At 41.1% G+C, this 72,089-nt stretch overlaps 1 pseudogene across 1 annotated transcript; it reads left to right on the top strand.

The window, feature by feature from the left end:
* Positions 1-30,184: 30,184 nt before the first annotated feature.
* On the top strand, positions 30,185-60,017 carry LOC309978963 (centrosomal protein of 78 kDa-like; annotated as a pseudogene). Its single transcript has 14 exons — positions 30,185-30,301; positions 30,345-30,604; positions 33,948-34,120; positions 34,212-34,283; positions 35,346-35,449; positions 37,491-37,665; positions 43,773-43,908; positions 45,098-45,143; positions 46,560-46,690; positions 56,051-56,128; positions 57,377-57,535; positions 58,359-58,530; positions 58,853-58,901; positions 59,457-60,017. The product of its transcript is annotated as a centrosomal protein of 78 kDa-like (transcript).
* The last annotated feature ends 12,072 nt before the right edge of the window (positions 60,018-72,089 follow it).

Below are 72,089 nucleotides of genomic sequence, written 5' to 3'. Positions count from 1 at the left end.
AAAGAAAATCCATTTTCAAGCCCATGGAAACCAATGAAAATCCAAGATTTCAGAGCACAAGATAATGAAAATTCTCTCTATCCGCATCTTTTACTGCTTTTAATCTGTTAACAGTCCCTAAGTGTGTCAGATGAAAGGTACTGTCGTGGGAATTGACATCATTAACAGCATTCCATACAGGTAAGTCTTGATTGTTCCAATTTCTCAAAAAGTTGGACATATTTACTGCCTCTATGACATCTCTAGGGTGTGTGGAAGAAATAAAAAAGAGGCCTGTACAATGTATTTCTCCAAATATACACACAAATAGTTTGCACATACAAACAGGGAAACCTTATAAATAATGTATGGGGAGCAAAGGATTGTCGGTAACGGAACTACTCATTTCGAAAGACAACACTGTCACCAAGTGTCCCCTCACCAAAACTGACTGGGAATTTTTAGGGGCCACCAAACCAGGGATGGAGATTTTTAGGCACATTCTTGCCAGAAAAGAGAGCCTAGGGCATAAACCAGTCAACCTGTTGGCACGAATGCCAGGGCAACCCAAGCAAGTGGATATACAAGCCTACGTAACGCTTGGAAGTAGGAAGCTTTGGGGGACTACACCTGGGCTGGTACTGGCCTCCCTCCCCAAAGGGACAAGGAGAGCAGAAACCTGGCTGGAGTCAAGACAGAGAACAAAGCAAGGCAAGGCTGGGTATGGAGCAACGTGTGGATCCAGGAGCATGTGTCTCAGAACTGCCGGGGCTCTGCAGACCAGCTGCATCCCCATTCTCCTTGACCCTCATGGGTATAATGAACTCAGGATGGGCAAATCCCGGCTGCCAAGTCACTTCCACCTGTCCATGGAGTTGACAGTTACTTGCTCACAGTGAACCAACCTCCCTGGACCTAACAGCTACTGCAGGAGGCGGTAGTGGAGAACAAGGTGACGACAACGACCAGATGCGAAGGAGCAAGAGACGTTCAGCGGACCGACTGGGTGGACTGATGGTGTGGGGTTAAGTCTGCAGAGCTAAAGGGGCCAGATGTAGAAAAGGGAAGGGGAACCATGAGGATATGGTCAAGCCCCATCGTATGGATATTTCATCCATATGTTGTATGCAAATCCCATTCAATTTGCTCTGAGTGAACAAGAGAGAACTAAATTATCCTTTAAACCATGTCAGTGACTTTATTTACCATCTCATTTGATGAGCTCATAGCCCAGGGGCAGAGGGAAATGGGAGCTGTGAGTCTGCCATCTCTCAGGAAGTCTCAGGCCTCAGAGGCCCCTCAGAGCCAAACTACCTCACCTTTTGCACTTTTCAAGCAACGTTATTCCTAAGTGCGAGTCACCCTCTTCATCAGGTTCTCCAAGAAACAGCAATCTCTCCCAATGAGAGAGGAAATATGGGCTACTTTGGCTTGCTGAGGCACAATATGTAGGTCTCCAAAATGGTACCTGCCTGGGGATTTTTCAAGAAAATTAAGCATCCGTGGTGATTTGTTTGTCTTCACATAACGTATGACCCAGATGTGCTGAGAAATAAGAAAAGGACGAACGAATCAAGGGTGGCTGATCCAAGGAGGCAAGGGGCAACTTCCACAGCCTACGTGGAAAGCTAGAGGGAGGGAACATCCAGCTGGTGGGAGCTGAAGACAGGGGCCAGTCCTCCTTGGGCTCGGGATGCCACCCCCTCTTCCTACATCTTCACGCTCTCCTTCTCTGTTGGCCCCTCCCAGCCATATTAAAGAGCCACAAGGAAATGCTCTCCTCCATTCCATTCTCCTGTCCTCCTATCCACCCCTCCCTTCTTTCCCTTTGCCATCAATTTCTTGACTTGCCCCCCATTTCTCCCCTCCCATCCACACTGCGGTCTGGTTTCTGCCCCACTACTCTCGTGAAACTGATCTCCTTGAAGCCCCCAATGATTTCTCCGTTGACAAGTCCAGGGCACTACTTCTCAATCCTTATCTTTGTGACCGCCAAGCCGAGTCAGATCTTAAACAACGTCTCTGTCTTGAGAATCTCTTCCCTTGGCTTCCGCGCCACCTTTCCTTTTCTTTCCATGAGACCGATCACAACCAGTGCTGCAGATTCCATCGAATTAAGGAATGCTGTTGCCTACATGTGCGAATGAGCTCAAGTGAGTAAAGTACTGAAGTAGAGGACACCTAAAGTGAAACGTCTTCATGAATGTCCACGTGGCTGAGCAGCAAGCTAACCTTTCCTACATGTGCTAAAGAAGAAGAGTTGGGTTTTATTTTATTTACTTTTCCCTGGACTGTGTTGAATGACTATCATCTACAAGTTCAGGCTACTTTTGGCTGAGGATTAATGCACTGGGAGAGCTGAGAGAAAACTGAACAATAGAGCTGTCTTTTTCTTGGCCAGTTCACCTTAGTTGCCCAAACTCTAAGTCTTTCCCGAATTCTTTCTCCTTTTTATTGTAGTAAAAGGAACATAACACAAAATCCACCATTTGGATCATTTTACAATTCACCGTACCATTCAGTGGAATTTACTACTGTCACAATGTTGTGCAACTATCACCACTGCCTAGCTGCAAAACATTTTCATCAACCAAGAGGAAACTTACACCCATTTTAAGGAGTCATTCCCCATTTCCCTCTCTTCCAAACCCCTGGCAACCACTAATGTAGAATCTTTTCTGTGTGTATGGATTTGCCACTGCTGGACATTTCATATAAATGGAACCATACAATATGTAGCCTTTCATGCCTGACTCCTTTCAATTAGTTGCATCCATCATGTAGCATGTATCAGAAATCCACTCACTGTTATGGCTGAATCCTTCATACCCTTTGAATACAAAATTAAAACTACGTTGAGAGTGAAGCTCTGTTTTAATGGCACATCTATTAGGCCAATTCATTGAAACAAGCTGAAGATGGAGATATTGTTGTGAAATGATAATCGTTGAGAAGCCTCAGCCAATTGGATAACGAAAAGTTTGGGAAATGTTGCAAAAAATTATCTGCTTTATGTTAAAAGCCTATTAAACAAGGATGCAGGAGATTGTCTTTTTCTTGCAGGTAACTTAAATGAGGCAGAAAGAAATAACTGCCCTTTAGAACACATTTTGAAAGGATTCCATTTATTCTTAATAGACGAATGGGAGTACAGGAAGTTCACATCCAATATGGACTCCCTGTCCAAACACTGTTTATCGTTCTAGCCACCACTATCGAATTATATTTCTTGAGAGTAAGGCAGCTCAATTCCTGCATATTACTTTCTAAAATTCATCCATCAAATCCATTAATACAGTATAAACAAGAGTTGTTCAAGTTTAAGTGCGCTTCAAATATCAGGTATAAAGAACCCCCAGTAAGAAAAAGAATCCTATATCTCTTGCCAGAATGTGGTCAGCTCTGGGGCGCTCTGCTAGCTGAAAGACACATTCATTATTAAGGGGATAGAGGCTGTTTAAGTGGGATGAGAGCCAAAAAATTTTAACTACATATATGTGTTAAGAACAGTGCTGGGTTATCTCATATTCTATATCAGTCAAGGCTCACCGTTTGACATACGTGAAAAGCAAAGTTAAAAGTGTATTAGTAGGGCTTCCCTGTTGGCGCGGTGGTTAAGGATCCACCTGCCAGTGCACGGGACACACGTTTGAGCCCTGGTCCGGGAAGATCCCACATGCCACGGAGCAACTAAGACCATGTGCCACAACTACTGAGCCTGCGTGCTAGAGCCCGTGAACCACAGCTACTGAAGCCCACGCACCTAGACCCCGTGCTCAGCAACAACGAGAAGCCACCACAATGAGAAGCCCGCGTACTGCAACAAAGAGTAGCCCCCGCTCACCGCAACTAGAGAAAGCCCGCGCACAGCAACGAAGAGCCTAGGCAGCCAAAGATAAATAAATAAATACGTCTATTTTTAAGAAAAGTGTTTTAGTAACTTACTAAAAGGCACGCAACCAGTAAACGTGAGCACACTCAAGTTTAAGCTAATACTTGAGATTAATAAAAACGGCACTAAATTAAAAGTTCAGAGATATTTTTTATTTCATACTTTCACTAATGCTCTTTGGAGATAAATCATGTCATTTATATGGGCCTTAGTTTTCACAACTTTAATAGTTGGAAGCTTGACTAGATGATCTGTATGTAGTCTTCCAATTCTAAAATGTTCCACTAATTTGGACTGTTACAATAATTGCCCTTGCAATACATGCATGTTGCCACCAAGTAGCAGTAGAGACTACTAGTTCCTTTTTTACCCCTAGTGGGGGTGCATTTTGACAGCAGACTTATCCGTCAATAGTACAACCTGTTAGTATAACTATAAGATAACAAAATAATCTGGCATTCTTTCCTGTAAAAGAGAAGCTTTACATTGTGTCTGTGAATCATACCAGAATCACCTGCAGGTTTTTAAATATAGAGGAAATCCTGAACCCATTGAATGAGACTCTTCAGAGACAGGACTTGGGCATCTGGAATTTTGGGTTCCCATCATTTGTATATTTTATTTCATTTCATTTTTGCCGATGTACAATATTTGTCACATCCTTTTGAATCTTTAAAACTTTCTTTTTGTTTTAAATGTTAGAATATTCCATAATCTTCACCTACTTTTCATAAGGTGTTATCTGTTATGTTTATTCGATCTTGTGCGTCTCCTGGTTAAGACTTCTTTCTTTCCTTTTTTTGTTTTTTTCGGGGCCCTGCCTCATGTCTTGCAGGATCTTAGTTCCCTGACCTGGGATTGGACCCCAGGGCCCCAGCAGTGAAAGCGTCATGTTCTAAATACTGGACCACCAGGGAAGTCCCAAGATTTCAGTTTTAAATGACTTCTTTCCCCACTCTAATTCATTCCTGGGATCAGTTTCATGTTTGGACATTAAAGCAACCTTGCATTGCCAGAATAAAGCTACTTTGATTCTGATATATGATTGTTTTACATACCATGGATACAGTTTGTGCTTCTCTTTACACATTTTGCATGCATATTCAAAGGAGAAACTGGCCTGTGATTCTATTCTCGTAATATTCTTTATAGATTTTTTGTTGCTTTTTTAAGATTCTATACTTTATGTTTTATTTATTTATTTTTGGCTGTATTGGGTCTTCATTGCTGCATGCGAGCTTTCTCTAGTTTCGGCGAGCGGGGGTCTATTCTTTGTTGCGGTGAGTAGGCTTCTCATTGCAGCCTTCTGACCCCATGGGCTTCTGACCCCATTCGTCAGTGCTACTTCAGGTCCTCACCCCTTCCCTTCTGACCCTGGGCGGTGAAATCCTCTTTCTGCGGCTGGCGTGCGGCAGAAAGTCAATGAGGCAAGAGTAGGTTTGGAGTATCCAAGGAGCAGAAAGGATGTCAGCGTGTGGAAAACAGAGCGAGCAAATTGGAGAGGAGAACGAAACAGTCAGAGAGGAAACAGAGGCCCAGATTTCTAGGTCTGTGGAGGCACTCTGAGGACTTTGCATTTTCTGTGAAGAAGCCACTGAAGAAATTTGAGTGACATGATCTGACTTATGTTTTAACAAGATCTCTCTGGATGCCATGCTGATTAGAGACTGTAGGAGAGCAAGGACAAGCCCCAGAAGACCAACAGTTGATTCAAAGAAATGATTACTCAAACATGGTCCCCCTCCTCAGTGAACACGCAGAGCAGCAATTGGCAAATAATGCCCACGAATCAAATCAGGCTCTCAGCCTGGATCTGTGGGACTGTGAGCTAATAATGGTTCTCACGTTTAGAAAGCTTGTTGAAGAGGAAAGAGGAGGAGAAGCTACAGAAACTGTATATGGCCCACAAAGCCTAAGATATTTCAAATCCAGAAAATGCTTTCCAACACCTGACGTAGAGCATGTGGCTGGTAGGAGGTCCTCAACCAAATTTGGAAGAGGAATACATGAGTCAGTTAGTTCCTGAAAACACTGTAAAGTGATAGGTGTCAAGAAACATTTACCCCTTCACCCTTAACCTTCACAAATGATGCCAGTTCCATTGAGCTATTGAAAAATACATTCTGGCTTTCAGAAAAATAACCCAGAGGACATTTTCTCACATACGCAAGGTCATAAACAACTGTCAAGTGAAGTTGAAATAGCAACAAATCAAATAATAACAAAAAACATTTTTACTGATTTTTAAATCTTAGAAAGCATTTTCATGTTCATTATCTAATTTAATCCTCAAATCAACGTCATGAGATAGTTATTATTTCCCCATTAGAAATGACCACATATGAAATCCTTAGTGATTGCTCAACAAAAGCTGAAATCTTGAGTGTTGCATCTATTAAGGCCATGGTTGGGTGTTTTCCCATGGGAACATTGGATGCTAAAATCCACAGGGATTTTCAGCTCAAGATGGCAGACTAGGAAATATATTTACTTTCTGTTCCTCCTGAAACCATATCTAAATAAAACTGTAGAAATACCAAAATTAATCAACCAATAAAAGCCAAGATATTCTGGAAGTCGTCAACCACAGAAAGATTTCAACACATGTCGAGAAGGCAAGCAATGAAATGGAGGAGCCATGAATGAAATAATGAAGAAAAAAAGGCTGAACCTAAGTAAGGTCTGCACAAAGTCACTCAGCTTTTGCTGAGCTCTGGTTATAGTAAAGGGCAGAGGAAAGAAGAGGGGCTGAAAACAAGGAGACAAACGTCATTTTAGGAAAAACACTTCATTTAATGAGCTCCAGGGAACACTCAGCCTGCTGCCATACTAACTCATGAATTACAATGGATTGTTGGTAAGCAAGACAAGAAAACAGGGAAGAAACAAAAGAAACAAAAATCAAGACACTGTTTCTAACTGGACTCTTCTCAAATGAGATCGAGGAATTATGGTTCAATGCCACAGCTGTAAATCATTTCTGCTCTTGGAGAGGTTACAAAGGGCTTATAATATTTCCCTTGTTTTCAGACAGAATTTAGGTCTGAGCAAAAGCTTTTGTGTCCTCCAACCCCAAAATTTATTGGGGATGGAAGCCCAGATTTGCTGGGACATACCATAAAAGGAATCTCATGAGCAGAGGGTCAAACTGATTTTGGAATATATGAATTATGCCCAGTGTGAGTTTCAATAGGTTTATATATATATATACATTTTTACTGATCTATATGATTTTGGGTTCTGAAACTTCTACATGTCACATGTGTGATACATAACAGACAATGTCAGCCCCAGGAGGGAGAAAACACTCCAATGAAGCAAGCCAAAGAAACAAGTTTTAAGCAAGGTCAAGTGATGTGTAGACCAGGATTGTTCAATTCCTACCTGTCATGCTGAAGCTTCCAGTTCCTGAATAACAACACATGCTTCCCTTGTCCTAGACAGCCAAGGGTACGTCTCCTCTCTTGGGCATAAGAATCCCTAGAGTTACATATGGGTAGTAAAGAGTGGGCCCAGTGTCATACTCACAATGACCAAATTGTATTGATCGTACTTTATACCAATACATCGCTCCACGCTGAAGTTGCAATAAATGATATATTTGCTTTCTAGACATGAATGAGACGCCTTACTGGATATACTCCAGGAAGGCCAGAGAAGCTGGCTTCTAATCCATACGGAACAATTCACTGGTGAATTTCTTTCAGGATAGCCCATGATTTATCTAGAATATCATCTTTACATATCTGGATCCTTCAAACTAGACAAAGGGAAAATACGGGCTTCAAGCCTCAGTTAGAAATATGGAATGGTGCCATGCTGACAACTGGTGCTCCCTGACCTGTATCTTCTGAGATTAGAACACAGTGTGGTGGATGACCAATTCATGCGTTGAACAAAAGAAGACCTCCTACAGGGCAGTGTAGCTGTTCGTTACAGGTATGGCACTTAAGGCTAAGTATCATAAGGACTACAGGAAAAAAAGGAAAACAAGTAACACATGAAGATATACGATAAGGAGGCACCACAGTCCAGAGCACAAGCTCTGGAATCACACAGGCTTGGATCGAATCCCGGCTAAGCCACTACCATCTATATACCCTGAAGGACAGGCCAAGGTTTAAATGTTCTTTTACCAAATTTCAAAACAGAAGTGAAGAAAGAACCTATCTGCCAGGAAGGGACATCGTGGGCTGCAGCATCCAGTCGGATCAGGGCTCTGCATCTCCTGCTCAGAAACCTTGGCCACCTGGCTCATGGTGATGCTGGCAGCTGAGCAGCCCTGGAGAAGGCGATCCTGTCTCCAGGTCTCGCAGAGGAGCTGGGGAGGTCTGCGGACGAGGTGGCCCACACCCTGGTAAGCTCTGGCTGCCTCCTGCCCTCAGGTCTGAGCAGGCTCTGGCCTCTGGGCCCCGTGGTGGGGAAGGCCTGGCCGATACATACGCAGGGCTGAGGGGCCTGCAGAGCCAGTCCCCAGGCAGGGTGAGCTCTGGAGGAGGCTTCCACAGTCCCCAACAGTCTCCGCATGGTGGCCCATCTGGTGCCAAACACCTGCCACCCACAGCCAGAAGTCCCAGCCACTAGAAAGTCCAGAGGGGCCCTGCCCTTTGCCTTTGGGCCGGGGTTAAGCCAGCAGCTGGGCTTGCATGTGACCCCTGCATCACCCCCTGCCCCGCCCGCACTTTCTCTGTGACACGTACAATGGATATGTCATAAAGCCAGGCAGAGCCAGTGCTATAAATTCAGAGGAGTTAGAATCTAGGAAGAGGCTCTCCCACTTTCACTCTCTGCTCTCAGATCAGGCAGGCAGTACCTCTAATATGGAAGCTATGGACACCACACCTCCTTCACACGCTGTCCTCTTCCATTCTGCTCCTGTTTTCCCCAGCACCCCATTTACGGCCCTGGCGGGCATCGGTGCTTCAGCACGAAGCACGTCAGACCCCAAACCTATGGAAACCACACCACCTTCACATGCTGTCATCTTCCATTCTGCTCCTGTTTTCCCGACCACCCCATTTACGGCCCTGGTGGGCATCGGTGCTTCAGCAGGAAGCACGTCAGACCCCGAACCTATGGACACCACACCACCTTCACACGCTGTCATCTTCCATTCTGCTCCTGTTTTCCCCAGCACCCCATTTACGGCCCTGGCGGGCATCGGTGCTTCAGCAGGAAGCACATCAGACCCCGAACCTATGGACACCACACCTCCTTCACACGCTGTCATCTTCCATTCTGCTCCTGTTTTCCCCAGCACCCCATTTACGGCCCTGGCGGGCATCGGTGCTTCAGCAGGAAGCACGTCAGACCCCGAACCTATGGACACCACACCACCTTCACACGCTGTCATCTTCCATTCTGCTCCTGTTTTCCCCAGCACCCCATTTACGGCCCTGGCCGGCATCGGTGCTTCAGCAGGAAGCACATCAGACCCCGATCCTATGGACACCACACCTCCTTCCCATGCTGTCATCTTCCATCCTGCTCCTCTTTACCCCAGCACCCCATTTACGGCTTAGGCCGGCACTGGTGCTTCAGCAGGCAGCACCTCTAACACCAAAGCTATGGACACCACACCTCCTTCCCAGGCTGTCATTTTCCAGTCTGCCCTGTCTCCAATAGAACCACTACCCATTTCACACCGCTGTTCCAAGTTCTGGGAACACACCACCCAGTGATAGCAATGCCTCAGCCCATGCCTCGACTCATTTACCTGCAACGTGAGCCAACAGATAGACCAACACTTCAAAGTTATGACAGAAAGTTGAGTAAGTTATACGCTTGGAATTTCATTTATTATTATTAACAAGCACAACTGTAGTGCTTAGACTATAACAAGTACTATTCTAAGGGCTTACCAAATATTAACTCACTTATTCCTCATAATGGCAACCCTAGAGGTAGGGAATATTCATAAAGTTCACTTTTCTGGGGGAAACTGAGGCCCAGAGACGTTGAAGAGCTTGCCTAATGCCACACAGTAAGTAGGTGGCAAAACCCGGGATTAAAACCAGACCGTCTAGACTTTCATCACTTTGCTGTGTCACCGTACTGTAAGTTGTGGTTAGGGAAGGAACTAAATTGACAAGACTCTGAACTAAAAGGAGAAGGGAGAAATGAGAAAATGAGTGATCCTAGAAACTAGAGTAGAGTTAGGCTCAGAAATTTCTGGTGATGAGACCCGGAAGAACAAGAACTTGTTTGGAATATTAACTTGGGGTAGTATCTGAATCCATGGAGAAATGGTTTTGTTTTCTGTAAAATTTAGAAAGGTCAGTTGGATGAAGATTAATGAAGACAAAAGTAGAAAGGAAAAGAAAAAGGTGCCTTAAGGGAGACATAACCGCTTCCCTCTACGTACCCACAGGTGGGGTCCTGTGGGAAAGGATGGAGCTCTCTCTACCGGGTTGGTCACCAGGCTGAACAAGGAGAAACATGGCAACCATTGTACTGGTTTTGATGATCTCTCAAAACCAAGGCTTCAGTTTCCAAGAACGACCTACGGTAGCATAACTAGTGTGTGTCACACGTGCCACTAAGTGTGTTTCCAGTCACACATTTTCATTGGAGAACTACTTCCTATGAGGTAGGCATTAGTTCCCTATGGCTGCTGTAACAAATGACTACAAATGTGCTTGCTTGTAACAAAACACACTTATTTTCTTATGGTTCTGGAAGACAGAGGTCCAAAACCAGTTTCCCTGGGCTGAAACCAGAAGTCGACAGGGCCATCCATCCTCCTTCTAGAGGCTCTAAGCGAGAATCTGTTTGTTTCCTCGCCAGCATTCCTTCACTTCTGGCCACATCAATGCAACCCCAACTTCGTCATCACATTCTCTTTGGAGTACAAAATCCCTCTGCCTCTCTCTTACGAGAACACCAGTGGTTATATTTGGGCCCATCCAGGTAGTCCAGGAGAATCTTCCCATCTGAGAACCATTACTTTCATCCCACTGGCAAAGTGCCTTCTGCCATTTAAGGTGACATTCACAGGTTCTGGAGAGTAGAATGTGGACATTTGGGGGCAATGGTATTATTCAGTCTACTACAAGGTAGATTCTATTATCTTTCTCAGATGTAGGAAATGACGTTTAGGGAAGTAGTTTGTCTCAGGTCTACAATTTCCAGAGTAGAGACTTAAATTCTGCCACTGACACTTTAGGACACACCCTAAACAACTTGAATCTGTGTCCTTAACTACTGCATAATCCTTGGTTAAGAGTCACACTTAGGTATCAAGACCCAATTGAATACAACACAAGTACTGTCTCCTCTTTCACTATGTTTGCCTGGTGTACTGATGAATCTTGCCCAGAGCAGAAGAGTTCAGAAAATTGTTATGCAGGTTTACGAAGAGAAAGCATTTACTGTTTGACGTGCCCGGAGTAACGGAAGGCTTTTTCAAATAAAATATGCCACCAAAGAGTCAAGTGTCACAACAGAGGTAACCCCGTGGGAGTCACGAGGAGACTAAAATTATCTCCAATTGTGCAGGAGAGAAAAGTTTCACTGAAGGCAGGTGTAGTTCAGCCAAGCCCTACAGCACAGAAGTAGGAACGTGGGTATGTACGAATGGGAAACAGTTTAATGCAGAATGGATGAGAAATATGCATTCGACCTATTCTAAAACAACTGGCTTATTAACTCAGTAAATCGATTTAGTCAGTCCAACTAGCTTTAGCTGATTACTTATCCAGGGAATAGCTGTTTAGAGTAATTTTTGTCATAGAACAGTCAATAAAATGGTTGAACTATAGCTTTAGGCTTGCTAAGTGAAATAGATTGCTCTAGATGATTTTCAAGTGACTTACTTGGTAGTACTCACGAAATTGGGGGTTAACAATTGCTTAAGAAAACAAAGAGAATTGATTTTAAATAAAGTACTTACTGTGTGAACTATCTGTTCAGTAGCTCATGTTAAACGGATGTTTATAATCCTCATTGGACAACCAACTACTTTTTTGCAAATGGCAATGTGAATTGCTCTCGCATAAACTATAGCAATGACCACCTATCTAATTTGTTGTCCAAACCAGAAATCTTCTAACAATATTGGTGTCCTAATAAAAATAAGCACGAAGGGAACACACACTGGGTGTCTCCCGTGTGCCTGTGCATGCATCTATGTCTCACTGAACCCCCATAACAGCCCCCAAGAGAGGGACTCTGAGTGTCCCCATGCTGCTTGTGGAGAAATAGGCACAGGAAGGTTCAATAGTCTATCTACCTAATATCACACAGAGGGTGGGAGAGCCCGTTTTTAAACCACCTGCCTCCAATTCCAGGTGCCAGGAGCCAGACTCAGCCTACAGCTCTCTTCTGCTCACCTGGAGGTGAAACAAGGTGTCATGATTAGTCAAATCCCGTCTTCACTCATCAAGGTAGCTTGAACACCTGCAGGTCCTCCAAGTAGCATGTAGCATAAGCAATAAGATGTTTGTCCCCTGATCGTCCAGGAACTTGGAATCAGCTGTGCCTGGTTAGGCTGAGCTGGTTTAGAGTGGAGAGGACCACCGATCTTCCACCTGGGCAAGTGCCTTTTGACCTCCTGCCATCAGAGGGCCGAAAACTCCAGCCTGAGAATGTGCTGAGGCCTGTAGCCTAGTTATGCCAGCTCAGAACAATGATGAGCACACGTTTTTCCAATCACCTTTCCCCATGCTCCCCGTGCCTCATACTGCCCTGCTTCTTTATTCTTTATCCCACAGATACCCAAAGCCCCTTGCCTTTGGGGAGGCAGATTTGAGACCTATTGTCACGTCACGTCCTCGCTTGGCTGCCCTGAGAATAAACCTCCTCTTTGCTGCAAACCTCAGCATTTCAGTGTTTTGGCTTGCTGCACCTCAGACAGAATGGTTGGGAGCAGTGGTACAGGACCCTTGCATGTGAGGGAAGCTGGTTCCTAGTAGTCACATTGCGGATGTTTTCTCCTCTCGGGGTGGGGGTGGGGCAGACATCCTGCTCTTCCAGAAAGGGAGAAACACAGGTGCCAAACCCTTGCCCTCAGCGTCACCCTCACCTAGGAGCTTGTTAGAAGCACCGAATCCAGGCCCCACCCAGAACTACTGAATATCAGCCTGCATTTAACAAGATCCCCAAGAGAGGCATACCCATATTAAAGTTGGAGAGGCACCAAGCTGTCATCGTCTTCTCCGCAGCTAATGAAAACGAAGCAAAGATTCATCCCGAGCCGACTCTGCCTCAGTCACCTGGATATCCCATGAGCTCATTTAATCCTCCCCAGAACCTGCAAATGAGACTGAGGGTCAGAGTGGTCTAGCACCCAAGGTTCCATAAGAGAACATGACCCAGGCTCACTGGAGCCCAGACTTCCAAAAAAGAAGGCCCCTGAGCACAGCATGGCACCACCGCAGCCCAAACCGTGGGCCTGGAGGGCAGGCCAGGCTCCCCACGCAGAGTTCACACCATTCGACAGATGCCCACAGCAGACCACAAGGCAATATGAGAAGTAACTTCTGATTGTGGAATCTCTGAATTTTGAGATTTAAAGAAAAAATCTGTTTTCGGGGGATGGTTAAAACAGTTCTACCAAGGAGTAAAGAGAGGTCATCTCAAGGCTCCTTCTGGACTAAGAATTTAATGCCTACTTATTGAGAAATGCTCCGTGCATTTGCTCAGCCCTACGTCAAGATGAAGTTCTCTGTGCCCTAGAAGCTTAGGTTCTAAAAAGGCCACAGAAATGGGTGAGACCTAAAAAATGCCAGAACAATGCAACGGCCTTAATCAGACTGTCTTTGCTTTGCCTTGCTTACAAGTCACTGACTTTAAACTGAATATGGTGTCATGTCTTTTTGTTTCTTGAAGTTTTTTTTTTCAAAAGATCATATAAAGATTTTCTTCCATGGTAAGACTTTTATATTGTATTTTTCTTAAACTGGACTGTGGTACATTTACCCTCCATCAGATGATTGCTTATAACTCACCTTGCTTTATTAAGAATACCGCTAGAGGCTTCTATGTCCCTACTAAAGAAAATCCATTTTCAAGCCCATGGAAACCAATGAAAATCCAAGATTTCAGAGCACAAGATAATGAAAATTCTCTCTATCCGCATCTTTTACTGCTTTTAATCTGTTAACAGTCCCTAAGTGTGTCAGATGAAAGGTACTGTCGTGGGAATTGACATCATTAACAGCATTCCATACAGGTAAGTCTTGATTGTTCCAATTTCTCAAAAAGTTGGACATATTTACTGCCTCTATGACATCTCTAGGGTGTGTGGAAGAAATAAAAAAGAGGCCTGTACAATGTATTTCTCCAAATATACACACAAATAGTTTGCACATACAAACAGGGAAACCTTATAAATAATGTATGGGGAGCAAAGGATTGTCGGTAACGGAACTACTCATTTCGAAAGACAACACTGTCACCAAGTGTCCCCTCACCAAAACTGACTGGGAATTTTTAGGGGCCACCAAACCAGGGATGGAGATTTTTAGGCACATTCTTGCCAGAAAAGAGAGCCTAGGGCATAAACCAGTCAACCTGTTGGCACGAATGCCAGGGCAACCCAAGCAAGTGGATATACAAGCCTACGTAACGCTTGGAAGTAGGAAGCTTTGGGGGACTACACCTGGGCTGGTACTGGCCTCCCTCCCCAAAGGGACAAGGAGAGCAGAAACCTGGCTGGAGTCAAGACAGAGAACAAAGCAAGGCAAGGCTGGGTATGGAGCAACGTGTGGATCCAGGAGCATGTGTCTCAGAACTGCCGGGGCTCTGCAGACCAGCTGCATCCCCATTCTCCTTGACCCTCATGGGTATAATGAACTCAGGGTGGGCGCATCCCGGCTGCCAAGTCACTTCCACCTGTCCATGGAGTTGACAGTTACTTGCTCACAGTGAACCAACCTCCCTGGACCTAACAGCTACCGCAGGAGGCGGTAGTGGAGAACAAGGTGACGACAACGACCAGATGCGAAGGAGCAAGAGACGTTCAGCGGACCGACTGGGTGGACTGATGGTGTGGGGTTAAGTCTGCAGAGCTAAAGGGGCCAGATGTAGAAAAGGGAAGGGGAACCATGAGGATATGGTCAAGCCCCATCGTATGGATATTTCATCCATATGTTGTATGCAAATCCCATTCAATTTGCTCTGAGTGAACAAGAGAGAACTAAATTATCCTTTAAACCATGTCAGTGACTTTATTTACCATCTCATTTGATGAGCTCATAGCCCAGGGGCAGAGGGAAATGGGAGCTGTGAGTCTGCCATCTCTCAGGAAGTCTCAGGCCTCAGAGGCCCCTCAGAGCCAAACTACCTCACCTTTTGCACTTTTCAAGCAACGTTATTCCTAAGTGCGAGTCACCCTCTTCATCAGGTTCTCCAAGAAACAGCAATCTCTCCCAATGAGAGAGGAAATATGGGCTACTTTGGCTTGCTGAGGCACAATATGTAGGTCTCCAAAATGGTACCTGCCTGGGGATTTTTCAAGAAAATTAAGCATCCGTGGTGATTTGTTTGTCTTCACATAACGTATGACCCAGATGTGCTGAGAAATAAGAAAAGGACGAACGAATCAAGGGTGGCTGATCCAAGGAGGCAAGGGGCAACTTCCACAGCCTACGTGGAAAGCTAGAGGGAGGGAACATCCAGCTGGTGGGAGCTGAAGACAGGGGCCAGTCCTCCTTGGGCTCGGGATGCCACCCCCTCTTCCTACATCTTCACGCTCTCCTTCTCTGTTGGCCCCTCCCAGCCATATTAAAGAGCCACAAGGAAATGCTCTCCTCCATTCCATTCTCCTGTCCTCCTATCCACCCCTCCCTTCTTTCCCTTTGCCATCAATTTCTTGACTTGCCCCCCATTTCTCCCCTCCCATCCACACTGCGGTCTGGTTTCTGCCCCACTACTCTCGTGAAACTGATCTCCTTGAAGCCCCCAATGATTTCTCCGTTGACAAGTCCAGGGCACTACTTCTCAATCCTTATCTTTGTGACCGCCAAGCCGAGTCAGATCTTAAACAACGTCTCTGTCTTGAGAATCTCTTCCCTTGGCTTCCGCGCCACCTTTCCTTTTCTTTCCATGAGACCGATCACAACCAGTGCTGCAGATTCCATCGAATTAAGGAATGCTGTTGCCTACATGTGCGAATGAGCTCAAGTGAGTAAAGTACTGAAGTAGAGGACACCTAAAGTGAAACGTCTTCATGAATGTCCACGTGGCTGAGCAGCAAGCTAACCTTTCCTACATGTGCTAAAGAAGAAGAGTTGGGTTTTATTTTATTTACTTTTCCCTGGACTGTGTTGAATGACTATCATCTACAAGTTCAGGCTACTTTTGGCTGAGGATTAATGCACTGGGAGAGCTGAGAGAAAACTGAACAATAGAGCTGTCTTTTTCTTGGCCAGTTCACCTTAGTTGCCCAAACTCTAAGTCTTTCCCGAATTCTTTCTCCTTTTTATTGTAGTAAAAGGAACATAACACAAAATCCACCATTTGGATCATTTTACAATTCACCGTACCATTCAGTGGAATTTACTACTGTCACAATGTTGTGCAACTATCACCACTGCCTAGCTGCAAAACATTTTCATCAACCAAGAGGAAACTTACACCCATTTTAAGGAGTCATTCCCCATTTCCCTCTCTTCCAAACCCCTGGCAACCACTAATGTAGAATCTTTTCTGTGTGTATGGATTTGCCACTGCTGGACATTTCATATAAATGGAACCATACAATATGTAGCCTTTCATGCCTGACTCCTTTCAATTAGTTGCATCCATCATGTAGCATGTATCAGAAATCCACTCACTGTTATGGCTGAATCCTTCATACCCTTTGAATACAAAATTAAAACTACGTTGAGAGTGAAGCTCTGTTTTAATGGCACATCTATTAGGCCAATTCATTGAAACAAGCTGAAGATGGAGATATTGTTGTGAAATGATAATCGTTGAGAAGCCTCAGCCAATTGGATAACGAAAAGTTTGGGAAATGTTGCAAAAAATTATCTGCTTTATGTTAAAAGCCTATTAAACAAGGATGCAGGAGATTGTCTTTTTCTTGCAGGTAACTTAAATGAGGCAGAAAGAAATAACTGCCCTTTAGAACACATTTTGAAAGGATTCCATTTATTCTTAATAGACGAATGGGAGTACAGGAAGTTCACATCCAATATGGACTCCCTGTCCAAACACTGTTTATCGTTCTAGCCACCACTATCGAATTATATTTCTTGAGAGTAAGGCAGCTCAATTCCTGCATATTACTTTCTAAAATTCATCCATCAAATCCATTAATACAGTATAAACAAGAGTTGTTCAAGTTTAAGTGCGCTTCAAATATCAGGTATAAAGAACCCCCAGTAAGAAAAAGAATCCTATATCTCTTGCCAGAATGTGGTCAGCTCTGGGGCGCTCTGCTAGCTGAAAGACACATTCATTATTAAGGGGATAGAGGCTGTTTAAGTGGGATGAGAGCCAAAAAATTTTAACTACATATATGTGTTAAGAACAGTGCTGGGTTATCTCATATTCTATATCAGTCAAGGCTCACCGTTTTACATACGTGAAAAGCAAAGTTAAAAGTGTATTAGTAGGGCTTCCCTGTTGGCGCGGTGGTTAAGGATCCACCTGCCAGTGCACGGGACACACGTTTGAGCCCTGGTCCGGGAAGATCCCACATGCCACGGAGCAACTAAGACCATGTGCCACAACTACTGAGCCTGCGTGCTAGAGCCCGTGAACCACAGCTACTGAAGCCCACGCACCTAGACCCCGTGCTCAGCAACAACGAGAAGCCACCACAATGAGAAGCCCGCGTACTGCAACAAAGAGTAGCCCCCGCTCACCGCAACTAGAGAAAGCCCGCGCACAGCAACGAAGAGCCTAGGCAGCCAAAGATAAATAAATAAATACGTCTATTTTTAAGAAAAGTGTTTTAGTAACTTACTAAAAGGCACGCAACCAGTAAACGTGAGCACACTCAAGTTTAAGCTAATACTTGAGATTAATAAAAACGGCACTAAATTAAAAGTTCAGAGATATTTTTTATTTCATACTTTCACTAATGCTCTTTGGAGATAAATCATGTCATTTATATGGGCCTTAGTTTTCACAACTTTAATAGTTGGAACCTTGACTAGATGATCTGTATGTAGTCTTCCAATTCTAAAATGTTCCACTAATTTGGACTGCTACAATAATTGCCCTTGCAATACATGCATGCTGCCACCAAGTAGCAGTAGAGACTACTAGTTCCTTTTTTACCCCTAGTGGGGGTGCATTTTGACAGCAGACTTATCCGTCAATAGTACAACCTGTTAGTATAACTATAAGATAACAAAATAATCTGGCATTCTTTCCTGTAAAAGAGAAGCTTTACATTGTGTCTGTGAATCATACCAGAATCACCTGCAGGTTTTTAAATATAGAGGAAATCCTGAACCCATTGAATGAGACTCTTCAGAGACAGGACTTGGGCATCTGGAATTTTGGGTTCCCATCATTTGTATATTTTATTTCATTTTATTTTTGCCTATGTACAATATTTGTCACATCCTTTTGAATCTTTAAAACTTTCTTTTTGTTTTAAATTTTAGAATATTCCATAATCTTCACCTACTTTTCATAAGGTGTTATCTGTTATGTTTATTCGATCTTGTGCGTCTCCTGGTTAAGACTTCTTTCTTTCCTTTCTTTGTTTTTTTCGGGGCCCTGCCTCATGTCTTGCAGGATCTTAGTTCCCTGACCTGGGATTGGACCCCAGGGCCCCAGCAGTGAAAGCTTCATGTTCTAAATACTGGACCACCAGGGAAGTCCCAAGATTTCAGTTTTAAATGACTTCTTTCCCCACTCTAATTCATTCCTGGGATCAGTTTCATGTTTGGACATTAAAGCAACCTTGCATTGCCAGAATAAAGCTACTTTGATTCTGATATATGATTGTTTTACATACCATGGATACAGTTTGTGCTTCTCTTTACACATTTTGCATGCATGTTCAAAGGAGAAACTGGCCTGTGATTCTATTCTCGTAATATTCTTTATCGATTTTTTTGTTGCTTTTTTAAGATTCTATACTTTATGTTTTATTTATTTATTTTTGGCTGCATTGGGTCTTCATTGCTGCATGCGAGCTTTCTCTAGTTTCGGCGAGCGGGGGTCTATTCTTTGTTGCGGTGAGTAGGCTTCTCATTGCAGCCTTCTGACCCCATGGGCTTCTGACCCCATTCGTCAGTGCTACTTCAGGTCCTCACCCCTTCCCTTCTGACCCTGGGCGGTGAAATCCTCTTTCTGCGGCTGGCGTGCGGCAGAAAGTCAATGAGGCAAGAGTAGGTTTGGAGTATCCAAGGAGCAGAAAGGATGTCAGCGTGTGGAAAACAGAGCGAGCAAATTGGAGAGGAGAACGAAACAGTCAGAGAGGAAACAGAGGCCCAGATTTCTAGGTCTGTGGAGGCACTCTGAGGACTTTGCATTTTCTGTGAAGAAGCCACTGAAGAAATTTGAGTGACATGATCTGACTTATGTTTTAACAAGATCTCTCTGGATGCCATGCTGATTAGAGACTGTAGGAGAGCAAGGACAAGCCCCAGAAGACCAACAGTTGATTCAAAGAAATGATTACTCAAACATGGTCCCCCTCCTCAGTGAACACGCAGAGCAGCAATTGGCAAATAATGCCCACGAATCAAATCAGGCTCTCAGCCTGGATCTGTGGGACTGTGAGCTAATAATGGTTCTCACGTTTAGAAAGCTTGTTGAAGAGGAAAGAGGAGGAGAAGCTACAGAAACTGTATATGGCCCACAAAGCCTAAGATATTTCAAATCCAGAAAATGCTTTCCAACACCTGACGTAGAGCATGTGGCTGGTAGGAGGTCCTCAACCAAATTTGGAAGAGGAATACATGAGTCAGTTAGTTCCTGAAAACACTGTAAAGTGATAGGTGTCAAGAAACATTTACCCCTTCACCCTTAACCTTCACAAATGATGCCAGTTCCATTGAGCTATTGAAAAATACATTCTGGCTTTCAGAAAAATAACCCAGAGGACATTTTCTCACATACGCAAGGTCATAAACAACTGTCAAGTGAAGTTGAAATAGCAACAAATCAAATAATAACAAAAAACATTTTGACTGATTTTTAAATCTTAGAAAGCATTTTCATGTTCATTATCTAATTTAATCCTCAAATCAACGTCCTGAGATAGTTATTATTTCCCCATTAGAAATGACCACATATGAAATCCTTAGTGATTGCTCAACAAAAGCTGAAATCTTGAGTGTTACATCTATTAAGGCCATGGTTGGGTGTTTTCCCATGGGAACATTGGATGCTAAAATCCACAGGGATTTTCAGCTCAAGATGGCAGACTAGGAAATATATTTACTTTCTGTTCCTCCTGAAACCATATCTAAATAAAACTGTAGAAATACCAAAATTAATCAACCAATAAAAGCCAAGATATTCTGGAAGTCATCAACCACAGAAAGATTTCAACACATTTCGAGAAGGCAAGCAATGAAATGGAGGAGCCATGAATAAAATAATGAAGAAAAAAAGGCTGAGCCTAAGTAAGGTCTGCACAAAGTCACTCAGCTTTTGCTGAGCTCTGGTTATAGTAAAGGGCAGAGGAAAGAAGAGGGGCTGAAAACAAGGAGACAAACGTCATTTTAGGAAAAACACTTCATTTAATGAGCTCCAGGGAACACTCAGCCTGCTGCCATACTAACTCATGAATTACAATGGATTGTTGGTAAGCAAGACAAGAAAACAGGGAAGAAACAAAAGAAACAAAAATCAAGACACTGTTTCTAACTGGACTCTTCTCAAATGAGATCGAGGAATTATGGTTCAATGCCACAGCTGTAAATCATTTCTGCTCTTGGAGAGGTTACAAAGGGCTTATAATATTTCCCTTGTTTTCAGACAGAATTTAGGTCTGAGCAAAAGCTTTTGTGTCCTCCAACCCCAAAATTTATTGGGGATGGAAGCCCAGATTTGCTGGGACATACCATAAAAAGAATCTCAAGAGCAGAGGGTCAAACTGATTTTGGAATATATGAATTATGCCCAGTGTGAGTTTCAATAGGTTTATATATATATATATACATTTTTACTGATCTATATGATTTTGGGTTCTGAAACTTCTACATGTCACATGTGTGATACATAACAGACAATGTCAGCCCCAGGAGGGAGGAAACACTCCAATGAAGCAAGCCAAAGAAACAAGTTTTAAGCAAGGTCAAGTGATGTGTAGACCAGGATTGTTCAATTCCTACCTGTCATGCTGAAGCTTCCAGCTCCTGAATAACAACACATGCTTCCCTTGTCCTAGACAGCCAAGAGTACGTCTCCTCTCTTGGGCATAAGAATCCCTAGAGTTACATATGGGTAGTAAAGAGTGGACCCAGCTGTCATACTCACAATGACCAAATTGTGTTGATCGTACTTTATACCAATACATCGCTCCACGCTGAAGTTGCAATAAATGATATATTTGCTTTCTAGACATGAATGAGACGCCTTACTGGATATACTCCAGGAAGGCCAGAGAAGCTGGCTTCTAATCCATATGGAACAATTCACTGGTGAATTTCTTTCAGGATAGACCATGATTTATCTAGAATATCATCTTTACATATCTGGATCCTTCAAACTAGACAAAGGGAAAATACGGGCTTCAAGCCTCAGTTAGAAATATGGAATGGTGCCATGCTGACAACTGGTGCTCCCTGACCTGTATCTTCTGAGATTAGAACACAGTGTGGTGGATGACCAATTCATGCGTTGAACAAAAGAAGACCTCCTACAGGGCAGTGTAGCTGTTCGTTACAGGTATGGCACTTAGGGCTAAGTACCATAAGGACTACAAGAAAAAAAGAAAAACAAGTAACACATGAAGCATATACGATAAGGAGGCACCACAGTCCAGAGCACAAGCTCTGGAATCACACAGGCTTGGATCGAATCCCGGCTAAGCCACTACCATCTATATACCCTGAAGGACAGGCCAAGGTTTAAATGTTCTTTTACCAAATTTCAAAACAGAAGTGAAGAAAGAACCTATCTGCCAGGAAGGGACATCGTGGGCTGCAGCATCCAGTCGGATCAGGGCTCTGCATCTCCTGCTCAGAAACCTTGGCCACCTGGCTCATGGTGATGCTGGCAGCTGAGCAGCCCTGGAGAAGGCGATCCTGTCTCCAGGTCTCGCAGAGGAGCTGGGGAGGTCTGCGGACGAGGTGGCCCACACCCTGGTAAGCTCTGGCTGCCTCCTGCCCTCAGGTCTGAGCAGGCTCTGGCCTCTGGCCCCGTGGTGGGGAAGGCCTGGCCGATACATACGCAGGGCTGAGGGGCCTGCAGAGCCAGTCGCCAGGCAGGGTGAGCTCTGGAGGAGGCTTCCACAGTCCCCAACAGTCTCCGCATGGTGGCCCATCTGGTGCCAAACACCTGCCACCCACAGCCAGAAGTCCCAGCCACTAGAAAGTCCAGAAGGGGCCCTGCCCTTTGCCTTTGGGCCGGGATTAAGCCAGCAGCTGGGCTTGCATGTGACCCCTGCATCACCCCCTGCCCCGCCTGCACTTTCTCTGTGACACGTACAATGGATATGTCATAAAGCCAGGCAGAGCCAGTGCTATAAATTCAGACGAGTTAGAATCTAGGAAGAGGCTCTCCCACTTTCACTCTCTGCTCTCAGATCAGGCAGGCAGTACCTCTAATATGGAAGCTATGGACACCACACCTCCTTCACACGCTGTCCTCTCCCATTCTGCTCCTGTTTTCCCCAGCACCCCATTTACGGCCCTGGCGGGCATCGGTGCTTCAGCAGGAAGCACGTCAGACCCCGAACCTATGGACACCACACCACCTTCACACGCTGTCATCTTCCATTCTGCTCCTGTTTTCCCGACCACCCCATTTACGGCCCTGGCGGGCATCGGTGCTTCAGCAGGAAGCACGTCAGACCCCGAACCTATGGACACCACACCACCTTCACACGCTGTCATCTTCCATTCTGCTCCTGTTTTCCCGACCACCCCATTTACGGCCCTGGCGGGCATCGGTGCTTCAGCAGGAAGCACGTCAGACCCCGAACCTATGGACACCACACCACCTTCACACGCTGTCATCTTCCGTTCTGCTCCTGTTTTCCCGACCACCCCATTTACGGCCCTGGCGGGCATCGGTGCTACAGCAGGAAGCACGTCAGACCCCGAACCTATGGACACCACACCACCTTCACACGCTGTCATCTTCCATTCTGCTCCTGTTTTTCCCAGCACCCCATTTACGGCCCTGCCGGGCATCGGTGCTTCAGCAGGAAGCCCGTCAGACCCCGAACCTATGGACACCACACCTCCTTCCCACGCTGTCATCTTCCATCCTGCTCCTCTTTACCCCAGCACCCCATTTACGGCTTAGGCCGGCACTGGTGCTTCAGCAGGCAGCACCTCTAACACCAAAGCTATGGACACCACACCTCCTTCCCAGGCTGTCATTTTCCAGTCTGCCCTGTCTCCAATAGAACCACTACCCATTTCACACCGCTGTTCCAAGTTCTGGGAACACACCACCCAGTGATAGCAATGCCTCAGCCCATGCCTCGACTCATTTACCTGCAACGTGAGCCAACAGATAGACCAACACTTCAAAGTTATGACAGAATGTTGAGTAAGTTATACGCTTGGAATTTCATTTATTATTATTAACAAGCACAACTGTAGTGCTTAGACTATAACAAGTACTATTCTAAGGGCTTACCAAATATTAACTCACTTATTCCTCATAATGGCAACCCTAGAGGTAGGGAATATTCATAATGTTCACTCTTCTGGGGGCAACTGAGGCCCAGAGACGTTGAAGAGCTTGCCTAATGCCACACAGTAAGTAGGTGGCAAAACCCGGGATTAAAACCAGACCGTCTAGACTTTCATCACTTTGCTGTGCCACCGTACTATAAGTTGTGGTTAGGGAAGGAACTAAATTGACAAGACTCTGAACTAAAAGGAGAAGGGAGAAATGAGAAAATGAGTGATCCTAGAAACTAGAGTAGAGTTAGGCTCAGCAATTTCTGGTGATGAGACCCGGAAGAACAAGAACTTGGTTGGAATATTAACTTGGGGTAGTATCTGAATCCATGGAGAAATGGTTTTGTTTTCTGTAAAATTTAGAAAGGTCAGTTGGATGAAGATTAATGAAGACAAAAGTAGAAAGGAAAAGAAAAAGGTGCCTTAAGGGAGACATAACCGCTTCCCTCTACGTACCCACAGTTGGGGTCCTGTGGGAAAGGATGGAGCTCTCTCTACCGGGTTGGTCACCAGGCTGAACAAGGAGAAACATGGCAACCATTGTACTGGTTTTGATGATCTCTCAAAACCAAGGCTTCAGTTTCCAAGAACGACCTACGGTAGCATAACTAGTGTGTGTCACACATGCCACTAAGTGTGTTTCCAGTCACACATTTTAATTGGAGAACTACTTCCTATGAGGTAGGCATTAGTTCCCTATGGCTGCTGTAACAAATGACTACAAATGTGCTTGCTTCTAACACAACACACTTATTTTCTTATGGTTCTGCAAGACAGAGGTCCAAAACCAGTTTCCCTGGGCTGAAACCAGAAGTCGACAGGGCCATCCATCCTCCTTCTAGAGGCTCTAAACGAGAATCTGTTTGTTTCCTCGCCAGCATTCCTTCACTTCTGGCCACATCAATGCAACCCCAACTTCGTCATCACATTCTCTTTGGAGTACAAATTCCCTCTGCCTCTCTCTTACGAGAACACCAGTGGTTATATTTGGGCCCATCCAGGTAGTCCAGGAGAATCTTCCCATCTGAGAACCATTACTTTCATCCCACTGGCAAAGTGCCTTCTGCCATTTAAGGTGACATTCACAGGTTCTGGAGAGTAGAATGTGGACATTTGGGGGCAATGGTATTATTCAGTCTACGACAAGGTAGATACTATTATCTTTCTCAGACGTAGCAAATGACGTTTAGGGAAGTAGTTTGTCTCAGGTCTACAATTTCCAGAGTAGAGACTTAAATTCTGCCACTGACACTTTAGGACACACCCTAAACAACTTGAATCTGTGTCCTTAACTACTGCATAATCCTTGGTTAAGAGTCACACTTAGGTATCAAGACCCAATTGAATGCAACACAAGTACTGTCTCCTCTTTCACTATGTTTGCCTGGTGTACTGATGAATCTTGCCCAGAGCAGAAGAGTTCAGAAAATTGTTATGCAGGTTTACGAAGAGAAAGCATTTACTGTTTGACGTGCCCGGAGTAACGGAAGGCTTTTTCAAATAAAATATGCCACCAAAGGGTCAAGTGTCACAACAGAGGTAACCCCGTGGGAGTCACGAGACTAAAATTATCTCCAATTGTGCAGGAGAGAAAAGTTTCACTGAAGGCAGGTGTAGTTCAGCCAAGCCCTACAGCACAGAAGTAGGAATGTGGGTATGTACGAATGGGAAACAGTTTAATGCAGAATGGATGAGAAATATGAATTCGACCTATTCTAAAACAACTGGCTTATTAACTCAGTAAATCGATTTAGTCAGTCAAACTAGCTTTAGCTGATTACTTATCCAGGGAATAGCTGTTTAGAGTAATTTTTGTCATAGAACAGTCAATAAAATGGTTGAACTATAGCTTTAGGCTTGCTAAGTGAAATAGATTGCTCTAGATGATTTTCAAGTGACTTACTTGGTAGTACTCACGAAATTGGGGGTTAACAATTGCTTAAGAAAACAAAGAGAATTGATTTTAAATAAAGTACTTACTGTGTGAACTATCTGTTCAGTAGCTCATGTTAAACGGATGTTTATAATCCCCACTGGACAACCAACTACTTTTTTGCAAATGGCAATGTGAATTGCTCTCGCATAAACTATAGCAATGACCACCTATCTAATTTGTTGTCCAAACCAGAAATGTTCTAACAATACTGGTGTCCTAATAAAAATAAGCACGAAGGGAACACACACTGGGTGTCTCCCGTGTGCCCGTGCATGCATCTATATCTCACTGAACCCCCATAACAGCCCCCAAGAGAGGGACTCTGAGTGTCCCCATGCTGCTTGTGGAGAAACAGGCACAGGAAGGTTCAATAGTCTATCTACCTTATATCACACAGAGGGTGGGAAAGCCCGTTTTTAAACCACCTGCCTCCAATTCCAGGTGCTAGGAGCCAGACTCAGCCTACAGCTCTCTTCTGCTCGCCTGGAGGTGAAACAAGGTGTCATGATTAGTCAAATCCCGGTCTTCACTCATCAAGGTAGCTTGAACACCTGCACGTCCTCCAAGTAGCATGTAGCATAAGCAATAAGATGTTTGCCCCGTGATCCTCCAGGAACTTGGAATCAGCTGTGCCTGGTTAGGCTGAGCTGGTTTAGAGTGGAGAGGACCACCGATCTTCCACCCGGGCAAGTGCCTTTTGACCTCCTGCCATCAGAGGGCCGAAAACTCCAGCCTGAGAATGTGCTGAGGCCTGTAGCCTAGTTAGGCCAGCTCAGAACAATGATGAGCACACGTTTTTCCAATCACCTTTCCTCATGCTCCCCATGCCTCATACTGCCCTGCTTCTTTATTCTTTATCCCACAGATACCCAAAGCCCCTTGCCTTTGGGGAGGCGGATTTGAGACCTATTGTCACGTCACGTCCTCGCTTGGCTGCCCTGTGAATAAACCTCCTCTTTGCTGCAAACCTCAGCATTTCAGTGTTTTGGCTTGCTGCGCCTCAGACGGAATGGTTGGGAGCAGTGGTACAGGACCCTTGCATGTGAGGGAAGCTGGTTCCTAGTAGTCACATTGCGGATGTTTTCTCCTCTCGGGGTGGGGGTGGGGCAGACATCCTGCTCTTCCAGAAAGGGAGAAACACAGGTGCCAAACCCTTGCCCTCAGCGTCACCCTCACCTAGGAGCTTGTTAGAAGCACAGAATCCAGGCCCCACCCAGAACTACTGAATACAAGCCTGCATTTAACAAGATCCCCAAGAGAGGCATACCCATATTAAAGTTGGAGAGGCACCAAGCTGTCATCGTCTTCTCCGCAGCTAATGAAAACGAAGCAAAGATTCATCCCGAGCCGACTCTGCCTCAGTCACCTGGATATCCCATGAGCTCATTTAATCCTCCCCAGAACCTGCAAATGAGACTGAGGGTCAGAGTGGTCTAGCACCCAAGGTTCCATAAAAGAACATGACCAAGGCTCACTGGAGCCCAGACTTCCAAAAAAGAAGGCCCCTGAGCACAGCATGGCACCACCACAGCCCAAACCGTGGGCCTGGAGGGTAGGCCAGACTCCCCACGCAGAGTTCACACCATTCGACAGATGTCCACAGTAGGCCACAAGGCAATATGAGAAGTAACTTCTGATTGTGGAATCTCTGAATTTTGAGATTTAAAGAAAAAAATCTGTTTTCTGGGGATGGTTAAAACAGTTCTACCAAGCGGTAAAGAGAGGGCATGTCAAGGCCCCTTCTGGACTTAGAATTTAATGCCTACTTATTGAGAAATGCTCCGTGCATTTGCTCAGCCCTACCTCAAGATGAAGTTCTCTGTGCCCTAGAAGCTTAGGTTCTAAAAAGGCCACAGAAATGGGTGAGACCTAAAACATGCCAGAACAATGCAACGGCCTTAATCAGACTGTCTTTGCTTTGCCTTGCTTACAAGTCACTGACTTTAAACTGAATATGGTGCCATGTCTTTATTTTTCTTGAAGTTTTTTTTATAAAAGATCATATAAAGATTTTCTTCCATGGTAAGACTTTTATATTGTATTTTTGTTCAACTGGAGTGTGCTTCATTTACCCTCCATCAGATGATTGCTTATAACTCACCTTGATTTATTAAGAATACCGCTAGAGGCTTCTATGTCCCTACTAAGAAAAATACATTTTCAGGCCCATTGAAACCAATGAAAATCCAAGATTTCAGAGCACAAGATAATGAAAATTCTCTCTATCCGCGTCTTTTACTGCTTTTAATCTGTTAACAGTCCCTAAGTGTGTCAGATGAAAGGTACTGTCGCGGGAATTGACATCATTAACAGCATTCCATACAGGTAAGTCTTGATTGTTCCAATTTCTCAAAAAGTTGGACATATTTACTGCCTCTATGACATCTCTAGGGTGTGTGGAAGAAATAAAAAAGAGGTCTGTACAATGTATTTCTCCAAATATACACACAAATAGTTTGCACATACAAACAGGGAAACCTTATAAATAATGTATGGGGAGCAAAGGGTTGTCGGTAATGGAACTACTCATTTCGAAAGACAACACTGTCACCAAGTGTCCCCTCACCAAAACTGACTGGGAATTTTTATGGGTCACCAAACCAGAGGTGGAGATTTATAGGAACCTGAGATGTTTGAAAAATGGTTTTGGACGTCCTCCTCGAGGAAGGCAACAAGCGCCATCCCAAATTGCAAAAATGGCTCCAGGTTGACTCCTTGTGTCCTCACTCTTTGTAATGTAACATTCCAACTTCTCCCGTCAATGGCAGAGTTGATTTCCCCACCCTTAAAGTTAGGTGACTTGCCATGGCCAATAGAAGGCAGCAGAAACGATGGTGTGCCAGCTCAGAAATAGGTCCCACGATGCTTCTACTCTCCCTCTCGGAGCCCTGATACCCCCATGAGCACAAGCCCCAGTTACTAGCTGGGACATAAGAGGCATGTGGCCCCGTCAGTCCCCCGGCCCGGCTACAGCCATCCCACAGCTGACCCCACAGGGGTAGCAGCAATTCCAGCCATGATAAGCAGGGTTGTGAGGAAGAATTAAGTGCATAAGCGTATGCTATAATTTATAAACCACTCTGTCAACCTACGACATTATTTTTCAAAAGCATTTTTGTTATTTTGAATCCCTGCGTGGACATATTGAAAACAGCACTCCAATGATTGCTGGAGAGCAAAGGATGCAACCTGAAATTGAGAGTAAAATATATTAGTTTATCCAGATTCACATATTTGTGTAAATTACTAGAAAATCATCTGAAGAAAAACAGACCCCAAAGAAAAAACAGTCCAGGGTCAGCTGGGGAGTGGCTGTGTTTGGGAAAGTGGTCACACCAGGGACTCTTCAACAGGAATGGTAATGTTTCACTTCACACAGTGGCTGGAGGACACGGGAGTGTCTGCGATGTTATAATGTGAGCACGCTGCATGTAAAAGCCACTGCTGACCACATCTAGGGGATCTGATGCGTGGGAGCTGGTAGTGGGTGGAGGCATCCAGAAGGTGGTGGTAGAAGAGGAACGTTGTACACGTAACGCCTAAGGCCTGACCAGAGGACGACCACTGTTCTAGAAACTGGACACAAATCCAACTTCTACGGCCAATCTTGGAAGACAAACTGAGGCATATTTAAAGTTTTAACACTTTATGTGCGCAAAAATAGATTCAATTCAGGCACCACAAAGCGGAAGAGGTGAGGAGCACTCCAGCCACAGGAGCTGCAGAGATGTTTATTTTAAAAGGGCAGAAGCAAAGCAAGGAAATGACTGATTTGCTATGGCTTTAACGCCTAGTTGGTGGTTTGTGACTGGTTGTCCTCAGCGGTTTTCGTCACCCTGAGGCGTTGACAGGCTTAGATTTTGGTTGGTTTACGTAAGCAGCCGCATCGCTAGAGCCACTGCGGTCTAACGGCCTCCTTGCAGGGTTAATTTACTGACACCAATCGTCTGAGTCCTTCCTCTCACTCAGTCACTTCACTTCCTACGCCTCAGTTTCTCCTCTGTAAAGTGGATATTCAGTAGTAAATTCTCGGAGTTGTCGGTACAAATAAATAAACAAAGTGATTATTAGTAACCACGATCATGTCCTGAATGCACGGAACACGTCACCGTTTACCAACCACCGTGTCAAGTCAGCAGAAACTACAGAAATTAAGGGCTCTCCGCAGAAATTCACACACCCGCGCACCAGGTAACGGACCACAGGCAAACGTTCACTCAGCCTTTCCTGTGTCCCTCACGAAGTGCACACTCTCTCCTGGGCGGCGCGAGCACAGACACTTAGTGGGAGTTTACTTTTAAAATGCGCTGATACAATCATGTCTCACTTTTGTTTGGATCAGTCAGCAAACGCGTTTTCGAAACCCCAAATTCTCCACACCTCCTACCTTTCGCGCCGTCCTAGTCTTGAAGTTTCCACCACAGCTCCTCAAGCCGGGTCCCCTTGGGAGGCGGGGCTGCGTGCTGGCGCACAGGGCGTGCGCTGACGTCCTCGAGCCCCGCCCCCAAGGGCCCGCCCGGACGTTTAAACCGCCGCGCCGCGTCTCGCGGGGCGTTGAGGCCGGCGCCAACAGCCGGCGATGCGGGGTCACGGGGTCGTGGCATGGAGGGGGCCGGCGTAGCTGGGGCCCGTGGCCCTGCATCTTCCGCCTGCTACGTGGGTCCTGCCCACGCTGCGGCGCCGCAACCGCCGGGCGGTGGGCGCCCGAGGGGCCGGGAGGCGAGCATGGACCGCCAGGCGGCTGTGGGCATCGTGTCCGCAGCCAGCGTCCCCGAGGCCACGCTCCGGCCATGATCACTCGGTGAACTTGCGCCGCGACAGCGTGGCCGACTTCTGGCGCTGTGAGGAGCTGTGTGCGCTGCAGGACTCGCTGCCTCTGCCCGCCGTTCGCGCTTCCCTGCGGGAGGGCTGCTGGACTTCAACGCCGACCGCCTCCGTGGGGTTGACTGGACGCCGCTCTTGAGCACCCTCTGCCCGTGATCTGTATCCAGAGTTTCTTCCCGCCACGGCTTGGCGAGACAGGTTTGTAGTTCCCGCTTCCAGGGGCCCTCATGTGGGCGCTGAGAAGCGGGGTTTTAGATGGTGCAAGGTGGAGGGTGGGCACTAGAACCGGTGTCCAGTGCCCGGGTGTGCGTGCACTAGACGGGGCGTGCGGCTTAGGACCCCTGCCAGCTCGGTGACCCCGGCCGAGTGCTTTAAGGCTTCTAGGTCTCAGTGTTCTCATCTGTAGCATGGGCTTAACAGGACCCACTCTCTGTGGAGGTTACAAGGTCTCACTCTGTTAATGCTTGTAGACTCTACAATGTAGAACACTTAGCACAGTTTGGAGCGTCGTTAATGGTTGCACAGATGTTACCTGGTGTGTTGAATGACTTTGCCTGGTACAGAACAAAGCGATTAGGAAATTGATATATCCCAGCTTCATTTCCTTTCCATTCAAACAGGGCTCAGGAAAAAGAAATTTTTTTCAATAGTATCCTATAGTGGAAAGAGCACCAGTGTGAAGGCAGCTTAGGGTTTGAATTCCAGGGCTTATGCTCTCTGTGGCCTGGGCAGGTTTCTTTTGCGCTACAATCCCCACACTTGTAAAATGACATTAAAAACCACTCTTTCTGTGGGTTCTTAGAATTAATTAAGCAGGTTATGTGTGTAAAGTATCCTGGTACTTGAATGAGTTGTCAGAACCAAGGGCTGCTGGAGACGACGCTTCTGCCCTAGGTAAGCTCCCCTTCTACTGGGTGGCAAGTAAACACAAGCACAGTAGTCAGTGTTCTGGAAGAAGTGAGTTCTGGTGCTACAAAGCATAGAATCTCTTTTTTCTTTAATTTAATTTTTATTTTATATTGGAGTATAGTTGATTTACAATATTGTGTTAGTTTCAGGTGTACAGCAAAGTGATTCAGTTATACATATATCCATTCCTTTTCAGATTCTTTTCCCGTACAGTTTGTTACAGGATACGGAGTAGAGTTCCCTGTGCTATGCAGTAGGTCCTTGTTGATTATCTATTTTATATATAGTCGTGTGTATATGTTATTCCCAAACTCCTAATGTATCCCTCCCCGCCATCTTTCCCCTTTGCAGAGCACAGAATCTTGGAAGGGAAAGTTCAGGGTAGGCTCTTGGAGGAGGTGCCATCCTTTCTAAGGATATGTAGAAGCTCCTGGGGTGGCAGGAGGGAGCAGTGTGTGTCAAAGTTTGAGAAATATAAAAAAATATGGCAAAACTCAGGTACAGGACTGGAACTCAGGGTTTGGGAAAGCAATGAGAGTCGATACTGGAAACCTAGTGGGGCCCCACAGAAAGGGGCCTTGTTTGTCATGTCAGGAGTTTGGATGTTTATCCTGAAGGCTGTGGGAAACACCAAAGAACAGTGAAATGGAATTCTGGTTTAGAGGCTCACTGGGACCTCCATGTGGAAGGCAGTTGATTGGGTGCAGCGTGAATTGTAATCAAAGGGTCCCACTTAAGTTATAAAAGGTGGGACTGGATTTTGCAGATCTGAGAGAGAATGGGTGAGGCCTGGTGACCAGTTAGAAAAGGGAGGGCAGCAAGTGTGGGTGACAGTTTACAGCTGCATCTTTTTGTGAGATATAGAGCACAGTAGCGAGGGATTGGAGGTGGGGAGAGGATCTTACTTGATCTTCAGTGCTTTAGAGGGGCCTGGTAGAGGGGCCAGGTCTGGGCCCAAGATACAGATCTGGGCTTTCTGGAAGGACAGGTGTTTGAAGGCATGGGAGAGACTTAGGTTATCCACAAGAACATCCAAAGAGTCATAGGTCTGAGAGTTTTTTAAGTGGGTATATTTGAGGATGTTTATAAGCTGAGAGAAAGTAGCCAGCAGAGGAAGGGTGTGAAGATCTAGGAAAGGAAATGATCGTTTGTTTTCGAAAAGCTGAATACTTATCGTGTGCCTGGCCCTTTACTAGGATCTGGGGTTCACACCATCTGTTCTCTCTCCTGCAAAGACAGTTCAAGTCATCCCCTGGTGAACAGAAGTCAGATTATTCTTTGCATCCCATTCAGGTGTAAGAACTGTTCTGTACCTCTGAAGGGACTTTACTTAAGCAGAGTAATAAGTTAGAAATCAAAAGAAATTAGAGCTGGAAGGGACCTTAAAGGCCACTGTACTTAATTTTGCCACATATTTTACATTGAATGTAACAAAAATTTATTGTTGAGCCCATTCTCTTCAGAGTTCCTTCACTGAACTTCCTTTATGTCTTGCATCCAGTGGGGCTAGCTTGTAGATTTTGGCCTCCTCTTAAATTTGCTTCTTCATCCATATTACATTTTGCCCAGACTATGGCAGAAACTCCTGGGTGGTTTCGCAGCTCCTAGGCTTAGCTCCTCTAAGTTCATCTGCCTACTCGGGTTCAGTGATCTTGTAACATAAAAAGCTATGCTTAAAATAATGCTGCTAATGGCTTGCCCACACAGAGTTAGTGCATACTAGCCACGCAGCGTTTGCCCTGACTAGAGGCGTGTAGTCTGAACTGTGCTGGGCCAAGCCTCATGGGGCTCTTTTTTTTTTTTTTTTTTGCGGTACGCGGGCCTCTCACTGTTGTGGCCTCTCCCGTTGCGGAGCATAGGCTCCGCACGCGCAGGCTCAGCGGCCATGGCTCACGGACCTAGCCGCTCCGTGGCATGGGGGATCTTCCTGGACCGGGGCACGAACCCGTGTCCCCTGCATCGGCAGGCGGACTCTCAACCACTGCGCCACCAGGGAAGCCCCGTCATGGCGTTCTTTGGCCCTGAGGAAGGGGAACTTTCTGGGATCACTCCCTTTGTCTAATTGGTCCTTCAGCAGCGGGGCGCCTTTTTCTAATCAGCGGAGGCACCCTTACTCAGCTAGTGGTAGTCCCAGGCCTCGTCACCTGTGGGATAAAAGCCATGCTCTCTCCCAGGCTTGCTTCTGCCAGCATCTCTATTTTCCTTTGTGTCTCTTCTCACACTTGGACCCCTGGCCTTTAGTCGTCCCCACCTGAAGTATTTACAGTGCCCAGCAGGAGTCAGGCTTGAGTGTCTTTTCACAGATGTTCCCTCTGCAGTTAATGCACCTCCTACTCCAACTCTGCATAGCCTCATCTTTCTAGATTCTACTTCAGGGTTCTCATGAAGCTGTCACTTAGATATAACTTTTTGCCTCCATAGGCACCTCTGTGCATAAAGGTTATGTTTATTTATCTCATGTGATTGAAATTTTGAGTTTATACATCTTCCTCCTTAATGAAGGCTTTAAGGGCAGGAGTCGTTTCTAATCCTTAGCACAGAGCAGATGCTTTTTTTCTTTTTATTTAGGTGCTTTTTAATGATGATAAAATGTATGGTTTAAACCACTCATTTTACAATATTTTTGCTTTAGGTTGTGACAGAAATGAAGTTTACAGAAGTCGTGTTCCTGCGGTAAGAAATAAAGATGTGACCTTCCAGTTGTGTAAAGCTCATGAAGGCTGTATAAGTGCATCGGGTGCGCTAAGGAGCCTGGAGCTAAGTGGGCTAGTTCTGAGAGAGAGAGACTTAACTATGTTAACAAAAGTAAGCCTTCATTGTGTCCTGCCAACCTTTGATAGTTGCTTTTGGGGCAAACTAAAGCAATAAAATTTTAAACTGTTCCTCCCCATTAAAGGGATTGAATATTTGGCCACTTTGGTGAACCTGTGTCTTGCGAATTGTCCAGTTGGAGACGGAGGTTTCGAAAGTGAGTTTCAGTCTTGTTTAAGTCTCTTCCCATCGGACTGGTCTCGTGATTTCCTACACACCATGTCTGTCTACCTTTTCCTGTCTACCTTTTCTTGGTGTTGTGCATGCGTGGATTGTCTCCTGTACCTGCTCAAACCTTGGTCCATTTTCATTTGTACCATGGAAGTTTGTCATGCTGGATACTGTCAGAATTAATCTTACTTAAGTTTGTGTTAAGCCACAAACCACACGTTTTATATATTTCCTGTTTTTTGTGTTTCTTTATATTTTTATGGTTTCTCTTCAAGAAATATTATGGGACGGGAAATAGCAAGATGTAAAGAGCAAAAAAGTCATCATTCTCTTTAAATTGTTAGAACATCTATCTGCAATCATAATTATAATGCACTGTGGTATGTGTTCAAATAGGAAATATATGTAACGTCCCGTAGGAGCAGCAAACTCAGTGGTGTTGGTGAGGGTGTATGATGGACCTAATCACAAAGCAGGTGATTCTTGATTGGGGTCCTGAAACATTAGTGTACATTCCCTGTATCCATTAGTGGTCTGAAGGGGTAAGGAAGCCTGCCTTTCAATTTGAGGAAACAAAGGGTTTGAGGTCCTCCCTCTTCTATTGCTCTAGTATACTGCATAGCAGCTAATAAAATACTGGGTTTATAGTTGACATTTAAATCGCTGATTGATCATCAAGGTTGGCATGTATCATTGGAACTGAAAATCGGAAGAGTCTTATGCTTTTTAGGTTTTTCTTTTTTTTCCTTTGTCTCAAAAGTATGTAGTACTTTACTGAGTGGTTGGTAAGAAAGTTTGCAGTATCCAGTGTATTCAGTTTTAGTACTAACTAGAATTAAACTGTTGCTATAAACTGGAATAACTTTGTTACTGACAAGCTTTAGAATGCATCAGTTCATCAATTACCTGTTTGGGAAGATTGTAGTTAATGATTTTAAGAATGTGGCTGTAAACCTCCAATTGACTCAAGAAAAGCAAATAAGTCAAGATTGACAAACGTATAGGCTCTTCATCTTACTGTGTGTGTGGGTTTTTTTTTTCCTTTTAGTTATTTGGCAAGGTGTAAAGAACTCTATCACTCTTAAGACAGTAAACTTCACGGGGTATAATCTGACATGGCAGGGAGCAGATTACGTGGCCAGGATCTTAAAGGTGATTTTATGTTTAAACTTTCATGAAAACATATGTGATTGAAGCACATTAATACATTGACACAGATGGCAGTTAATTTTTGTCTTTTGATACCTGTGAGTGCATCTTTCGTTTTGTTGAAAGAATAAGACCAGTTTTCAGTTTGGGATTCTACCATTTAGTAAAGATAGTCCACTTAATTTTAGAAATAGGAGATTTAATATATAATACATAATAATACTTCTATGTATTTTTAGTTACTGAAAACATTGATTGTGATGCTGTGAAGAAACTATTATAGTTTATAATAGTCTTCAAGATTTAATTTAGTCTTCAAGACTAAATTATAGTCTTCAAGATTTAAATGAATCAAGTGTCTATTAGCTGCTGTAGTTTATAAACTAATAAACATCACTACATCGGCAACTTGTAAATACAGTTTTTAAACTAATGCCTTAACAACTTTACAGTGGTTATAATTACTGTATTGAGGCCTAAGTTATTTAATAATTTGACATGAAGTCTTTTTAATAGTTTGGTGGTGCAGATCAGGGATAGGTAAACTATGGCTGGTGGGCCAGATCCGGCCCGTCGCCTGATTTTGTAAAGATTTTGTAAAGTTTTTTGGAACATAGTGGAACCCATTGTTTACATGGTAGCTATGGCTACTTTCAGCCTACGCCAGTGGGGTTGAGTAGTTGCAACAGAAACTGTATAGCCCACAAAGCTGGAAATGTTTAAATTTAGATTTTAGAAATTGAAAAATTCTTTGAGCCTATACAGGGCAAGTCCATTGACCCCTCGGGTAGAGAACAGTCAAGAACTTGGGTGCCAAAGCCAAATGGTCTAGGTTCAAATTCCCTTTCTCCCTTTTCATAGCTAGTGACCATGGACAAATCACTTAACGTCTATGCCTCGTTGTGAGGTTTAAATGAACTCATTTGTATAAATAGTGCTTGGCACATACTAAGCACTGTGTAAGTGATTGCTGTTATTTCTGCTTGGAGCTTTTATAAGCCATTGTTAATAGGAAAATGACACTAATGATTTTGCTTTTAGAGTGTCAAAGGCACTTTGAGTCTTTTATGTTTTCAAGAATGTAACAAGACTTTTTTGATTTAAAGTCAGTGTTCCCTGTTACCAAAATTGATTTTATGAATATAAAGAATTGAATGTCTTTAAGACAAGACTTGTGGTTAAATGTCAAACCATTATCTTCCCAAGGCACATCAAACTGGCTGTGCATAGTCCAGGCCTCTGAGGTTTGTGTCCACACCCTAGGTAGCATGTAAGATCCATTTTGTAAATATAGTTTTAAAAATAATGCCTGGGACTTCCCTGGCGGTCCAGCAGTTAACACTGCGCTCCCAATGCAGGGGGCGTGTGTTCGATCCCTGCTCAAGGAACTAGATCCCACATGCAATAAGTAAAAGATCCGGCAGGCCGCAACTAAAGACCCGGCACAGCCAAACAAAGAAACAAATAAATAAATAAATACTTTTTAAAAATAAATAAAATTCAATAATGCCTTAGGAGTTAGGAAAAGAAAGTATTAGAACCTATTTAGCTTTGTATCATTTAAAAATATCTGTGTAGTTTATAATGTACCTAAATTATATGTATAGAACTTTGTGTATATAATTTGTTAAAAAATAAGATGCATATTAAAAAGTTTTCTTATGGGTTGCCCAGTCAGGTGTTTGGAGACCATTGGAGGACAGAATGATGAAATTTAGAGCCTCAGCAATGATAGAATTTAGAATCAATTCCCTGACTTAGAAGATAAGGAAAATAATTCTTAGACTGTAATTGAGTTATCCAACTTTACATAACTGTTCAAAAACAGGTCATCCAGTGGCTGGAATCTAATCACTGACCGACTAGAATGTGGGTCACTGGACTCGTAAAGCAGAACTGACTGTTTAATTTCTCAGCTTGATTCTCCTGGCATATATGCGTGATATGTGTGTGTGTAAATCTCTGACATAATAAGCCATACTCAGTAGGCACATCCTGTTTCCTTATTGAAACATCTTAATTTCGTCCCATTAAATCTTTGAAGTATCAGACTATCAGAAGGCATGAAGAAACCTGGGCTGAGAGTCTTCGTTACAGGAGACCTGATCTTGACTGTATGCCTGGTTTGAGGTGCATCGCTCTGAACTGCAACAAGCTCGTTGGTGACCTGGGTGCTCGTGCTTTTGCAGAATCTCTTAGTGAGGATTTATGGCTTGGAGGTAAATTCTTAAATTGAAAATACTGAATTTTTAATGTAATATATGCTTAGCTTTTGGCATGATACTGTTGTGATAGGACTTTTTTTAAGGCCTCATTTTTCTGATAGCTTTTATGTTGCTTTTAAACTTTCTCTAAGAGTTACATATATTCTTTACAGAAAATACAGAGTAACAAGAGAAAAATTACCTATAAATTTAACACCCAGACATAATCACTGTTCATTTTGGTGTATATATTCTCAGTCTTTTTATTGTTTTCTATAAATATATTTGTACACTTAGGGATTACAAAAATAGAATTGTAGTATACTTGCTATTTCATATTCCTGCTTTTTTCATTTAATGAGGTATCATGTAGTGTTCCATCATATTGATGTCCTATAATCAGTTCTTTGCAATTAGATTGAGACAGTTTGCTTTTCCATGTCAGAAACAATGTGAATACGTTGTATATACATCTCTGTGTCCATCGGGCTTACTTCTGTAGAATAAGGTACTACAAGTGGAATGACTAAGTGTGACATATTTTTAAGACTTTTCATACACATTGCCAAATAACCACCCAGAAAGGCTATGCCAATTTGTAGTCCACCCCAAGAGTGGATGTGAATGAAGCCTGCCTCTCACAAACACTGGCTGGTAGCACTTTTAAAAAACTGTAAGACTACAAAAATGAGTACCTCTCCCTTTTTTATGCAAGTGGGATTACTCCAAATTTTATAACTTTTTTCAGTTAATTCAGTATGACCATCTTAGCAAGTCAGTAAATTTGCATCTTTTTTTTTTTTTTTGTGGTACGCGGGCCTCTCACTGTTGTGGCCTCTCCTGTTGCGGAGCACAGGCTCCGGATGCGCAGGCTCAGCGGGAATGGCTCACGGGCCCAGCCGCTCCGCGGCATGTGGGATCTTCCTGGACCAGGGCACGAACCCGTGTCCCCTGCATCAGCAGACGGACTCTCAACCAGTGCGCCACCAGGGAAGCCTTACTGCATCATTTTTTTTGTGACCCTTCAGTGTTCCATTATATGAATATGCCACAGTGCACATAGCTTATCCGATTTTGTATAAAAGGTATGTCCAGTTTTTCAGTTACAAAAAGTACTCTGATATATATCCTTACCTATATCTCTGACTATTTCTTTTGGATCAAAAGGGTATAGACATTTTAAAGACTTCTCTTACAGAATCTTGGCTTAATCTGATAGGAGAATAACCACATTTTGTTTTATTTTGTATTCATTTGATTTACTGGTGAGTTTTACTGGCTGTTTGTATTCATTTGGCTAGTTGGTTAATTACACCGGGCGTCCCTTCTTCTGTAGTGACAGTTTGTAAGGGTTGTATCATATGCTGTTAGATCCATATGTCTGACTTGCTATTTCTGTATGTCATGGGGCGTTGAAAGACTCTAGTTATTTTAATGTGATGGTCCACTCAACACTTAAATGACTCATGATAGTTTCCTTTCATGTAATATTTTTAAATACCTGTGCTTTTGCGATGATCCCTTTTGATTAAATGAGTAGGTTGTTCAGCCCCAGAACTACTAGAATTCATGATCATTTGTTCTCGTTTTTGTCTGACCTTTTACTGCGAGAGTTCTTGACCATCATACTTTTCATGATAGGTTTTTAGTGTGTATTCTCTATACACACGTTGTTTGAATTTGTTAATTGTTTGTATCCTAGAAAACAGTACTTTTCTAATGTTGTACTTCCCTTATGGTTTGAGCAGATAATTCACTGATTAAAGTGATTTATACTTGTAAATTGTTCTTATCTCTACTCCGAATAGAGGTGAACCTAGATACTAAGCCTGCTTCCACCAAGAGCATTATTTGCTTCTTGTGCAACCTCTGAATTCTTGCAAGGAGTACTTTATTCATTTGTCAGTTTCACAAGTAATGTTTTTAATACCTTCTGTGTGCCAGATACGGGTTTAGGCACTACTGATAAAGCAGTGAACCAGACAGACAAAAGTCTTGCCCTCATGGAGCTTACATTTTAGTGAAGGAGTTCAGATAGAAATTAGTAAAGAGATAAGTAATATAATTTTAGAGAGTAGGAAGTGCAAAAATATCTAAATGTAAGAAGAGTGAGGGGGGCAGGTAGGACTCCATTGGACAGGTTAGTTAGGGGCCAGCTTCACTGGAGAAGTGGCATTTGAACGGAGACCTGAATGAAGAGAGGAGCAAGCCATGGAAGATCTGGGGTAAGCACATTCCAGGACAAGGGGGCAATGAGTATGCAGGCATGTAGGTGGGTGGAGCATTTAAGGAAAAGCAAGAAGGCCAATCTGGGCAGAGTACTGAGTGAAGAAGAATGTGGTGTGACATGAGGTCAAGGAGCTAGCCAGGGGTCTGCTCTTGTAAAGTCTTGAAGGCCAGAGTAAAGATGTGGATTATTCTAAATGAGTAGAGGGTTTCGAACTGGAAAAAGGCATGATCCAAATAGTATCTGAATAAGGTGACCTGGTATAGAGAATGGACTTGGGAGGATAAAGAAGAGAAACAGGGAGACCAGTTAGGAGACTATCACAGGGGTCCAAATAAGAGATGTTTATGGCCTAGGTTAGGTTGGAAGTTTGCAGCAAGTGAAAAGTGGTTGAATTCAGGTTGTGTTTTCAGGGTGTAGCTAACAAGACCTGCAGATAGATTAGTTGTGAGGTATGAAGGGAATAGTAACAAGGAGACAAGTCGTTGATGATTATGTGTGCAACTGGGTGGTACCACTTAGAAAAAGGGGGCTGATGGGAGGAGCAACTTTTGAGGGAATATCAGGACTTTGATTTGTTATCTTAGATGCCCTTTAGGTATCTAAGTGTCTGGACAGTGCTCAGACTGTACTTTCTATCCAAAGGTATCCAAAGCCACTTTAGATGCAAAATGCTTAAAGTTGACCTTTGTTGCTGCCAAAATAGTAGCCATTGTGGGCAGTCTGCAAGATGGCATCTTAGGTTTCTGAGGAAGAAATTAGAATACACAAAGGGGTATTAAGGGTATAATTACATAATGTAGATTTCATATTTAAATTTATGGGAAAAGCAATAATTAGTTGGCTTTTGGTTTTAAATGGAAATAGCCACTCATTGGGAAATAATTACTCTAACTTCAATTCATTTTACTTTAGATCATTCTGTGATGAAAGCAATTATCAAAAAAGGAAGGAGTGCCAAGTCAGACATACATAACATGTTTCAGTTCGCTCAGAAGAATTTCTCTTTAATGGCTTGTTTTTCTTTCTTTCTTAAAAGAAAATTATCAAGGTACTTTCTGCCATCTTAAAACTAAGTTTTTAGTCAAATCAAATGGCTTTTCTGTTTTTGAAAATGTTGTGTGATGCTTTAATTTAGGTTCCCAGAAATGCAGATTGAAAACCTTTTAACTTTTTATTTTCTGGAACATACTATCGTTAGTCACAAATAGTCTTTTTTCTTTTGGTGATAAGAATGAATAGCAGGAGCAGCATTTGTGAAACCAAATCTAATATGAAACTGACTCTTTCTTGTGAGTAAATTTGAACTTTGAAACAGCAAAACAATAAGGTTTGATATAAAGCAAAATAAATATTTTATGTTTATGATCTGCCAATTTCCCAGAAAGAGTTTTGTGGTGACTTTAGTTATATACCGGATACATTAAAATCACCAATGGACAACTCATCTTTTATTCAGGTTCCCTCTGAAAGTTTTAAAAATTTGTTGACTTAATATCACTGAACGGTTCACTTTAAAATGGTTAAAATGATAAATTTTCTGTTTTGTGTAGTTTACCACAATTTTTTTAAAATGTGTTGTTTGAAGATTTTTGGGTTTTATAAAGGTATTGTATTAGCATAAAAATGAAAAATTTAAAAGACCACCTCTAATTGCATTATCCTATCTAGCAATATTTACATTTTTATTTTCTCTTCCTGCTGTCTATAAACATAATTCCACATAACTTCAATATAATTTGCCATTCTTATCTTTTCATACTAAATTTAAATTCTGTGATTCATAGTTATACTTTTTAACATTGTATTCACAAGGTTTCATTGAGTTGGTCAATTTTTTAAATTGGTGAACAATTGGAAATAACCTAAAATAAACTATTGTAAACATCTTCATAAATACAGCTTTTTTTTCCTACTTAAAGATGTATGTTTTTGATTCTCTGTTAATCAACTTGCTTGGACAATAGTGTATTAAATAAGTTGTTAAGAGTGTTTATGAAGTCAAAAAAAAGCTTATGATTGTCTGCCAATTGTTATTTCAAGAGAGTGATATTTTAATAATCAAATAGTACATACAAAGAAGTTAAGATTTGTGGTATCACACTAATTAGATATTATTATTAAAAATTTATATCGTGTACAGTATTCTTAAAATAGCTAAGTTGACTTTTGCTATGATATTAGAAATGGAAATATATATATTAATAAAGCATGTATATTAGGAATTCTGTAAAATTAGTACCTGGTGGTATATAATAGGGCATCATGGAATGAGAAGAACACAGTTAAACGTTTTTTTTTATTTAGCATGATGAAACAAAGTGGAAATATAACTGCAATGTACAAACTCATTGAGCTATTTTAAGAGTAATTTTATTTCTTGGGCTTTTTTTTTTCTATTTGCCTCAGTTATTTGGAGACACAGAGGTAAGCCAATCAGTATCTGGGTATATACCTAGATCCTGGTGAGTGTAGGGTGAAATAATGGTGTGAATTCTGTCACATTTATATTGTCATGATGTATGCCTAAAAACAGATGGGAACTTTTATTAGAAATTTTTTTTATCTCCTAACAAGAAAAGTGTAATTTAAAAAACTTTTAATACAAATGTATTTGCATTCGTTTCTGAAAGTAAAGGAAGGGTATACACATACAAACCACATGCATACAAACATTTCTTTTGACCGTAATTAAGTTAAAAAACACAACAAAATAGCACAAAATGAACTGAGCGCCTATATATTTTTAAGAGGCATGTAAATCACACAGGATCGTGTGGTGATTATCAATAAGCTACACTCTATGAAATATTTGTCCTATATAACCACATACACTCCATTTTACCCTGCATCCTAATGCTGCTAAACTATAGTAGAAAGCAACAGCATAGCACAGGGAGATCAGCTCAGTGCTTTGCGATGGCCTAGAGGGGTGGGATAGGGAGGGTGGGAGGGAGGCTCAAGAGGGAGGGGATATGGGGACATGTGTATGCATATGGCTGATTTGCTTTGTTGTGTAACAGGAACTAACACAGAATTGTGAAGCAATTATACTCCAATAAAGATCTATTAAAATAAATAAATAAAATAACACAAAATATAGTAGCTTTGAAGGATAAATATAACCATTTTAACCTATGATGTTTGTTTTCAGTAAATTCAAATTAAATATTTAAATGTGAATTTTAATATGTGGCTTGTTCTAAATAAAATATTAACACGTAGGTCTAGTTTTTGCAACCAAATATTTCATATAAAGATACTTGCCTCTTTACTACTGAAATATAGGATAAGTCTCCACATTTCACTCTTTTATCCAGTGGGTTTCATTTGTTTTTTTGGGTGATTTCTGTATGAAATCAAAGGAGCAGTGAAGGTTGACAGGCTTATAGGAGAGTAACATTGATTCACCTACCACCCAGCAACTTGCAGCCTTATAACTTTTATTGTTTTTACATAGAAAAATTCATCTTAAATTGAAATTTTGGTCTAATTCTGAAGATTCTGTTTGGCAGAAGTCATGGGTGTATCTGTGTTTCTGTGTCCTTGAGATTCAGAAATGCCAAAGGTGTTCTAAGATTCAGTAAACTTGAGTGTTTCTGCATAATACATAAAATGTATCATACTTCGGGATTATTTTAAAAATTTATTTTTGCATTTCTGCACATCTCAATACTTTTGTTTTAGTTAAAATAACTTGTTACTGTAGAGAACTTATATTTTTTAAAAATGCTGGCTTATGTAAAACCTTTGTACAAAACGATCCTCTTTTTAATGGCCTTGGCATCATTGTCAAGTGCCTGTTTGATTCCTTTCAAAGTGTACACATGTGACAGTTGCTCTGTAGACCTTTGGTGCATCTTGATTCCTTCTTTTCATGCTTTGTCAAACATAGGCTTGGCCACAAAGCAACCTGTAAGTAATGGAAGGAAACACTCTGCTGGTAAAGAATGTTATGGTCCTGAACCTCTACCACCTGGTGTGTCTGGTTTCCAGCCGTGGCGTACTGCAGAACATGCAAAAAGCAACAGGTAACGTGTTTGCATTCCCTGTCTTTTTCAATCATTCAGAGTCTTTATTTTGGAACTTCTGTTATGTGAGCGGTCTCTGGTGCTTTCTATAGAGGAAAAAAGATAACTCACACATGGCTTCTGCCCAATGAGCCCTTTAAGGAAGAAAAACAAAAAGTAATTGGGAGTTTCAAGTTGTTTCTCAAGTGTCACAACAGAGCTAACCCCGTGGGAGTCTTGAGGAGACTAAAATTATCACCAATTGTGCATGTGAGAAAAGTTTCATTAAAGGCAGGTGTAGTTGCGTGAAGCCCTACAGCACAGAAGTAGGAATTTGGATATGTACGAATGGGCAAAAAGACATTTTAGACAGGGGAAATAGTTTAATACAGAATGGATGAAAATTATGCATTAGACCTATTCTAAAACAACTGGCTTATTAACTCAGTAAATCAGATTTAGTGAGTCAAACTAGCTTTACCTGATTTCTTATCCAGGGGATAGCTGTTCATAGTAATTTTTGTCACAGAACAGTAAATAAAATGGTTGAACTATAGCTTTAGGCTTGCTAAGTGAAATAGATTGCTCTAGATGATTTTCAAGTGACTGACTTGGTAGTACTCACGAAATTGGGGATTAACAATTGCTTAAGAAAACAAAGAGAATTGATTTTAAATAGTACTTGAAGTAGTTACTGTGTAAAATATCTGTTCAGTTGCTCATGTTAAATGGATGTTTATAATCCCCATTGGACAACCGACTACTGTTTTGCAAATGGTAATGTGAATTGCTGTTGCATAAACTATAGTGTTGAATCCCCAGTCTTTGCACTTGAGTTTAGCAACTTTGTGGTTTCCTATCTTCTTCCTGAGACACTTAATCTCACGTCCATCCTCCTCACACAGGGTGGTAAATTAGAGAATGATTAATATCACCATTTAAAGAAGTGAGACTGAAATCTCAAGCATCCTGAACATAGGAACTGAAGGGGCCTCTCAGCAGTTCAGAGAGTTATTACCGAGCCAGTCACCTGAATTCTGTTCAGTTTTCTCCACAGCAGAGCCCTCCAGGTCCTTGTTTTGAGCTTATTTATTTTTATACACAATTCTGTGTGGATACTGTACATAATACTAAATAGTTGTATTAACTGGGTTTAACTGGTGATGTATTTACATGAAGATCTAACTTCGTTTTGTTGATATCTTTTTAGGGGCTTTCCATTCATCAAAGCTCGTGATATATGTAATCAGTTGCTGGTGTTTAGCTATCATATTTATGATATATAGGACTTGAATTGGGAAAGGTGGATGGTCATTCTCCTTGCTTTTTAAACTGACAGAGCCTTACAAGAAGCATTTCCCTCTCTGAAATAAATCCATGTAAAACATGTTTGGTCGCTCTCCCAATGCAACTGTGTAGTTGTGTGGATTTGGCACACAACTGGCAGCCTTGTGGTTATGCCTGTAAACAAGGAAGCCTGTTTTCCAGTCCGCAAATCAGCTGTTACCCAGTGAAACGAACTTGAGTGCCATTTCTGACCCCCTCACATGGAGCTCTCATACTGAAGAATGTTCACATGTTTTCAAGAAACGTTGTTTGCGGGCTATATATACAAATTCCTGATCTGAAAGCCAATATAAAGCAACATCTCCCAAACCTCTGCTCTCTCACCAAGGCCACACACATTCCCTCGCTTATGGCCTCATGGCAAGCTAATACTGTCAGTATCAGATTCTCCTTCCCAGTGGTTCTGGGAGACTGCATAGTTGCTCTGTGAAAGGCACCACTGCTGAGGTTGAGAGAAGAGCATCTTGGGTGTCAGTCCTGCCCTTGCACGCCCAGAGAGCACCTCGTTCTCCTGTTACGGTTTTCCTGTGCTGCAGGGTTTGCTGCTTGTTGTCAAAATGATGTCCTAGTGACATGTCTTCTGCGTGGTTATATAATCCCAGCACACTTCTTTATGATCTGTAGACTTTTATGGGGTTGTGGCCAGGTAAGGTTTTAAATGTTTGGAACTGTCCTATTGAACAACATTGCAGTGGCAGTGAATCTTGATGGGAGAATTGTATTACTGTTACCCTAGTTTTGGCTTAAGTGTGGTGAGAAGATGAAATTTTTGATGGGTTAGTTTTAGTTGTGTATGTGTATGTGATTTCTTTTTTAAAATTCTAATGTCTGTTATTCCCAGCTTAGATATGTTGACTTTCTGATTATTCATCGGTCCCTTTACTGATGTATTTTCCTCTGAAAAACTACATTTTCTTCCAGACTGTTTGTGTCTGATGGTGAAGAATAAATTTTTCATTTGCAGTATAAAGTTGATCTGAGAAAAAATGTTTACCTTGGCTCTTCACTTGGCTTCTGTGAAAGAAACTTAATAAAATAATATGGGCAATTCCCATTACTAATCCTAACCATGTACAACAGAGGTCTGGACAGTAACATAGCAAAAATAAGTTCCTGTAATTTTACTTAGTCATTGCCTGTTTTAGACTAAGGAGCAGTGAGAGACATTTATAAATAATGATACCTCAGATCACTTTTGTTAAATGTTCTCTAATATTTGGATATTTGGATCTGGCTTGTGTTATCTTTTTTTACAATCTTGTCTCTTTCTTTGCACTTTAGTGTAACAACTCTGTGATTTCCTATCTTCTTCTTCAGACACTCAGGTCCATCAGAATTTCCTGTGACTGTGACAGTAGAGAGTCCTTCCTCCTCAGAAATCGAAGAGGTCGATGATTCCTCAGAAAGTGTTCAGGAAGAGCCAGAGAAAATCCGTTTGAAACAAGAAGCACTGCAGGTACAAAGTTATCACTTTAAAGCTATAGAGAAGATTCTTTTTCAAATGGAAGCCTGATTGCAACACGCCACAGCTTGTGTGAGGGTTCTGTTTTCCCCTCCCATCTGCATTGTATCCCCTTGAATGGTTCCTTAAGCTTAGACCAAGGTGAATGGTGGACATTTGAACTCTAAGAAATAAAAATCAAAACATGTCGTTAGTAATATATTTTCCTTTCCTTAGAACCTTAGTATATTAGATTTAGGGAGAACCTTAGTGATCATACGATAAAGAAATTGAGTTCTGAATGAATATAGTCAGCTGATTCAGTGTTCTTGTTTTACAGATGAGGAAATTGACAGTTCTAGCTGAACTCTGTTTTTATAAGAGGAAAATATGGCCTCATTTTAAATAAAAGTAAAAAAAAAGTTTTGATGTTGATATTCTCCTTTCCTAAAATAAAAAATATCAAGAAGCTACATTCTATTACCAACTAAACCTGACCTCTAATGCCATTCCATATTTTTGTTTGTATGGACAGAAAAGAAAAATTGATTTTCATAAGAAATATTTGTACCTCAAAAATAATATATTTCTTTTTTTTTCAGCTTTAATGCAGAGCTGAACATTTCTAGTAAATAAAGGAACACCATTTGGGGGGACCTTGTCTTTGTGCTACAGAGTTCATGTTTAATTTTTAAAAATTATTTAATGTGATTTTCTTTTCATATGAAACATGAAACTTGACAGGTTTCAGAACTAATTATCCCATTATTGTAGGACTATGGGAATTACTCTTTGATTTTCAAAAGAGAAAGTTAGATTTTTATTTTTTTAATTAAAATTAATGATAATATAGAGAAATTTTAAGAAAAGAACTTAGAAAATTATGAAATGTTAGAGTAGGAGAAATCTATAGTTCGTGTAGGGTTACCCCCTTTCGTTTTATAAATGAGCACCTACAATTTGTAGCACGTAGTGGTTTATTAGTAAATGGCAGAGTACGACAAGACCCTAGAGCATCTAACCCGCCTTCCTTGTCATTTTAGATGTGATGTATTCATTTCCTTCACGAATAGACCAGGAGATTGTATTTCTAAAAGCAATGATAGACACTGGGGAAGACCAAGAAGTTTAAACACTGGACCACAGAATAGCAGATTCAGAAGGTACTGAGAACCCTTGTAGCTCTTCTCCGTTTTCACAAGACACTACAATGATGGTATCAAAGTGTTTAAGTATATAAGCCCACAAGAATCAAGAGATTTCAACATAGTTTTGAAAGACGGAGGACAAGTAGGAGAGTGTGAAACTGAAGCAGTAGGACAGAGGAAAAGCATCACCTAGAATATGCACAGCGACCACCTGCAACTGAGGAGGATTCTGACCCCACCTGCAGAAGTAGGCCCATGCTCAGATGCGCATGTAGGAGAGAGGGTGGAGTTAGTTAAAAGTGTGACTGAAATAGGGGAGCTCATTGAAGGGTTGTGTTTGGAGGAGTGGACTCCCAGCCCCGCCCTCACACTCCTGAGATGAGATGATTTCATTTTGAAACCAGTGAAACAGGCAAGAACTAGGGCAGCTAGTGTGAGTTTTTACACCCTAGAAAATTGTGTTTGGGGGAGATCCTATTACAGTTACTCCCCGCTTTTTCCTGCATAAGAAACCAATCAATCGTTGACTTCAGGGAGCTTTCTGCACTCATTCTTAAATAGAAAATAACTGTCATTTGCGTGATAGTTGAGTAAAGCTTCCAACGTGAGAGGGGGAAAAAGAGTGAAAACGTATCCTAGTAGGACAAGGGACAATTTAGGGAACAAAATAATTTAAGAAAAAACCCTAATTAGTATCCTGAGAGAGGTTTAAAAAGAGCTGTAAAAAAGCTATAAAATAAGATTAGGGTGTTAGTTAAAAAGAGAATGGTCAGAAAGCAAGAGAGGTCTCTTGGAAATGAAAATATGGTTGCTGAAATAAATTCAGTAGGAATTTAACAAATTTCTCAGTATATAAAAAAGAAAGACACAATGGAAAAAGTGATGATAGAAATATGTTAGAGAGGCTGCATCTGGGAGATCCAACATGTTACTATTAGAAACTCCAGACCCAGAAAAAAAATGGAAGGAAGCTGTCAAAGGGCAACAAAATTCCCCACAGCTGAAAGTAGACATCAGGCCTCAGATTGAAAACAGTTACGCAAGATGAGCAAGAATAGCCTCATACCTAGGCACCCTTCATTGTGAAACTTTAAAATACTGAAAAAATAAAATAGAATAAAATACTGAGAGGATACATCCATTCCAGAGAGAAAAATACTGGCCACCTAAAAAAAAGAGTTAAAATCTGACCTTATCATACTTGTCAGCACCATGGATCCTGGAAGGCATTAGAAAGATACCTCCAAAGTTTTTCAGGCACATAATTTTCACCCTAGGGGTTTGTATCCAGCCAAACTATCAGTCATAAGTGGAGGCTGAAGAAGATATTTTGTACACAAAGAAATTTGAAAATTTGACCTCCTGTGCTACACCTTAAGCTATTTATAGAAATAATCCAGCAAAATGAGGCAATAAACCAAGAAGGAAGGTAATAGGGGATTCGGTGCAGATTGCAGCTAGTCTAGAGTGGAGAGGCTTCTATTGATTGTGTGATTGAGAGCTGAGAAACACCTTGAGGCATATTGTACTTACTTGGTATTAGGCACTGTTGGAAGGGAGGAGGGAGAGGAAGAGGAGAAGGAACTTGAACTCCAGAGGACAAAAGGCTATATGGACATAAACATGAAGCAAACTAAACTATCATTGATTTTTAACGTACTATTGGAGAGGAAGAGAAGAATCCACTTAAACTTGACACTATAGGTGTCCCCCTTTTCAGTGACACACAGGGGTAATGACCACCTGTCTAATTTGTTGTCCAAACCAGAACTTGTCCAAACTCCTTACACTTCAATAGTGTAAGGAGGCGCTCTAATGCTGTAACATCAGGACAACAGGTATAAACTGGAACAGCCCAAGGCGGCTTGGGGTATGTGGTCACCCTGCACAAGGGCAGTGACACTGGCACAGTATGGAACAAGGTGTAGTCTGTACACAGAGACACAGTACATCTGCAGTGGGCAATATTAATTTAATTGTAATAATGGCAATACTGTCTTGGTTTGCAGCTTTTATCGTCAACTTGCATGTAATCACTAATAACTAAAGTAAACTATACTTAGTATGTATTAGTATTAAGTTGGTATGTACTGAAATGTATTGTGTACTAGTATGTACTTAGTATATATTAGGCTCTAAGTGTTTTTGCATATATTAACTCATTTAATCCTCTGAATAGCCTTATGAGGTTGGTGCTAATATCATTCCCACTTTTTTTTTTTTTTTTTTTGCGGTACACGGGCCTCTCACTGTTATGTCTTCTCCCGTTGCGGAGCACAGGCTCTGGATGCGCAGGCCCAGCGGCCATGGCTCACGGGCTCAGCTGCTCCGCGGCATGTGGGATCCTCCCAGACCGGGGCACGAACCCGTGTCCCCTGCATTGGCAGGCGGACTCCGAACCACTGTGCCACCAGGGATGCCCCATTCCCACTTTTGAGAACAGGTAACTAAGACAGGGAAGGAACTTGCCCAGGCTGTACCTATTTTAAGGTTGGATTGAGGCTTTGAGTTGAGGCTCTCTGCCTGTTCTCTTAAACCTTACTCCTTACTGACTCTCGAATAACAGAAGACTTAACTGCACATAGAACAGAATATAAATTTCAACTTTGACAACGTAAAAGCTAGGTTTGGAAGGTAGACAGGAGGTAGAAAAAAGGGAAGATGGTATGAATGTCCTCATTTTACAAAGCGTGACGTTGAGAGAGTTTATAGTTGATCAACAATGTAGGTTTTTAAGTATATCACTACAAGTCAAAGAGATCATGAGCAGTGGAATAACTCATGATGACATTACAGAGCAGTGTGGACATAGGAAAGAGTGTAAAGGAACTAAACCCTTACTTAGTAGTAAGTTAGAAAGTGAACAGATAATGCCTCCAATTTAGTGAGAAAATAGTCATGTAAGAGTATTACTTGGAAATGGAGAAGAATTCAAAATAACAATAGTTGGACCTCCCTGGTGGCGCAGTGGTTAAGAATCTGCCTGCCAAGGCAGGGGACACGGGTTCGAGCCCTGGTCCGGGAAGATCCCACATGCTGCGGAGCAGTGAAGCCCGTGCGCCACAACTACGGAGTCCACGCTCTAGAGCCTGCGAACCACAACTACTGAGCCCACGTGTCACAACTACTGAAGCCCGCGTGCCTAGATCCTGTGCTCCATGACAAGAGAAGCCACCGCAATGAAGAGTAGCCCCCGCTTGCCGCAACTAGAGAAAGACTGCACGCAGCAACGAAGACCCAACACAGCCAAAAATAAATAAATAGTAATAAAAAAATAAATAAAAAATAACTATTGATGTAAACCTCATGAAAAGGAAATCCAAACAGCCAGTAAACACAGAAAAGTGTACGACTTCATTAAGTAATAAGAGAAAAGTGAGTCAAAACCAAGGAAACTACATGCCAATCAGATTGACAAATACATAAATAAAGTCTGGTAGTTTCAGGTGCTGTAGACCTGAAGTACTATGAGAATCTTCTACCCTGCTTATACTGGAGTATAAATCGACACAACCACTTTGGAAAGCATTTAGCACTCTCCATCAACTGAAGGTATATAAATAGCCTGTGAGCCAGCAGCCCTCACCCCCGCCCTGTGTAAAGGCACCAGAATAACCGGTACAGCAGGATTCCTGTCCATGATTTGCATTAGCACAAACTGAAAACAAACCAAATGTCCATTAAGAGTCAAAAATTAAATAAATTTTGTGTATTCGTACAGTGGGAAAACTATCCAGCAATAAAATTGAATGAACTAGAGCTCCAGGCAGCAATGTGGATGAATTTTTTAAACCAACGTTGAGAGAAAGAAATAAGATAGAAAAGACTTCATATACTATGATCCTCTACATAAAGTTAGATGTTGACAAAACTAAACTCTTTTGTTAGGGATGCATGCAGGTTAAAGGAAAGGATTGTCAAGAAGTGAGGATGGTGTTTAACCTGGAAGAGGGAAGGAGCTTGTGATGAGAAAAGGATATGGGGGGGGGGGTTTGAGATGCTGACAAGTATCAATACTTTCAGATTCGAGTAGTGTTTACGTGAGTATTCTCTTTTTATTTGTCACATTGACAGTTTTGTTCTGTGCACTTCTCAGTACACATATCGTATTTTACAATTAAAAACCTGCGTAAAGAATCGGTCGCTTCTTGAGTGCTGGATGTGGGAGTGGGATGAGACCATTTCATTTTAAGCCCTTCACTACTGTTTGCATTCACATGTTCATTCATTCAGCATTAATTGAACATATTCTATGTACCAAGCACTCTTCTAATTTTATATGTGTTTTAACTCATGTAATCCTCACAAGAGCTCTGTGATATGGGAGCTTATCTCCATTTTCTGGATGAGGAAGTTGAGGCCTAGAGTTATAGAACTTGTCCAAGGTTATATAGCTAATGGGTAGTGCCAGGCCCATTTGCCTCAGAGAATCTGAATTTTTACAATATAATCTAAAAGAGAAATTTAATTACTAATTATAAGCAAAAAAATTGCACATTAAAGAAGATGACACGTTTTCATCTATCCAGTTAGAGAAAAACACACAGTCTGTCTTTCACACACATACATCTTGTATTGGCAGGGATTTTCCTTATTAAGCAATTATTTATTGACCGTCTATGCTGTGCTAGGCACAGGTGCTGGGGGTAAACACTTAATAAAATACACCCCTATCTTCAAATAACTTGCACTCTAAGTGAGGAAGTAAGCCAACAGTTATAGTAGAGGTTATATACCAAGTGATACATCGCTGATGGCAGTGTAGAATCTCAGAAATCTTTTGGAAAGAAGTTTGGAGATAGGTACCTCAGAGCCTTAAAAATGTTCATTTGCTTTGATCTCAAACTCATGGATTTATTTTAAGAACGTTATTCTCAATATGGAAAAAAGCTTTCATGCATAAAAACGGTTATTGTCTGATAATATTGAAAAGTTGGAAAGAATTTAAATGTGTAAAATGGTTAACCAGTAAACCCACTCAGTGGAATATTTTGTAGCCCACAAAAAAAAAATCACGGTTATGAATCCCCGATTATATGAGAAATGATTGATTTCAATGTTAAATGGAGAAAAGTTGAACATAAAATTTGATATCCAATATGATGGAAGCTTTGTCCCAGAAAAATCACCCTAGCCGGTGTACAGAAGGGAGGAAGGAGAGCAGATGACAGGAAGGAAAATTATTCCAAAGCCTTATCATTAGTCTTACTTAAGTAATAGAATATCAAGCAATTTTACTTTCTAACTTTTTTGGTTCCATATTTCCATGTAAGGGACATGAATTATGAATACTTTGTAGGAGGAGGATACACTTTTTCACAAAAATTTAACACTTCTAACACAATTAGAAGATTGATTAAACCATCATATTAAAAGTAGAGGAATTTTGCATTTTTTTTTCCTTTTTCCCCATTGAAAACTTGACTGGCTTTAGTAATGGAACATTAAAGAATTTGAAGTTCTTAGACTCTCAGTTTTTTAAACATGTTCTGAATATAAAAATATATGTTCATTGAGCAAATGTTTGTAAACAATGAACAGCTTCTTGAAGGAAATAGAAGCCACCTCTGCATGTACACACACCTAATCTGCTCTTTTGTCTTAAAAAAGTACCAAAAATATTTTGCCATGTCACTAAATACTCTTCTACATCAGACAATTTGATTAAGCTTTTGCATCATCTCCCAGGAAAAACGCACAGATATATTATGAATGTAGAACTTCTGAAGCCCATTCATTAACTCTGGTTGAGACCTCTTGTCATAGCGCATTCCTTCAGACAGTGAGCTGTTTTTCTTTAAACCAGTCCCAATTTGGAGGCTCTTAGCTTTCTTCTAGGGTTTGGTTATAAACAATCTTATGACATCATGTTGGTAGATAAATCTTTGCCCACATCTTTGATTTCCTTAGGGTAAACCCCTGATGTAGGATTATTGTTAGGTACCAAGAGTTACTCTTCAGAAAGTGATACCAGTTCCTCTCCCAATGATGGCATATAATAGAGTTCCTCATTCTTTAAGTGATTGTTCAAAGCAGTTAAAAGGTATACCGTACTGTTTTCATAAGTATAGGAATTCTGATTGTTTATCGCTGCATAAGAAACCACCCCGAAACAGTGGCCTAAAACAATGACAGTCATTTATTTTGTTCACGAACCTGGAGGTTGAGTAGGATATTGATTCTTTTACTACACTCTTACTGACTGAAAACAATACCTATTTGACTAGCTCACAGCTCTGCAGGTCAGAAGTCCAGGCACAGCATGACTGGGTTTCCTGCTCAGATACACACGGGAACATGTGCGTTCCCTCCTGAGAGTGTTAAAGCACGTGAAATTTAAGTGTAAGACATTGAGACCCAAACGTTGGATGTTCACCATAGTTTGTGTGGGTCACAGAGCTGAAATCAAGATGTCAGTCTGGCTGTGTTAGCATCCAGAGGCTCTGGGAAAGAATGGCTCCAAGATTCTTCGGCTTGTTGGCATAATTCAGATTCTGCAGTTGCAGGACAGAGGTCCCCATTTCCTTGCTGGCTGTCATTCGGGGGACAGTCTCAGCTCCTAGAGGCCTCTCACTTGCCTTCCCTGCCACACCATTGGACTTCTTCAGAGCCAGCAATGGAGAGTCTCCCTCTTGTCCCTTTTGTACTTCAATTCAGGAAGAGTTCAGGTCCTTTTCATGGGGTGCCTGAGTAGGTCACATCCACCTAGAATAATCTCCCCATCTTAAAAAAAACAACTGATTTTGAACCTTAATTCCGTCTGCAAAATCCCTTCACTGCAGCACCTAGATTTAGAGTTTGATTGGATAAGTGGAAGGTTTGTGTACTTCCGTAAGTAGGAGTCTTAGGGGCTCTGTTAGAATTCTGCCTATTGCAAGCAGTGTCCCCACTTCACGGACCGAAGTGTCTTATTTCCTGAAACTCCTAAGGGAGTTTATCAGTGTTCATTTTATTTCAGTGACCTTGGTGAATGGGAAGACTACCACCTCCGTGAGCAGGAATGGCACCCAGCTTCCTGAGTCCACAGTGTGGCTCTGCTACTTAGTGGTGTGACCTTGGCTGTGCTGCTCTACTTACTCTACTTCTCTGCCTCTGTTTCCCTCACCTGTAAAATAACATGGAGTTAGTGATTGTTCTTTCCTCGTACGGTTTGTTTTTTAAATAAATTTATTTTATTTATCTGTTTTTGGCTGCGCTGGGTGTTTGATACTGCTCTCGGACTTTCTCTACTTGCGTCGAGCGGGGGTTACTCTTCGTAGTGGTGTGTGGGCTTCTCATTGCGGTGGTTTCTCTTGTTGCGGAGCACGGGCTCTAGGCGCGCAGGCTTCAGTAGTTGTGGCACGCAGGCTCAGCAGTTTTTACTCGGGGGCTCTAGAGCGTAGGTTCAGTAGTCGTGGCGCACGGGCTTAGTTGCTCCGTGGCACGTGGGATCTCTCCGGACCAGGGCTCGAACCCATGTCCCCTGCACTGGCAGGCAGATTCTTAACCACTGCGCCATCAGGGAAGCCCCCTCTTAGGGTTTTGATGATTAGATTTAATGCCCAGGGAACTCCAGGAACAGTGCTTGACTGTAAATTGCTTTAAAAGTGATCACTTTTGGAGCTTCCCTGGTGGTGCAGTGGTTGAGAGTCCACCTGCCTGCTGATGCAGGGGACACGGGTTTATGCCCGATCCGGGGAAGATTCCACTTGCCGCGGAGTGGCTGGGCCCGTGAGCCATGGCCGCTGAGCCTGCGCGTCCGGAGCCTGTGCTCCGCAACGGGAGAGGCCACAACAGTGACAGGCCCGTGTACCGCAATAAAAAAAATAAAATAAAATAAAGTGATTACTTTAAAAAAAATGCTTTTGAATCTGCAGTTATGCAATTCAGGTGTGTTAAGCATGTTCATTAATAGGAGTTCCTACTATAAAGAGACCCACAAATAAAAATAGAACTTTTCTTTCTTGTTCTTAACTATTTATTTCTGACTTGCTATGTTATACGCATATGCCTTTTATGGTGGGCTGCCACAAATTTATGTTGGAAAAAGTGGAATTTAAATAAATCTTTACTATGCTAATTTGATAGATTTTGATAATTCATTTCACTAGCATGGTATGATATTACCAGTAGCAGACTAAAAGCTGAGTTCACTTCTGGCTCTGCCCCTAAATCCTGATGAGTCCTATAGCTGGAAAGGCTTTTGGATATTATACTACGAATTAGTTATAACATTTACTCTGTTTAGGAAAAACTGGAGGAGTGCCTAAAGCAGTTAAAGGAGGAAAGAGTAATAAGACTTAAGGCTGATAAATGAGTCAATGAAGTAAACAATTTCTTATACTTTTGGGAGTGTTTTGGTTTTATTTCGATTTGATTTTAATCCATATACACATAGTTTGTAAACTTTAAAACTGTAATATGTTGCAAATTGGTTGTATCATATGGACTTTTGCATTTACTGGTATTTAGTGATCATATGATCTATATTCCAGAAAGCATGTTTTTAAAAATATGAAAATCTCGTTTTGTGTGTGTGTGTGTGTGTGTGTGTGTGTGTGTATGTGTGCGCACGCACACGCGCTTTATGACATTAGCTTATGATCTGTTCATGATTCTTTGATTCAAGAAAGCACTTTTTGTGCATATACTATATATACAGTAGCATAAAAGACATGATGAGACTCTCCTGGCAATGAACTAGGAAAGTGAATCATTTAAATAAATTTAAGGTATTGGAAAACTTCTAAGAATGCAATGAAAGATAAAAATATATACTGTAAGAATTACATTAGGTAATGTGCATGAAAGCAGGGCATAATCTAAAAAGTTCTAAATATACTTTATCAGAGGTTGAGCGTAGGGAGGAATTTTTCAAAGTGCATATCCACTGGATTGGCGGACACTCATTCAATAAGTGGTGAGCACCTGCTTATATAAGGCAAAAGGGGCATCATGAACATAACAGCCTTTCTGAGAAATACTGGAGTTGAGCTTATAGGGGGTTTTAAGTGCATAGGTGATGAGCGGAAGGGGAAGAGTGCACGGGAGTGAATATTTTGAAGGAGCCAAAGAAAACATTGGTGATCGTACATTTAATAAATTGGGTTGGGTATGATTTAGGACTTTTAAACGTTAAGCATTAGATATTTTGTTCACTAAAGTTAATTCTTAACATTCAGCAGAGTTGTAATATGTTTTGTTCAGATCAGATTATATAATTCACTTTCTAATTTAAGGGAAACTTAAAGCAGGTAATTTTCTGATGTGGAATGAGGCTCCATTATGAATTGAACCAGTTAGAAATGTGATCTTTCATGAAAGATCATTAATAAAACGATAACTTTGGTTTATTTATATACCACCTAAGCGTTATATAGGAAACTTTGTTGGGTGCCTGGGGGTTTTGGTTATTATGTGATAATGGTCTCTGTCTTTACTGGTGGAGAGTTAGGTTAATTACAGATTAATTACATTTTGAGTGTTTTAGTTTTGTTCCTTGAAACTAGGCAAGACTACTTTTGATGACAATGAGAAAAAAATCATGTCAGACATTTTCCGTCTTCTTTTATAGCTAGAACATGAAAATGCCCAGTTAAGAAATGTAACTTTCTCTTTGTCTGAAGCCCTTCATGTCCACAAGCATGATCCTGGATGATGAAGGTGTTTTGGGCAGCACTGAGAATTCTTTTCAGAAGTTCCATGCTTTCTTGGATCTCCTTAAAGATGCTGGGTTAGTTCATTTCTCTTCATGGCGTTCTTCTCTTTGCGACTGTAATGGTAGTTTGCTGAGGAACTGGAGCAATTTTCATCACTTACGTGGCCATATTTAGCCAAATTTAGTGTAATTATAAGTAATATAGTTGACGTTTTAAAAGGAGGAATTAAATTTTTTAAGAAATGCCAATAGGGGAGCCTGCTTTGGTAGAGTGGGGAGCCCATTATAAAAGAGTAACCTGTAGAGAGTAATTAGTAGGTACAGTTTTTTGTAAAGACTAAATTGAAAGCAGTTTTCATTGAAAATATTCGGGAATGGATAAGAATTTTCCTATCTTTCATTTACTTTGCTTGTTTGATAAGTTTGAATTAAAATTATTTTTGTCTTAGGCATAAAAATTATTATTAATCTGCAGGGAAGATATAGGTCAGTGGTTCTCAACCGTGAGCAATTTTGCTGAAAGAGGGAAGTGGAGATTGATAGGTGATGGAGTGGTGTTTTGTCAGTGAAATGAGTTGAGTGTTGGGAAGGAAGGAACAAACACATTCTTGGAAACTGGAGGAAAGGTGGTAAAGAAGTGTGGGAATGGAGGTGTGACTGGCAGTGGACGGGGTGCATGGTACATGTTGAAGCTGCTAGTGAGACAGTGGGATGTCTCCTAGAGGATGAATCTGGAAAGGGCTGAGAATTTGGGGGAGAGAGAGGCTTGTAGTATGGAGTAGGATGTTGGCTTTTAAGATTTTAGAAGTATTTCATGATTGTAGGTCTGGGGAAATCTAAACTGCTCTTCTGTGATTATAATAACCTTTATCTTTTCTCCTTTCCTCCTCTGGTCCAGGCTTGGGCAGCTGGCCACAATGGCTGGTATAGATCAGTCAGATTTTCATTTACTAGGTCATCCCCAGATGAATTCTACTGTTAGTAGTCCACCTAAAGAAGAAAAGAAGGCACTTGAAGAAGAAAAATCAGAGTCAAAGCAGAGTGCCCCAGGACCAACGCAAAATCTCCAAGTAAGTGGAGAGGACAGCACTTAAGGATTCTAAGAGTGATTAGCAAAAAGGAAATGACCAAGTCAGAGAGAAAATAATAATGGTCAGTCTCTAATAGTTCACATGCTCGGGAGCTAGAAGACTCTGGAGTCCTCCCCAAATCTGAGATTAGTAAATGTGGGCCTGTTTCATGATACTGTATTGTTGTACATAAGAAAACTGGAAGTTCTTTAGAAAGTGTATGAGTTAAAGCAAACTCTCCTTAATGAAGAAAGAAAACATTACAGAAAATATTCCAAATTTTAAGTTGTATAAATGTCTGTTCTATTCATATTTTATCTAGGTTTCTATTTGTATGCAGTCAGCTTAACAATGAAGGAACACTAATGGAGGTACACGTACTGATATAATTTTTAAAATAAGTAATCTTGACATAGCTGATACGTAAGATATTACAGTGACTCACCTGGTCATGGGAATCGGAGGGGAAACCTGTCAGCTTTTCCTCCAGCCTCACTTGGAGCCCCCTTCGCCCAGCTCAGCCAATCTCAGACTGGTCTTGGGAACTGACTGGTCTTGGGAACTGACAGTCTGGTCACAAACCATATTATATACTGTTCACATGTGCCTGGAGGATAGCAAAGAAATTAATTTTCTTACAGAGTAGGGTTTTATTTTTAGTGAGGGGAAGGAAATGGGTAATAACTACCCCAGTCACCAAAGTCTGAAAATGTAGCGGACATAGCCTTGGATATAGCTAGGTTAAGCTGAGAATCACTTGGCAGGATATAATTAAGAGAAAAACTGGCTCTGAAATCTTCTGAATAATCAATTGACTGTGTTAATAATAAGATCACAGAGTAACACTGAAGTTTTGAACTCTACTTTTTAATGGTTGGCTTTGTTCATCACTGAATTTTTGTCTTGTCTTTTGTCTTTCCCTCCAGTTTCAGAAAATTACAGGTGATGCTGGGATTCCTTTGCCTGTCAACTCCTTCCATGTCCCAGTCTCTACTCAGGAGGCCTTAGAAACTTCCAAAGACAACCTGGGGGTCGCAGTCACAGAGCAGCAGCAGGAGTCTTTTGAAGATTTCATTGCTAGAACATGTTCTCCTTCAGCAGACGTCATTTCTGGAACTGGAAGTCAAAGAAAAGAAGAGGAATTACCTAGATATAGCAGGTCTTCTTCAGAGAAAATGACCAGAGCATAATATACCAAAAACTACTCTGCTAAGAAACAACCTGGGAAGGACCTGCATTCCTGCTCTGACTCACCTGTAAAGCAGAAAAGCAAAGGAATTGGGCAAAATAATTCTTTGCTTAATGAACCAATTAGAAGTGAGTCTTCGAAAAAACACATTTCTGTTAAGAAAGAGAGTACAATAGTGACTGTTTCTTCAAAGACAACTAAAAGTAAACTCAGTCTACTAGAACATTCTGAAAGTGATACTCTTGGATCTGATTGTGAATTTCCAGAAAGCATCCATATTCCATCACGCCTAACATAGGTCTAAATCTTTTAAAATCTTTTAAAATTATGTTTTTGCCTTCAAATTTTAATAAATTATTTATGTTTTTATTATAGCATATGGTGTTTTAAAATACTTGACTGGAAGCCATTAGAGAAAGATTTATCTATACTTTTTTATTATAATGAAAGTTTTGGTGTATTTTTCCTTGTGACAGTTTGCACCATTCATTCAGCTAGTGTTTACTGAGGGTTTCATATGTACAGTACTTTTCTGGGTGCTATTGCTTTCAGCAGTGAACAAAATAAAGCTTTTGCTCTCCTGGAACTAACACTCTGTGGTGGGAGAAAACATAAACAACAAAACAGGGTAAGGGGTAAAAAGAGATGGGAATAATAAATGGCATAGTTTTACCATTTGGTTAACTGTCAAACTATTATAAATCGTATGGCCAGAAGCCATTGACATATTTTAATTCACAATAACCAGAGAGCATCAAACAATTTACCAAGGCACTTAACCGTGTTTATGGATTACAGCAACACTATGAGGTAGGGAACTATTACCATCCCCATTTATAGATGAGGAGTCTGAGGAGACATTATGTGAGTTGCCCAGAATTACACAGCTGTAAGTAAGTGGGAAGCTGGGATGTGACCAGAACCCATGCTCTTTTTTTTTAATGTATGGACTTTATTATGTTTCATTTGTTTCTGATTTATGTGATTTTTTTAAAGATTTTTTTTGATGTCGACTATTTTTAAAGTCTTTATGGAATTTGTTACAGTATTGCTTCTGTTTTATGTTTTGGTTTTTTGGTCGCAAGGCACGTGGGATCTTAGCTCCCCAACCAGGGATCGAACCCTCACCCCCTCCATTGGAAGGCGAAGTCTTAACCACCGGACCACTAGGGAAGTCCCCCTTCTGTGGTGATTTTTATGGCAGTTTTTTTAAATTTTATTTTTTATTGACGTATAGAATTACAGTGTTGTGTTAATTACTGCTGCACAGAAAAGTGACTCATTTATACATTTATATACATTCTTTTTCATATTCTTTTCCATTATGGTTTATCACAGGATATTGAATATAGTTCCCTGTGCTATACAGTAGGACCTTTTGGGGTTTTTTTAAATACATCCACTTTTTAAAAAATAAATGTATTTATTTTATTTTTGGCTGTGTTGGGTCTCCATTGCTACACACGGGCTTTCTGTAGTTGCGGTGAGCGGGGGCTACTCGTCTATGCGGTGTGCAGGCTTCTCATTTTGGTGGCTTCTCTTGTTGCAGAGCATGGGCTCTAGGTGCATGGAGTTCAGTAGTTGTGGCACACAGGCTTCAGTAGCTGTGACTCGCAGGCTCTACAGCGCAGGCTCAGTAGTTGTGGCAAAATAGTCAATAATTTAATACTGAATGGAGAATTAAGGACTCTAGAGCTAACCTTTGGAGAAAAGTAAGAACAGAAAAGATAAGATTTGGAACACTCATTATCCCTGTTTTCATATAACAGGATTTCTTGTCATCCAACTATTCGTTATCTACATCCTAATTTTAAGGTGTCTATAGATTCCAGCCCTTCTAAGTCAGCAAACTGATCATCCTGTTTCAGCAAATTACTCACTGATGGATTCATAACATAAACATAATACCATATAATAGAAATAAAATTCAAATCAACTTTAAAGTGAAATTCTGAATTTTAAAGATATAATATCATGAAGCCATTGTAAATAATACCAGAGATCTGCTGGGTTAAACATACAAAGCCATTGATAAATGAGGATGTGTAGTTAACAATTTAAAAAAGAGATACAATAGAAGTAAAAGAAAAAACAATTGAGTATCAAATAATTAAGAGAAGGCCTCGGAAAACTGTTGAATTTTTACCAGAATTAGCCTGTTTGAGCTGCTAACATTGAACATGCAGTGAAGGACAGTTTACTGTCCCATAAACCAGTTTTGCTGAAATAATCACTCAAAACAAAATGTAATTCTTTTTTTTTAATTGTGGCACTTGTGCTTAATTAAAATTTAACCTAAATTTTACTGGCTATAACAGAAAATATACTGGATTCGTTTATATAACAACATATTTTGACATAAATTTCAAATGAAAATTATTTTCAAATGTATTTTCAATTACTCTTCAGTCACTACAGATGATTTTAAGTACATGGATTTTTTTTTTTCATGTACAAATCATCCTTGAAAAATAAGGATTCTTTTACTTGAGTAGGACTTATCTTAATCCAGAGATCAGATCTAGGTCCAATAGACAAAATTTTAAAACTTAAAATTTTCTAATAGTAAAAGGCACTTAAAAGGTTAAAACCTCCTAACAGACCAGCATTCCGACTATAGAATCAGCTGATTTATGGGTAGTGAGCATTTTGTTATCAAAATACTCATCCACAGCTGAGTGAGCCTATAGCATGGATACATGGTAGATTTCTGTACCAGAAATTGGATGAGCTTGTGTGTGGATCTCCTTCCAAATGCTAAGATTTCAAGGGCTTAACTGAGACCAGAACAGCATTTTCCAAAGTTGCTGGAAACAAAGAGTCCTTTAAAATGTTCCACTGACAAAGGGTTGTAGAGCCAAATAAAGTTTAAAAACACTTCAGACCAAACTCTACTTAACAATGAAATTCACAGAGCACATTATAGCTCATTCCACATTTCAAAAGTCCTGCAGTCACGAAACATGTTTAAATTTACTGAACCCAGGATTTCTCAAGTTTATTTTACTACAAAATCCTTTTTCTTACTTTTCTTTTTTGTTGACTTCACATTCACTAATGTCCCATGGGAGCATAGGTGATATTCAAAATATTTAACAAACTTCAAGTGAAGGCGCTAAACAATCAGGAAGCTGTCTGACTAATTAGACTGACCCTAAAACTAGTGTTCTTTGGATCACTATTTAGAGGAAAAATCTGGTTTAAAACTGAGATCTTAATTGATAATCTAATGCCATCAATCTGCAAAGTTGCCTTAATTAGTAGGGGTTTTTTTTCTTTTTTTTTTTTGGTTACAGTTGCTGGACTTAAAGTGTAGCTGATATAACATAAATCATTTCAAAAAGGTCAAATGTATGATGTCACATGTTCTCTAGCGTCAAATCCATTTCACTAAGTCTAAAATAATCTCTTTCAAGAGACGCAATATTTTTTTAACCCTGGAAGGTTCGGTTCTAACCTTAAAATAACTTAAAGACACTTTTCAAAACTAAACTAAAAATTGAAAAAATAAATAATAAGTAGAAAAGGGCAAGAGCTAAAGTAAGAGACATTTTCACTGGCCATTAAAAAAATTCTCTTCTTAAATCTGATTTTTAAAAATGAATAGAAAAGACTGGCAATTAACTTATTTTCCCTGGTGACTACTGCCTGTTTGGGGTGATACAAACATTTACCTAGATAACTGTGCTTTAGGAGTAATAAGAATTATATTTTTGGTCTCTGTCCCAGTTTCTGCCACAGAGTTTCTAACACCCTTGGTATTTCCTAAGTGATGAGATGATAATGGTGTCTTTTGTTATGTTAACAAGGTGATCTTTGGAAAGCACCTAAGGATGGGAGCAGGCAGCCTGTGGAGCCAACCTTGTGATTAGAGGTTGGAACTTTCAGTCCCACCCCCTTGCCCTCAGGGCAGGGAAGAGCCACTCAAGACTGAGCTCAATTGCCCATGGCCAATGAGTTATTCAGTCACGCCTGTGTACTGAAGCCTCCATAAACCCCCAAGGACAGGGTTCAGGGAGCTTCCCAGTTGGTGAGCACATGGAGATTTGGGGAGAGTGGGCTCCATGCTTTCTCCCCATACCTCGTCCTATACATGTTTTCTATCTGGCTGTTGCTGAGTTTTATCATTTTATAATACACCGGTTAATCTAGTTAATAGAATATTTCTGTGAGTTCTATGAGTCACTTGGGCAAATTAATTAAAGCTTAGAAGGGGGTCGTTGGAACCTCTGATCTGTGGTACAAGGGTCAGAAGCACAGGTGACAACATATACTTGGTGACTGGCACCTGAAGTGTGTGTGTGCATTCCTGCTGGACTGAGCCCTTAACATGTGAGATCTGATGCTATCTACAGGTAGATAGTGCCAGAATTGAGTTGAATTATAGGACACCCAGCCGTTTGAGCACTGCTATGCTCTCTCATTGGAAATGGGGTGCTCAGGACCACTTAATGCTTTCCAGGCTCTGGCTTCTGTGAATTCATGACAACAGTAACCTCTGAAACATACACATGTACCTTTGCCACAAAAAACTTCTGATAGACACATAAGAAATTAATAAAAGTTGCTAAGAAAGGGGGTAAGGGACCTAACATTGGTTGGATGAGGGGGAAAAATATTCCAGAAGGAATTACTACTACTATCTATCTTGTGATAGTATGTGATTTTTAAATATGTGATCTCATTAGATTTTCCAAATACAAATAAACAAGATAATTATCTTTTTTTAAAAAAAAAGGCTGAAGAAAATGTAGTTTTATATACTTCAGGAAAAAGAAAATTGAGGGCGGATTTGATTATAGTGTTCAGTAGGCCAAGAAATGTGAATAAAGAAAGAATTACTATAAAGGGGCCGGAAAAATGATTTAGGAGACAAGACTTTAGGAGACACTTTCTGATAAGCAGAGCAGTAACTCTTGCCCATTTCCTTTGTTTTTGGCCACGAATGGTTAAAGGCTCCTGTGAGAGGGCTACAAGGGGACTAGTGTCCACATCAAGTGGATAGCTTAGATCCTGATACCAACTACTGGAAATTATCCAGGGCCCAGGAAAGAAGTACTGGTAAGCTGCAGTTGCCAGCACGGTGCTTGGTAGATGTAAATATTTGTGGGTCTGCTAAATTAATGGTAAGACTATAATTCATAATACCTTGCACACAAACTAGATTGGTAAGTTTTCAGTGGATGACTTTATTACCATTCAGAACTCAGTTAGATGGAACAGTACTCCTCAATGACTGAGAAATCAATCTTCCTCAATCTTCATGTATCACCATCTGCAAACATTGCTCTCTGTCACAGATTACCTGCCTTCAGCTATGGATGAGACAGTGAGATGCATTTCATTCTCCTCTTCCTGGACACACAGAACAATGACCTTTTCTAACCTCCCTTGGAGCCAGGCAGAGGTCAAGTTTTTGCATTCTTGTTGAAAGGGTATGGGTCTACCACTTTCAGGCCTGGCCAGGAGATATTATGCATGATTGCCCATGTTCCCTTCTGCTGTAGTTTAGGTAGTCATGCATTTAAGACAACACTTCAAGGTGGAGGGGGCATGGGTTCCTGATTCACTACTTGAAAGCAATCTGCTAAGAATGAACCACCTAATTCACATGGGTCTCTGACAAGAGAAATAAACATTTATTAAGTTAAGACACTTGGCTTTCAGGAGTGTTTGTTATACCACCTAGCATCAATTACCTTGAGTAATTCATTGCTAAACTGGTACACTGGTAATAACCACGGACTAGTGATGAGTCTACTTAATTCCAATCCTCTCCATTTCTCATTGATGATTTACTCTATACTCACCAGAAATTATTTTTCATAGGACTTCTTGATGACCATGTCAGTCTAGAATTATCCATAGTATCTCTGTCTATCTCTTCCTCCAATTCAACTTCCCAGTAGGGGACTGGCATTACCCCTCTGTGTAGATACAACCATGGAGGATCAGGTCCTAACGAGATCGTATCTAGAAGGGCCCTGTTCTACAAGGTTAATGGTTTATTTTGCTATACCTTGGATTCATATGTTGATTTAAAATAAAAAGTGACATGATTTTTGAAGGTTGAAGCTGAGTGGCTGAACCAAATTTCTATAATCAAGTTAACATATATTTTCCCCCTGAGTCTGTACTAGGTCATTTCTTAAAAATTATTTTTTCTATCCTATGAATCTATATGTTTACATGAGCATTAGTTATTATTCCCAACGTCTATGTTATGGACGGAAAATAGGATTCTTCTTGTGTCCCAACTCAAATCAAACAGTAAAGCATTGTTTACATTATACAAGGTTTACATTGCACAGGACTGTTTATATTCTACAAGCATCCTGAGGTCATGTCTAGACCCAATGGGGAAAAATGTCATAATAGATTAGTAAGGACTGTAATGAAGATGGAAGGGGAAAGTGGTGGCATATGTGCTAGGCATTTATTTCGCCAACTGAGGTCATTTCCTTGTCATGTATCACAATGCTACTGTAGTTGCTCATGTGCTGCAATCCACTGCCCACCCATCCACCCATCTAACATTTTTGAGGACTTAATCTGTGCCAAGGACTCTACTCTCTGCCTGAAAGGCAAGTGAAAAGTACAACCCAGGTCTTTCCTGAAGGAGCACATAAAGGAAGACTGATCTCTGAATAGTAAGTGACACAAGATAACGGCTGAATGGGTGGTTGCTTTTATCGTGTACTTGCAGGATAGAAATCAGAGAGAAAAATAGCTCCAAAGAGTTGGACAGTTATATTATCATTGATTTTCGAGTGACCACCAATTAAAGGGCATGCTTAGCAGCTAGAAATGAGGACCTCATTAGATGACTACAAGAGCCAGACACTTTCAAAACTTTCCCCTAAACTCTCAGTTCCATTTTCATTTCATGAAGAGACAGCTTGGGAAGTCAGAGGTCACGCTCTTGTATGTCCACAACAGGGATGATTTAAGGCACCGGTAAGCTCCTGCTGAGCTGCCACCTGAGGTCATATGACTGTGAATCATGGCGGGATATAATGACTTGGGCAACATTCTTTCCTGCAAATACGTACAAGATGGATGATGAATAGTATTGAAGTATAATATATGGTGCCGATCATGAATTTAAATTCCCTCAGAAATGGAGGAGAAACAATTAGCAAAGGGCATTCTTGACTTCGTTGAGCAGCAATGCCTCTCTGACTCCCGAGACACTCATTTTCAGCAGTCAGGCCACAAGATGTGTCTTCAATTTCTGCAAAATCTAGTTCTAGCTAGATTTGGGGAACTAATGGGAACATGATCTTAATGGATGTCTCATGTTTCTCATGCAGTGTGGCTGTGGAATTTTATGGGATGGAGTCAACAAAAAAGACAGGTCCTTTTTTACAGCATTCTTTATATCTGTTCAATCTTGTCACTACCATAGTGTCCTACTAAAAGGACGTTTCAGGGACTGTGTGAGGCCTGGTACTGTGCGTTTTTATAGTCAGAGTGGGTCAGCGGATGGAGAATCACATGAGAGAAAACAAGAGGATGAGGTGCTATTCCTGGCTCCAGCTTCACCTCAGAGAATGACCTTGGCAGAAGCACTTAAGCTCACTTTGAATCTTTGAACCTCAGTTTTCTTATCTGTGAAATGAGGAAAGAACATCTGCCCCTTTGCTCCCTCTCAGGATTGTTGGAGGATTAAACAGATCAGGGCTATAACCTGAAGTACAGTGAACTCATGAGGAAAAAAATTAGACATCACTTAACTGTATAATATTCTTTTTAATCATTACTAATTTCCAAAGGTGAAGAAAACCTTGTTTAAAAACAATATGTAAGCTGATTGTTTTTCTGGAAACAAAATAAAGGCTCAACTAGCAACCCTGCATTATAAAAGAGAACCTGAAATGCACATTCCAAATCTACTTCGAGACAGAAAGACCCCCAAATTCCTTCCAGTTTCCTAAGATTTTTCCACTATAATTTTTTTTGTTATTGTCTTCTTCATAAAATGTTAGTTATATTTTGGGGTTTTGCTATTGCATAGTTTAGCATATATAAGGAAATTGTCTTTCCAATTCACTAATAAAAAAGGGAGTACAGGAGAGAAGAAGGAAGAGAGGGAAGACGGAAGGAATAAATAGAGAACAAACCCACGTGGCTAGAAGAAACTGACCTGAGAAGACAAAACAATTCATAATTTAAAATACTATATAATACAAATGAAGTTAAAGATGTGTTTGCCCAGAAGAGGACTGACTTGAAGGAAACTGATATGATTTTCTGGATAACATCCTGTATTTCCCTGCTTTAGTGAAACAGTCACTCATAGAAGAGCTCTATCTACAGGGAAATTATGAAAGAAATAATCTTCATTTCTCCATGATTCTTTAAAACCAAATTGGACTTTATTCCTTCTTATTTCTCTCTCAAACTCCACTCTCTGACATAGAAAATAGCATTCTGGAATGACTTAGAATTAGAGATCAGTCAATATTTCATGATTTTAAGGTTCTTCATTATGAACAATGTGAATTTGGACCCAATAATCCTAATCCTAGCTTTTTCTTTAGTTCTATAGTTCTATTAGGCCATGTTGTTAGAGCACTGTTTACACTTATTGCCAATAGTCTCTGGATTGGAGGTCAAACTGTTACTTACCTTCTTCAGCATACCCTTCAATGATTAAATGCCCCCAAGGACTTTTAAGAATCATTTTCATCTTGTAAATATTTTTAAATTGACATCTTAACTTTATAGTTGCTTCCCCTGTGAGGGAAAGAGACTAGGGTGATGGAGGGTTTTTGCTTCTTACTTTGTATTTTTTCAAGTACTTACTACTTTTTAAATTAAAATCAAGGAACCAGCACAAGAATGCTAGTAAGGTGTAAGTGAGATGTAATGCTTGGTGTGCATAAGGGTTCAATAGTCCACTGTGAGAATGCAGCCTTTTGAACAACCTCAGTGATAAGTGGGAACCACTTGTCCACGACTATTTTATTTAAGATGCAATACTCATTTCTATCCCCTTCAATACATTTTAAGTACCCCAAGCTAGAATAATGGGGCTAGAGGTGCAAGAAGAATATTATACCAAACAGGGGCAATATAAAAAAACATTACAATCAAATTTTCCTTATTAAAAATATAAGTCAAAAACCTAAATACACTATTATTCCACGGAGTTTTAAGGTATATTAAAAACATTGTGATAGGATGTTTCAAAAATTATGGTACAATCCCCTTCTGACACCCTCATTCCTGAGTCACCACTTCAGCAGGACTGGGCTTTGGCATACTCAACCCACATGATGAGACAATAGCAAAAGAGCTTGATGGCTCAGTTGCCGAGGACTAGACCACTAGGTTCTGAAGACAAGTGGACCAGGTGCTCCCACGGTCCATGCCAACCACCAAACCTGTGAGTGAGGCTGTCTCAGACCAGCTCTCACTCAGCTGATCCATCAGTTGACTAAAACTGCACGAAGGAGCCCAGATAAAACCAAAAGTAAACACTACCCAGATGAATCCAGTCCCAAATTGCCAAGTAATTGCTATTTTAAGCCACTAAGTCTTTTGTTGTTTTGTTTTTTATATCTTTATTGGAGTATAATTTCTTTACAATGGTGTGTTAGTTTCTGCTTTATAACAAAGTGAATCAGTTATACATATACATATGTTCCCATATCTCTTCCCTCTTGTGTCTCCCTCCCTCCCACCCTCCCTATCCCACCCCTCTAGGTGGTCACAAAGCACCAAGCTGATCTCCCTAAGCCACTAAGTTGTGAGGTGGTTTGTAATACAGCAAAAGCTAATCTATACTCTAATACGATTTGGTCAAGTGGGTTTATCCTTGAGAATGCAAGGTTGGTTCAGTATCAGCCAATCAATTCATGTGATTCACTGTATTAGTTAAAAAAAAGGAGAAAATCATATCATCATTCTTTTTAGATACAGGAGATAAAAAACATCCCATGAGGTTCAAAATCTATTGGGTAGGGTAAATTTTATAAAACTAGATCCAAATAATAACTATCTTTCCTTGATAAAGGCTATATACCAAAAATACATGGCACATGTATACACTAACAAAAATTATTATACTACTAATTTTTTTAAAAAATTAGCATTTCCTTTAAGGAGAGAATTGAGATAAAGATTTCTAACATTACTGGTCTATTGGAACTGAACTTTTTGGAGCTGTGTATTGAGAGAAATAGAAAGAGAGAGAAGGTTTAGAAGAATATAGATAAAAATGTCATATTTATAGATTGTTTTGATTATGTATTTCATTGGAAACACAGGAAAATCAATAAGCTATTAAATCTAAGAAAAGAGCTCAACATAGGGGCTGGAAAAAAATTAATACACCAAAATCAATTGTGTTCCTCCATAGCATCAATATCTAGATACAATACAAGATGAATTTACCATAGTAACAAAACCTATAGAGAGTATGGGGTTTCACCTAATAAATTATGCAGAAAATCTTCATAATGAAAACTTTATTAGAGGACACATGAGTAAAAGAAATATATATCACAGGTACGGATGAGATGACTTGCTATAAAAATATAAATGTCCTTATATTAATCTATAAAATTAAATGCAACTGTAATAAAAGGCCAAGCTGTTTTTTTTTTTTTTTTTTGAGGGACAGCATAAAAAAGTGATTCTAAAATGTATCTGGGGGACTTCCCTGGTGGCGTAGTGGTTGAGAATCCGCCTGCCAATGGAGGGAACATGGGTTCAATCCCCGGTCCAGGAAGATCCCACATGCCACGGAGCAACTAAGCTGGTGCACCACAACTGCTGAGCCTGCACTCTAGAGCCCACGAACCACAACTACTGAAGCCCACGAGCCTGGAGCCTGTGCTCCGCAATAAGGGAAGCCACTGCAATGAGAAGCCTGTGCACCACAACAAAGAGTAGCCTCCTGCCCCACCCCTCGCTGCAACTAGACAAAGCTCGCACGCAGCAATGAAGACCTAATGCAGCCAAAAAAAAAAAAGAAAAGAAAAAAAAAGAGCAGATTGTTCTATCTCCTATAAAAAAATTAAAATAAAATAAAATAAAATGTATCTGGAAGAATAAAGTTCTCCATACAGCTAAGGTAGTTTTGAAAAATAAGCTCAAAATGGAGAATGTGCCCTACACATTAAGATATATTGGGAAGTCATGATAGATAAGAACTGTGTGATGCCCTTGGAAGAAACGGCAAACAAGAAAACAAACAGGTGGCCTAGAAATAGAGCTATATACAGATAGGAAGTTGGCACATGAAAGAGATGGAATCATACTCCAATGGAGGAAGCTGAATTACAGCTTTTGGGGAAACAGTCTCATTTTAAAAAGAGATATGAGGCTGGATCTTAACCTAGTGATATCACTTATGTTGTACCCAGTCCTATATAGCTCACCTAATCTTCACAAAAAAATCCACAAGGCATAAACTATTATCCTCTTTTCACAGGTGGAAAAACTGAGGTATGAGAGATAAAATGACTAGCCTAAGAAGTACATGGTGGAGCTGGAACTTAAACCCCACAGAAATCATTCTATTAACCATTATGTTATATAATTCCACCTAATGTACAAAACTAAAATACAATAGTTTTAATATCTAAATGTGAAAAATAAAATCTAGAGAGAATAAAAGAAATTGCAAGGTAATTTATTTGTGATTTCAGGGTAAGAGATAAAATACATCTTTGAAAAATAAAGAAGCATACATTGTATGAAGCAAAAGTGATGAATTTAACTATATTAAAATTATAAATTTATTAATATAAAAAATCTGATTTAAAAAAATGGGCAGAAGAGCTGAAGAGACATTTTTCCAAAGAAAACATACAGATGGCCAACAGGCACATGAAAAGATGCTCAACATCACTAGCCATCAGGGAAATGCAAATCAAAACCACAATGAGAGATCACCTCACACATGTCAGAATGGCTATCATAAAAAAGAACAAAACGAACAAGCCTTGGCGAGGATGTGGAGAAAAGGGAACCCTGGTACACTGTTGGTGGGAATGTTAACTGATGTAGCCACTAGAGGGGTGGGATAGGGAGGGTGGGAGGGAGACACAAGAGGAAGAAGATATGGGGACATATGTATATGTATAGCTGACTCACTTTGTTATAAAGCAGAAACTAACACACCATTGTAAAGCAACTATACTCCAATAAAGATGTTAATAAAAACAGAAACAAAACAGAACAACCATATAATCCAGTAATTCCACTCCTGGGTATATATCTGAAGAAAACAGAAACACTGATTTGAAAAGATGCATGCACCCACATCCAGTGTTTATAACAGCATTGTTTACAATAGCCAAGATATGGAAGCAACCTAAGTGTCCATCAACAGATGAATGAATAAAGAATGCATGCC

Source organism: Leucopleurus acutus (genome assembly GCF_964270905.1).
Source record: "Leucopleurus acutus genome assembly, contig: HAP1_SCAFFOLD_479, whole genome shotgun sequence".
Classification (NCBI taxonomy): domain Eukaryota; kingdom Metazoa; phylum Chordata; class Mammalia; order Artiodactyla; family Delphinidae; genus Leucopleurus; species Leucopleurus acutus.
Note: the sequence above shows the minus strand (reverse complement) of the source record. Positions and strands in the feature narration are given on the sequence as shown.